We start from the raw sequence: 55385 nt of genomic DNA, 5'->3' as shown, positions 1-55385 counted from the left end.
TTGTTTTGAAACCATGCAGTCTTTATTAATTAAAACAAAAAAGAGATAATGGACAAGGTAGCCTGGGTGGGGTGGGGGAGGAGGGAAGGACAAGCCCACATTGATTTTTAGTGTGGCTACAATAAGCAAACTGTTTGAATAACAGCCTTTTGTTGCTTGGGCCATCCTCTGGAGTGGAGTGGCTGGGTGCCCAGAGTCTCCTCCCACGTGTTCTTGGGTATCTGAGTGAAGAGGCTATGGAACATGGGGAGGAGGGTAGGCAGTTATACAGTGGATGAAGCAGGGGTCTATGTTCTTGTTGGCTTTTCTGCAGCTCCAACAGACGCTTCATCATGTCTGTTTACTCCCCCATTAACCTCAGCATTGTGTCCTGCCTCCACTCTTCATGCTCACTTAATGCTTTCCTGGACTCTGCCACTGAATGCCTCCATGCATTCAGCTGTGCCCTATCAGTGCAGGAGAACTGTATGAGTTCGGAAAACATTTCATCGTGAGTGCGTTTTTTTCGCCTTCTAATCTGCAATAACCTCAGGGACAGAGATGATAGGGGGAGTATAGAAACATTCTACGCTCTATGATTCTGGGGGGACCTGTGCTGCTGAATTCGTCACGCTGACCAAACAGGAAATGAAATTCAAAAGTCCCTGGGGCTTTTCCTGTGTACCTGGCTAGTGCATTGGAGTTCAAAGTGCTGTCCCGAGCCATAGGCGTGCACATGGGGTGTGCACGGGCACACCCTAATGCAGGGGTGGGCAAATGGTTCCACTCTCCCAGTGCAGCAAGCCCCAGCCCCTTCCTGGGTCTTCCCCCCCCCACCAGCTGCCTCTCTTCCTCCCCCCCTCCCTGGAGTGTCCCTGCCTGAAAAAAAACAGCGTGGGCCTCTCCCATGCCTGCTTGTGCTGCTGCAGCAGCACATTCCTGCTCAACTGCTGTCTGCTGCCCCAGGGTCCCAGTGCCCTCCATCCCCTAATGGCAGGGCAGGCTGCCCTTACCCTGCCCTAGCCCTGAGCCTCTCCAATGCCCCCAGCCCTCATCCCCCTGCACCCTAATCCCCTGCCCCAGTCCTGAGCCCCTCCCAAACCCCTCATCCCCAGCCATCATCCCCCTGCACCCTAATCCCCTGCCCCAGCCCTGAGCCCCCTCCTGCATCATGAACCCCTCATCCCCCCGCACCCTAATCCTCTGCTCCAGCCCTGAGCCCCCTCCTGCATCGTAAACCCCTCATCCTCAGCCAGAGCCCTCATCCCCCCGCACCTTAATCCTCTGCCCCAGCACTGAGCCCCTTCCTGCATCATTAGCCCCTCAGTCCCACAGCCCTCACCCTGCACCCCCTCCTATCCTTAAACTCCCTCCGAGAGCATGCACTCCCTCCCCCTTCCCACACACCCCCTCCTGCCCTCAAACTCTCTCCCAGAGCCTGCACCCCCTTCCTCTGAATCCCTCCCACTCTCAAACTCCATCCCAGAGCCTGCACCCCTCACCCCCTTCTGCACCCTCTCCTGCACACCCACCCCCTGCCCCAGCCCGGAGTCTGCACCCAGCACCCAAACTCCATCCCAGAGCCTGCGCCCCAGACTCCCTCCCCCACCCAAACTCCATCTCAGAGCCTTAGGCAGATGGGGGGCGGAGTTGGGGGGGCGGGTTCTGGGCACCACCAAAATTTCTACAAACCTGCCACCCATGCGCGGGACAGCGTGTCTGGCTCTGCGTGGACAAAACATGCTGCTAGGAGCCTCATGGTAAGGGGTCCGGGGACAGGGTGGGTTGGATAGGGGAGTGGGATCCCAGGGGGGTGGTTGGGGTGGGGGGTCTCTGGAGGGGGCAGTCAGGGAGCGGGGGGGGGTTGGATGCGGCATGGAGGGGGTGGGGGGTGGATAGGGGTCAGGGCAGTCAGGGGACAGGGAGAAAGGAGGGTCCTGGGGGGGCAGTTAGGGTGAGGGTGTCTCTGAAGGGGGTGGTCAGGGGACAAGGAGCTGGAGGGGGTTGGATGAGTCGGGAGTTCTGGGGGAGGCCTGTCAGTAGGCAGGGGTGTGGAGAGGGGTTGGGGAAGGCAGGGAACAGGGGGGTTGTATGGGTCGGGAGTTCTGGGGGTCCTGTCAGGGGGCGGGGAGCGGTTGGATAGGCATGGGAGTCCCAGGGGCCTGTCTGGGGGTGGGGGTCTGGATAAGGGTTGGGGCAGTCAGGGGACAATTAAGGGGTGGGGTCCTGGGGGGCAGTTAGGGGCAGGGGTCCCAGGAGGTGGTAGTCAGGGGACAAGGAGCAGGGGGGGTTGGGGGTTCTGAGGGGGGCAATCAGGGAGGAGAAAGTAGGAGGGAGTGGGTGGGGGCGGGGCTAAGGTGGGGCTCCCTGGGTGCACACCCTAATGAAATGTGCTGAGCATGCCTATGTCCAGAGCGGTCACAATGGAGCACTCTGGGATGGCTCCCAGAGGCCAATACCATCGATTTGTGTCTGCACTACCCCAAATTCGACCCAGCAAAGTCGATTTTAGTGCTAATCCCCTTGCCGGGGAGGAGTACAGAAGTCGATTTTAAGAGCCCTTTAGATGGACAGAACTGGGTGCGTTGTGTGGACGCATTCATTTTTAAATTGACCTAACACAGCTAAATTCGACCTAACCCCATACTGTAGACCAGGTCTGAGTAAAGAAGACTGAGAGAAGACCTGCTAACAGTCTTCAAATATGTTCAGGGCTGTTATAAAGAGGATGGTGATCAATTGTTCTCCATGTCCACTGAAGGTAGGACAGGAAGTCATCTGCTTAATCTGCAGCAAGGGAAAGTTAGGTTAGATGTTAGGAAAAACTTTCTAACTTTAAGGATGGTGAAGCTCTGGAACAGGCTTCCAAGGGAAGTTTTGGAATCCCTGTCACTGCAGATTTTTAAGAACAGGTTGGACAAATACCTGCCAGGGCTGGTCTAGGTATATTCAGCATGTTGGGATGGACTAGAGGACATCTCAAGGTCTCTTCTAGCCCTACCTTTCTATAAAGGTGGAGAGAGCCCTTGCAAATGAAACCTTGGATCCTATAACTGCGGATCCTATAACTGCAGATCCTATAACTCTTATCCAACAAAATGTCTAGTTCTTTTAAATTTTAGTCAGCTATTTTCCTTGAAAATATCTTGCAGCAGTGAGTTCCACAGGTTTATCCAATAGCTCTGCTTCTTCTGCCGGGCTCATATTGATTTTGAATCTTGGCTGAAAACTCATTACCAGACTGAATATCACATTCTTCAGGTAGTAGAGAGTTACCCTGAGAAAGGGCATGTGGCATGAGGCTTAAACTCCTTCACCTGCAAGGCAAGGGAAAGGACCCAATTAGTTATGCTATGCTCCGGGGGTGGGGGGGGGGGAGAGGTAACTAGTTGCCTCCTGGATAGAGGAGGCAGAGTTAAGCCATATAAGCAGACTGAGGGAATTCAGTTGGGAGGGGGGCAATTGTGCAGGAGACAGGTCTCGTTGATGGAGAAAAGTCTTGAACTAGGGACCTACAAGGGTAAGGGAACTGAAGTCAAGCCCAGGAGGGGAGAAGGATCTGTTGTTTAGAGCTGACTCCTGGAACGGGACTGAACTGTTGTGTGGCTTGGCAGGAGGTACGAGCCACAGAAGACCCAGAGAAGGAATCAGGGAATTCACCCGCTGGGAGTGGTCACTGTTTCCAAAGTGGCCACCAGACGGAGTGAGAGAGGCAAAGTCCCCTGCAATGCTGTGTGGGGGCAGGTGGGGGTGCCCTAGCAGAAAGGATGCACACTTCCAGCATGTCAGAGATTTTATAGGCACAGGTTGGAATACCCAAGAGCAGCTTCAGGCCTTGCTCCATAAGGGGCTTAGAGCTGGAGTTCAGAACTGTACGAAGTTCAGAGGGCAGCGAGACCTCTGAATAACCCTGGCTCTGCGGTGCCTGCTCAGAGAAGTGAGGGATGGCCAATCTGAATAACAACCAGACCCAGCATTTGCCCCAACTTCACCCACACTGTGTGTGTGTGTCTCTCCCCTGCTCCCTCTACACATTCAGCTGCTGGCCGGATGGGAAGTGGAAATAGGCCAGGAGAGCTGGGAGGAAAGGGTGGACTGAGCAGGGGACTGGGAGTCAGAACCTCCTAGGTGCTCATCTGGAGGTCAGACTAGGTCAGCGATTCTCAAACTGTGGGTCGGGACCCCAAAGTGGGTTGCAACCCCATTTTAATGGGGTCACCAGGGCTGGCTTAGACTTTCTGGGGTCCAGGGCTGAAGCCCGAGCCCCACTGCCTGGGGCTGAAGCCCTTTGGCTCAGGCTTTGGTCTCCCCTCCTGGGGCCCCATGTAGTAATTTTTGTTGGTAGAAAGGGGTTGCGGTGCAATGAAATTTAAGAGCCCTGGGACTAGGTGATCACAACAGTCCCTTCTGGTCTTAGAATCTATTAATCTTGCCTCTTCCCCTGGGATGCACTCTGACTTTGGTCCAGTCACTTACGGGCTGATCGGCACAGGTATTGAGCAGCCAAAATGCCATCTGAATTCAGTGGCCATTCTGGGTGCTCAACATTTCTGAAAACCAGGCCTTTAATCTCTGTCTTCCTGTCCTTGGGACTGTAACACTGGCTGCTGCTCAGGGCAGACATGGGAATTAAGTTATAGATTTTTTTTTGGTAAGATCAGAATGGATCTTTCAGAACCTCCAGACTGACCTCTTGCCTCACAGAGAGTGGGAACCCCTGACCGTGGGGTTTAGCTTCAGCTTCCAACTCTTGGATTTTTGTCCTGTCTCTTTCCGCTGGACGTGTCTAGTGTCAGGTATCATTTCCTCCTGTAGGCACGTGTAGATGAACTCCTTAATGTTTATAAAACATACGGAAGAGGAAAGTTTGTGTTAAGTAAACAAACAGAAATCTGGCTCTGTTTCCAGGGCAGCCCTGGATGTGCAGCTCAAACCTTTGTGGGCTTCCGAGCTTTTCTGAGGTTTGCCCATCACAAAGGGATACATTGTCTAAGCAGCTGATCCTCCTGGATAGTATCAGAGGGGTAGCCGTGTTAGTCTGAATCTGTAAAAAGCAACAGAGGGTCCTGTGGCACCTTCAGGACCAGACTCCAAAGAGAAACTGCTGAGCTCCAGTTTATTTGCAAATTTGACACCATCAGATCAGGATTAAACAAAGACTGTGAATGGCTAGCCAACTACAGAAGCAGTTTCTCCTCCCTTGGTGTTCACACCTCAACTGCTAGCAGAGCACCTCACTCGCCCTGATTGAACTAACCTCGTTATCTCCATACTGATTTATACCTGCCTTTGGAAATTTCCATTACTTGCATCTGAAGAAGTGAGGTTTTTACCCACGAAAGCTTATGCTCCCAATACTTCTGTTAGTCTTAAAGGTGCCACAGGACCCTCTGTTGCTCCTGGATAGGTGTGAGCTAATCCTGCTGGCTCCTCTTTCTCTGGAAGCCCTCGGTGACGGGTTGTGGTATTTCCAATCTCCTCCCCATCCCCGAGTGCATGTTAATACACGATCAGAACTCTTGATAGTTCCGCTCCTGTGTAACAAGAAGTGATGAGGTGCTGACAGACTAACTCCATCCTCTCATCCGCTTGCCTATCCCCTGGGGCCGCCCATCATTGCTTTACTAATCAACTTCAGAGAATGCCACTTCCCTCAGGCACACAGAAAACTGAGACACAGAGAATAGCAGAGCAGACCCATGCACACAATGCACGGCATATAAAATGCCTGGTAATAACACACACAGATTTGTCTTTCCCGGAGTACGTTTTTATTCCAGTTAGAGATGGGCCCCTTACCAAACCTCAGGGCTGTTTGAGATCTGAAACCAGATCCAAGTGGTTGCAATGGGCTGAATGCCTCTCAGCTCAGGGGTGTTTGAATGGCGGGTCTGAATTGTATAGCCTGACCCCATTTCAAAGTTGATTCTCCTGGCTGGACTGGCGGGATCCTCATGTGACACGTAGAGCATACGTCGTTAGGACTGGCAATGTGCCCGAAGACTGGGAACCCCTGACTGAGCTGTGGCCGATCCGTGCTATTTCTCTGCGCTCACCATGCCTGACTTTTGCCTTCCACTATCTTTATAGATATCCTAATACTAATAAAGCTTCCACATGGAAAGAAGTGGGGGATCCTTCTTCAGCAAACACCTGTGAGTAGCAGGCCTGCCCCATGAATGCTGAGGGGAGAGATGTCTAGCTGGCATTGAATGAGCTGAGGACACTGCCTTTGAGTGTATTACACATAACAGCTGTTGAGTGGTTTCCTATCCTTTCAGCCAAGTACAGCTTGGGCTGAGCCGGTCAGATCAGAAAAGAACTAGCCCACGGTTTCGCTCCCTATGTTTGACCCAACCCTGAGGACTGTAAAAAGTTTGGTAAACTCGTTTCACATTTTTCCTCCATGCCTCTTGACTTTTGGGTTCCAGCTGGGAATGGCCCAGCAAACGCTGACCTAGCATGAGGGAGTCTGTGCTCATGATATTTCCAGTCTGAGGACATGACATCGGATCTCTCCTCTGCACAGAGAACCCGATCTCACGGGGTTTTAGTAGAGCTGGACAGAGAAAGGTCATTCTGTTTTGTGGAGCAGTTTATTTCAAAATAAGATTTCATTTCATTTTCAAATTCTCCACGAAAGGGAATGGGTCCTGCTGAGCTTCCCCAGAGCCACAGAAGCCCTGAGAGCCCAGGCTGCTGGGGAGCCGGGAGTCTGGGAACTGGCAAGCTAGGATGGCTTTCAGGCGCCCAGGTCCCCATCAGCCTGCCAGGTGGGTGAGCTGACAGGAAACCAGGCCGTGTCTGGCAGGTGGGCTTCAGTAGGAACGTTGTCAAAATCAAACCTCTCCGCAAAACATTTCCATTTTGACAAATCAATAAATTTCAATGAAAAAAAATCTTTCGTTGGAATTTTTCTGACAGATTTCAGCCTGATGTCAAGACCAGAGTGGGCCAGTTAAATGTGACCTTTTGGATGCTCACCTATATCCGACTTCCAAAGCTACTGAGGTTCCTCTGCCACAAATTACAACCCACACTAGATTTCAGCTATGTAGAGCTAGTCACCCCCCAGCCCGCCTACCCACCTGGAGCAGCCTAGTCCCCAGCAAGTTCTGTTTAGAGCTGGTTCTGATGATACACAGAAAGAGAATCCCTGGCTACTGCAGCCATGTGAGTGGCTGACAAATGGAGAATATCCCCATGTATCTCATTGTCGTCCTTTTGGAGGAAGATTCCCCACTATGTTTCCATGTGATACTCACCCATCTACATTTTCTAATACAGAGGTGCTCTGATGTTTCCAGGGTGCTGGATTAATCTGTCTTTCTCTAACTGCGTGGACTGAGATGGGATTGAATCAGAGACCTGGTTCTCAACACTCCAGTGTTGGGCCAGATCCTCAGCTGGTGTCAATCAGGACTGACGTCAATGGAGCTACACCAGTTTACACCATGCAAGGATCTGGTTCATTGTGACTGTGTGGAGGAGGAGGGGAAATAGAGGGGAACTGGAATCTAAACCCGAATCCAGATTCAAATGTTATGATTGGTTTCAGAGTAGCAGCCGTGTTAGTCTGTATCCGCAAAAAGAAGAACAGGAGTACTTGTGGCACCTTAGAGACTAACAAATTTATTAGAGGATGCATCCGAAGAAGTGGGCTGTAGTCCACGAAAGCTTATGCTCTAATAAATTTGTTAGTCTCTAAGGCCTTGGCTACACTTACCCGCTAGTTCGGCGGCTGGCAATCGAACTTCTGGATTCGACTTATCGCGTCTAGTCTGGACGCGATAAGTCGAACCCGGAAGTGCTCGCCGTCGACTGCGGTACTCCAGCTCGGCGAGAGGAGTACCGCGGAGTCGACGGGGGAGCCTGCCTGCCGAGTGTGGACCAAGGTAAGTTCGAACTAAGGTACTTCGAACTTCAGCTACGTTATTCACGTAGCTGAAGTTCCGTACCTTAGTTCGAATTAGGGGGTTAGTGTAGACCTGGCCTAAGGTGCCACAAGTACTCCTGTTCTTCTTTTTGCAAATGTTATGATTGGCTCCTATTTGTATTTGTGACAGACCAAAACCCTACATCTAAGTGCCCCTGAGCTTTGAAGCGTTTGAAAGCTGGATCAAGATCCAAATTGTGTGATTCTAGTTTCTTGCATTGAGACATGTTTCTCGTTGAGTTTAACGACTGCTGAGCCGCATAGCTGGGATATAGTAGATGGCATGAAAGGTGCCATTCACTGATTTCAACTCCATTGTTTCACTGAGCTCCTCTCATGCATCTGGTCACTGTTGTGTGTGTCTAGCAATAATTAACATTTCTTCATGGTCCAAAGCCAACACTCCATTCCGTGTTATCTTCCTTTGCCCTCTGGAGAGGAGGCGGTGCTTTGATTGGATGCACCAAGTAATTAGAGGTACAATGAAGTGCCATGTTAATCAGAGAGAGCGTGAGGATGGAGTTTGTCCTGAGGTTAAGAAGGAAAGAAAGGCAGATAGAAAGATAAGAGCTTCCTGCACGCGAGCTGCAGGCTCGGTGGAGCTGCCTCGAACCTGTCTTTCCTCTCAGTCTCTCGGCACAGCTGTCCCTTCATGTCCCCCTGCACTGGTGTAAATTACACTGGAGGAGTTGATGGCCGGATCCCCTTGCCCCAGGGCTGGGTGGATCCCTCTGGGAGAGAGTGCACCCAAGAGAGGAGGGGGACAATGGCAGGACATTCAGGTCACAGGAGACAGCCTTGGGGAAAGTGGGAGGGTGTGGGATGAGAGAGAGAGGGGGGAGAAAAGCCAAGGGATCGATTGTGGCCCCTCTGTGATGGCCCCCAAGACTCCTCCAACTGGTCCCAAGAGCTGCTTCAGCCCCTGCCGCAGCCCACAATCCTCTTGTTTCAGAGTAGCAGCCGTGTTAGTCTGTATCCGCAAAAAGAAGAACAGGAGTACTTGTGGCACCTTAGAGACTAACAAATTTATTAGAGCATAAGCTTTCGTGGACTACAGCCCACTTCTTCGGATGCATCTAATAAATGTGTTAGTCTCTAAGGTGCCACAAGTACTCCTAATCCTCTTGTTGTGGACTGTGCCTTCTGTCTCCCAGGAGGCATCACTGCACACCCTTCACAGGTGATGTGCCCCCCCTCAGGGTCCAGCAGCCGGAGAGGAGGCACCTAGAAATACCAGGCACAGGCCATAATCCACCCACACCAACTGCTCCTGGTGGGAATGATAGGCTGGCTTGGATTGCTGGCAATATAGGTGTTTGCAGCTGGCTCAGCTGGTGGACTGGAGCCAGCTGGAGGGTTCTGGAGTCCCTTCTCGGCTCAGCTGCCAATAACACGTCCCCTTCCCATTTCTTGCAGATGGCACATTAGGGCCCAGTGATATATGGACAGGAAGTGGTGTTGGGAACTAGCCTTCTGTTTTTGGATTCCCATCTTCCTCTGCTCACAAGACACATGCTGAGAGGTCTCCGCCAGCTCCTTGCAGAACTGGTAGGGTCTAGTGGACCAAACAGAGGCTCGGGAAGCAAGAACTCTCTCTGCTCTGCTTCTGACTTGCTGGGTGACCTTGGGCAAGTCCCTTAGCCAGTCTGTGCCTTGATTTCCCCATCTGTAACCTGGGGGCACTAGCGCTCTCCTAATTCCCAAGATGTTGTGTGGCTCAGAGAATGACTAGACAGTGCTTCAATTGGCCTTGGATGAAAGGCACCTGCACACTTTAGGGGACGCACCGTACGGGGCCTCCTCTTTTGTGGGCTCTTCAGCATGCACCCCTGGCCAGGCACCTGGGGCACAACCCTGCTCCCATTCACATCAATGATCCAGGTCTAATAGTCTTCAACGATCCAGGTCTAGATCTGACAAATTCATTTTAATTCACCCGCTGCCATGGTGCTAGTGGAGAATAGCAGTGATGCATAACTTTGGATTTTATAATTTTTGGCCTAAACATGAGCATTCACTCACATCAGCATTGAGTTCCTGGTTGGACAAGCCATTTGTAAAGAGGGCCAAAAAAAACCCCCACCCCCTTATTCTAACACCACCATCTTCCTCTCCGTACTAGGCCTAGGGGGAGGAAGATGGCCCAGACCTAGCTCCGAGCCGATGTCCTGCCCCGCCACAGGCTTCCTCTGTGACCTTGGGCAAGTCACTTAGGATTTTCATTGCAGATTAAGTCCAGGTGCCTGGCACCCAGGTCTGACCACCTGGGTTAGCCTAGCCTTCCTGTGAGCAGCCACGGCAAAGCCCTGAATGCATTACTGTGTCCACACTGCTAACCTGCTGGTTGCTAAGACTTCTGGGGGCACATCCCATGGTTCTTAGCACTGCAGTGAACTGATTGGCTCTATGATTCTTTCCCAGTGAATTGTGGGAGAACTTATCGGTCCTTCTGGGCATGTGTGCAGGGGATTGTGGGAAGGCACTGGAGGACTGTCTGTTTCCAGGTAAGTTAGCCTGCATCCTTGCTGCAAAGTGCATGGGTTACCAGCCCCAGTGAAAGCAGTCCCTCGCCCGCCCCCCGGTGCGTCAGACTGCTCTCACAGCAGGGCCAGCTTGCCTGGCTTGAAAGCACCACCATATGCAGGTGAGAGGGTTTTGTGTGTGGACACGAGGAGAGGTGGGGGGATCATAGAATATCAGGGTTGGAAGAGACCTCAGGAGATCACCTAGTCCAACCCCCTGCTCAAAGCAGGACCAACCCCAACTAAATCATCCCAGCCAGGGCTTTGTCAAGTCAGGCCTTAAAAACTTCTAAGGATGGAGATTTCACCACCTCCCTAGGTAACCCATTCCAGTGCTTTACCACCCTCCTACTGAAATAGTGTTTCCTAATATCCAACCTAGACCTCCCCCACTGCAACTTGAGACCATTGCTCCTTGTTCTGTCATCTGCCACCACTGAGAACAGCCGAGCTCCATCCTCTTCAGAACCCCCCTTCAGGTAGTTGAAGGCTGCTATCAAATCCCCCCTCACTCTTCTCTTCTGCAGACTAAATAACCCCAGTTCCCTCAGCCTCTCCTTGTAAATCATGTGCCCCAGCCCCCTAATCATTTTCGTTGCCTTCCGCTGGACTCTCTGCAATTTGTCCACATCCCTTCTGTAGTGGGGGGGGGAGGGGGGCCCAAAACTGAATGCAATACTCCAGGTGTGGCCTCACCAATGCCAAATAGAGGGGAATAATCACTTCCCTCGACCTGCTGGCAATGGAACCAGGAACCTCCTACTAATACAGGCCAATATGCTGTTGGCCTTCTTGGCAACAAGGGCACACTGCTGACTCATATCCAGCTTCTCGTCCACTGTAATCCCCAGATCCTTTTCTGCAGAACTGCTGCTTAGCCAGTTGGTCCCCAGCCTGTAGCGGTGCACGGGATTCTTCCTTCCTAAATGCCAGAGTCAGAGCCTGAGTTAACACTCCAGTGACGACACATCCTTGGCCTGTCTGCTTCAGTTTCCCCATCTGTACAAAAGGGATGACAGCACTGCCCAGCCTCATGGGTGTTGTGAGGATGAACACATTACAGATTGTGAATTGACAAGTAATGGGGGCCATAATAGTATCTAGGTTAGATAAAAACAGGGGAAAGAAATTAAGATGGATATGGATCATTTAAGCCTTGGCTAGACAGAGCCATACACTCAGCTGTGGAAAATCAGCGGAGCTCCATTGTCTTCCGTTCACACCATCTGAGGCTCTGGCCCACAATTTTAAACTCCTAGACTATTACATGGATTTATTTTTAACTTTCCGGGAAATTCCGTCTGTACCCTAAAACCAGGCGTACAGTAGGATTTTTAGCCCCCTGTTAATTACACCCACGTAGCTGGCTCAGTGCAATCCCCTCCTGCAGCCACACTGCATTGGTATAAACGGTGTCTATGGTAGGGTTTTGCAGTGTACTAGTGGATGAAATCCCACTGGGAGGCAGCGTAGTCTAGTAGATAGGAGACCTCGTTAGGCATCGGGAGAACTGGGTTTGCAGTCCCAGCTCTGCTGTGTGATGGTTGGACAATCATGCCTTCCCCTCCCAATCGCATTTCTGTGCAGCTGGGAAGCTCCCGAGGGGATGGGCTGCATCTCTGTGATTGTGCAGCACTTGGCATGATGGAGCCCTGATCTCATTTGGGCCCTTTTGTTGCTATTGAGAATAACAGTGTAGGTGTGGGGTGAGAGTTGGACTTTTGCCACATACTCCACCGCACTCCTCACTCTCCAGCCAAGCCTCACCACTGGCTTCTCTACTCCTCTGTTAGAGGAATAACATCTTTAGCAGAACACATCTGAAGGCAGCCTCCATCCCCCTTAGAGTGGCAGTGTGTCTGTGTAAGAGCCTAGCCTTCTGTTTGTACATAATGAGCGCACTATGGTTTCCTTCACACGCTTTGGCTCTGTGGGAGCCAGTGCAGCCTGACAAGAGTTTCACTTATGCAGAAATTACAGGCGTTCATGCCTCTGTGCTAAAATCAAGGGTGGATTTCAAAACACCAGCTGCCACCTACTGGAGAGTTTTGTCTATGGAGTTCTCTGGAACCCCTGAGTTCGCTCTCCACGCATGGAATTCACTTGTCGGTTTAGTAACACTTAGACTGCAACCCATTAGCGGGCCTTTATTAGAGAGTATGAGGGGCTCATTCCCTTGTTCATGTTCTGACAACATTCTCCTCAGATCCAGCGAGCTGGAGAAGGAACCTGATAACTTTCCTCTGTTTGCAGTTATTTCCATTGCCATCTCTGGTAAGGGCATGCAAGACCAGATTCGTGTCATTTACAAGAGGAAAAGTGCAAAATGATAACAGCTTTGATTCACAGCTGCATTTCGCCCTTAGTATTTATGGACGTAACCTGTGCTCGCAGTTCCTTAGGATGAAATCCCAGGGCTAAGAGTGACACCAGCTCCCCAGGCGAGGAGGGCCCTGGATGTACAGTGAGCTTTTACTAATTGCCCTTAGTCTTCTGCCTCTCTCTCTTTCTACCAAGTGGGTTACTGGCAGTGGGGATCTGGAACCATAAGCTTCCGTTGTCTGAGCTAAAAGACCCAGCTGTAGCAGCCTCATCAACATGCCATCGCTAGCGAGGGACAGAGCATCATACCGAGTAGGTGTTACACCGAGCTTTCTGGAGTAAGATTACACAGAGGGTCAGATCTGAAGTCAGGAAAGAATTCTCCCTTGGACACATCAGCAGGGATCTGAGATTTTATCCGCACCTGATTTTCTACTCACACTAGGGTAAACCAGGAGCAACCTCAGTGAAATCAACACAGTGACCCTGGTGTAAAACTGGAGTGAGAAGAGAATCAGGCCCTCTGTGTTTTACTCCTTCCTTCCAGCTCATTTGCCCTACATTTCCCCTGGATATAAACTGCTGGCAGAAACTGAGCTGCTGTGGAGAAGCAAATCCAGGGCTTCCTCACTGCATCTGGAGAATGTCTCATCTTTTCCAAAGAGACAGAAAAGCACCTTTATAAAAATACCCCTTTTCCATTCTTTCTAGTGTAAAAATATAACATTTAGCATTCATAATAAATAGACTCTCTGCTCTGGACAGCGACTGTGATGGGTGGATCAGCTTGGCCCAAGGGGACGAATCAGCTGCAGTGTCTGGCAACCACGAAACATCCTGGAGCATCATGTGTCCAAGCAATGTCTCTGGAGCGCGGGCGACTCCTGAGTCCAGCTGCAGGGGAGCGGGTGTCTGCCACCTAGTCATGTGGCTGAGCGCGTGGGTCTAGGCCCCCGCAGCAGCTCCTCCTGGCCGGATCCCCATTCGTGCACCTCAGAGTCCCTGCTGTTGGCAGACGGCATCTCAAACTCCATCCTCCGGCGCTGGCCAAACACTTTCTCCTGTAGTTCAATGATGTCATTCCTGATGTCGGCCATCATCAGGAGCAGGAAGTCAAAGGAGCCCGGAGGACCCTGTGGGGAGAGAAAAGAGAGGCTCGCTGTGAGCGTAGAGCTCTGTCCCAGTGGCTCAGACCGGACTGGCCAGGCTCCCGTGCTGGCCAAACATAAATATGTCCAGGGTTTTGTTTCAGCATACCCCAGACCCTGACTCATGGAGGTAACAATGACGCCATGTCGCAGCTGATCAATGCCAGCCTGACGGAGGTTGTGTTCAGGGAAGGGGGGAGAGTGGCAGGAAAGGGCTGGTTGCATGTAGGAGAGGCTCTACTTGGCTGGGTGCCAGGGCCGTCCTTAGGATTTATGGGGCCCTACACAGTATTATTAAACTGGTGCCCCTATGCCCGACGGCAGCCCGAGCTCAGAGCCTGGCCGGAGGAGGAAGGGACGAGACAGCAAAGGATAACGAGACCCCCGGCCCGCCTCACGGTGCTGGAGAGTCACAGTTCCCCGCAGAGATCCCCGTACCCTCTCCCTCTCCCTCTCCCAGAGTGGACATGCAGAAAGTACCTAATTAAAAGCACTAAACTTGGGAATAAAAAATGTCATTCACAGGGTTTTTGATATGCCCTGAAGTTTGTCAGACATCTGTTTGCAAAAACTTTGTAGTAAGGGTGAGTCAGCTGTCTTGCTGAATACAACATTAAATATTATGGAATACGTGATGCAGCTCTTCTCTGTTTTACATTTTCTTACTCAGTATTTCTAAGCTGATTTTATATTTTAAATGTACTCTTAAGCCTTTGTAAAGTAATCATTCCAGATTACTACATATTTAACTCACTGAAACAAAGCCATTAATTTAAATTCATCAGTCACAGAGGTTTAGTGTGTTCATAATGTTCATTGCTTTTACAAAAGGAACACTAATTTACTGTGTATGATCTCCATAACAATACACAAGTTTATGAAATTTCATCAACTTTAAAAAATATGTTTCCAAAGATTTTAGGCAGAACAAAGGATTTTATATCTTACTAAGGTACTGATTTTGCTGGAGGGTTCTCTTAAAACTAATTCATCATATAGTCAGAAGTAAAGAAAGGGAAACTCTTTGTCCAGCTATCTGGAAGGAAAGGGGTGTTGTCCCTTTAAGGGCTCTCTTCAATGCGGGGGTGGGGGGAGAGGGGCTGAAGGGAGAAAGGGATGGACAGAAAGGACAGGAAGACTTTGGAAGCAAGTTTTTTTTACTATATTAATTAAAATGGGTATTTTAGATAAAGGTGGTCTTTTGAAGGATTTATTTAAAAAACTATATGTCTGAAGATCTAAGCATTTAAGGCTAAAGATGATTGTGCATCTAAAAATCCATGCAAGGATTTTTTAGAGATGTGATTTTATAATCTTCAACTCACTAATGAAATATTTTTAAAGCAAATTTGAAACTAAGGTCCTGTAGCCTGACATGTTCTGAGTAAATATTACAGTCATGCGCAACTGTTTTTGTCAGTAAATTCAGAAACTGACAGTAGATACCTGGGCGTTGGCAAATGCCTGTTAAATGGCTTCATTACCACTTGAATGACTCTTTAACAATTTCAATGTTGTGCTAATAGGGCTGGCAGGCTGGAGGGCTTTTTCTCTTTTAACTATTAGATCCCCTCCTGAGGAAGACTCACCAGCCTGCAGCAGCCAGCTGTGGGAGCCTGCAGGAAGGGTCAGAACAGGGATAGGAAAGCCAGGCAGGTGGACACTAAGACCCCGGGGGACCCCAAATTTTCAGGTGCCCTACACAGCGCATATGCCTAAGGACTGCCCTGCTGGGTGCTGCTAGGTACCTCCTCTCACCTCAGGATGGATTTGCTGAGAACTCCCTCTTGTGGGGTAATGTTGCACCATTGCTAGGATGCACATGGGCGGGCTCAAGTCAGGCAGATTCTGTGGGCCCGGCCTTGCTCGTTATGAACAGAAAGTTCCCTGGTCAGAGGAGTCTTTGTTAGTCATTAAAGTCGATGGAGCTACACTGATTTATACCAGCTGGGGAGAGCCCATTGACATCCATGGCGCTGCGTCAGTTTACACCACAGGGGGATCTGACCATATGTGTACAAATTACTCCTTCCTCTAGGCTTCCCATCTTCTCCCATTGTGTCTATTCATTGGATTGTAAGCCACTGGGACAGGGAATGTCTTTATTTTGTGTCTTGTCCAGGGCAGAGCATGTTGTCTGGGTTTAATGCCTACTAAAATAAGATAGATGAATTGTGGGGAGGGGGTGTGTGTGTAGGGGGGTGCGCACACTTGTGAGACACACCCAGCATCAGGCTAACCTTAGATACTTTCTCAGATCCCTGGGGCCTGATTCTCCACTGCCTTGAACCTTGTGTGGCCATTTACACCCAAACACAGTGGGAACCAAGTGCTAACGAATCAGACCCGTTGAATTTCACACTCACTTGCCCAAGGAACAAGGCAGTGGGGACTTGGGGCCCAGGATGAGGTTTCTGACCCTTGCTTTGCCTGATACTCCGTGCTGCTAATTGTTTTTCTATTCTTACCGGTGGCCCTCGGGGACCGGGGTATCCTCGTTCGCCCTAAAACAGAAAGCAAAGGTCAGAGCGGGGACTAGCAGCAGTATGATTTCTGTTGCAGAGCAGGGGATGGGATTTAAATCACTGTCAAAACCCATCTATTTGACAAGGGCACTGACGGCAGGGTCTTTCAGGTGGGGATAAAGCTGCTGTGGGATTTCTCAGCGACAGGCTGGGAAGTTAATGTTTTCCTGGATTCTGCTGGCAGGGGATATTCTGTGCTTTTGTATGTAACTGTTGTCAGGGTGCCTAGAGTCTGTGCACTGACCTGCGCCATTGCTCCAGCTGAGGGTCTGGCCTGTTGTTTGTCCTCAGAACAAGCCGTGTTGCTGGCTAGAGTTCACTCCCAAAACCAACTTGCACCAAAGATATTTTCGTACTCACTGAGAATAAAACGACCTCTGTCTTGCGGCATACAGGCCCCGCTCTGGCTGGCAGGGGTTTAATGAGGGTCTGTGGCTCCAATGAGCCCCACCCTGCTACATCTGCAGCCAATGTCAGGTGTGGAGAGGGGAGTTCAAAGGAGAAGGCCCAGCTTAGTGCAGGGCTGAGCAGGCAGAAGATCAGAGTTCTGCTCTCTTGGGGAGAGGAGCCTGGTTACAGCCAGGAGTCGGGGACAGCTGGCCACCTGGCTGAGTCTCCCTGTGGATGGGATGGCTGATCCGGGCAACTGACCAAACGGGGGTTGTTTGAAGACAGCCCCAGAGCAGAAGCCTGGGGTGCTGATGAAGACTCCTCAGATGGCCCTGTTGTGAGCTCATAACTTGCTTATATTTTGGGACTGCGAGACTCAGAGGGGGTGGGACTCAAGCATGCCTAAGCTGGAGGGCTGAAGCCCATTGCACTGGACCCTGCGATAGGCAGCGACTTACTGTCAGAGACACTGCGACAGGGTGAGTAATGTCTGGCTGGGCCACAAGGGGGAAGCACAGAGACGGGCTCCTCACTCCTCAAACACATAAAGCCGTCTGAGCAAAGGTGAATCAAATCTCATACTTAACACCTGTTCCTACAGTACCTTGCATCCTGCAGGCTCCCAAAGGGTTTTAACAAACTGTACAGACACAGGGATCACTCACCTACCACTGAAATGCTGCCACTTCTGGGATGGAGTGCCTCACCTGTTCCGCACAACAACAGCAGGTTGACAAGATATAACCACTCAGGTTGCAATTGGGCCACGACACCGCTCATGCGGAAAGTTTTGCTGCCCAAGAGGAGGCTGCAGCTAGAATGGGGCATGTACTTGCCCCCCATGCGTCATGCCCGCTGCAGTTGGTTTTGAGACTAGAAGGGACCAGTCAGAAAAGTGAATGTTTGCTACCACTGCGGTGCGTGATCCCAGCAGAGAACCCCGGTCCCAATTTTCCTAGTGTAGCTGGATCAGAATTGGTTTGCACTGGTGTAGATAATGGCCAGAGAGGCAAGGCACTGGAGAATCAGATTCATTTTCTCCTGGCTGTAGGTCACTAAAGGAATTATGTTACTTTCGCTGGGAACTGAGACATGGGACTGGGAATCAGAGCTGTGGGAGAGCCTCTTTGCAGCAGGAACCACTGTGTGTATGTGTACAGCGCCTAGCACTGTGGAGCCCCACTGGGGGCCTCGAAGGCAATACAGATAATAATGGAAGCCGTGGTACCTTCTGGCCATTCCTTCCCGGTGCCCCAGGAGCGCCCTAAGAGAAGCACAAACACAGAGCTTAGCACAGAAGTAAACAAGATCATTGCAGTTCTGGGTCTGCAGCAAGTGCATCCGGAGAGTGGAGAGAATGTGTGGCATTGGGTGGGGCTGAGTGCCTGCTAGCTGTGGGGCAGGGAGCCAGCTCCAGTGGCTTGGACAGGGGAAGGATGCTGGTGGCTGGAGGTCCAGCAAGTGGATCTGGTGACGGGAAATCCTGCTGGCTGTGGGTCTCTTGGAGAGAAGGGTAGAGGCAGGAAGCGCTTGGGACAGTGGGTCTCTGCAGGAGAGGGGAAGTCACTGAATCTGACTGGGCAGGGTTGGGTTGTGTGTGTGGGAGGGGCCCATCTGCCAGGTCTGGGCAGGGGAAGGAGCCATTGTACGATGGGGCTGGTGGGCTGGACTCCAGCGCTCTGGGGTGGGGCCAGGATGCATGACCCAGCGAATGGGGCTTTTGCTACTCACCACTGGTCCCCTCCGTCCGATTTTGATATGTGCAAAGTCAGGATACGGTCCCATTGGCCCCATGTCCCCGCGGGGCCCTCGGGTTCCCGGAGGCCCTGGAGGTCCGATTGCCCCTGGACTCCCTTTCTCCCCTGTTGCGCCCGGGTCACCTTAACACAGAAAAAGGTGTTTGATTTCTGAACGAGGTCTTAAAGAAGCAGAGCAACTGAGAGCATTAATACCAGAGAAGGCCCTGGCCCAGGACCCCCGGCCAGAGGGTTTGGATCCAATCTTTACAGAGGGCCTAGCCCAAACCCCAGAGCCCACTGCTCCCAGGTTAGGGAGCGTTTCTAATCTAGATCCTGAGCAGAAATCTCTGCTTGGGTCCATCTTCGGTTTGTATCCAACTTGGATGTCAGCCCAGCACCCCCCCCCCCTTCCCTGAGAAGCCCTAGAGCTGTGAGCCCAGCACGGAGAGTGCCAGGGCTGCTGCCCTCCTCAGGGGCGGGAGCTGGGACCAGGAGGCTGGTAACTGAAGGCTGCAGGTTTGAGGCAGTCTAGGCTGGTTTGCCCATTGCTTGTTAAGAGAAATGTGTCTAACCCTCACTGCCCCCAACCACCACTAGGTTACCTGCCAAACAGGCAGCATCCAGGGAAGTGCTCCTGCTGGCTAGAGAGAGGCCACCTGAAAATGCTGCCACATGATAGGTGGCAGCTAAGGCCTGGTGTACGCTTAAAAAGTGGAATATAAATATTGTCTTTACATTTCAGCGTATTGTATATAGAGTGGTATAAACAAGTCATTGTCTGTGTTAAATTTTAGTTTGTACTGACTTCGCTAGTGCTTTTTCTGTAGCCTGTTATAAAACTAGGCAAATATCTAGATGAACTGATGTACCCCCAGGGGTACACCTACCCCTGGTTGAGAACCACTGACCTACACCAATGGGAAAACCCCTTCTGTCACTGTAGGAAGCATCTACAGTACAGCAGCACAGCTGCAGCACCTGTAGTGTAGACACAGCCTAAGCTACCTTCCATCCTGAAATGTGCCAAAGTATTAGGAGAGGATAATTTACTGCTGAAATGCAGCCACCTCTGGGGTGGAGCGTAGCAGTCCTCGTGCTCAAGTAACGCTGCCATTTTTAGGAAGAGGGGAAAGAACATCCGCACCCACAGGGCGAATTATGGGGAGCAGGATGTAACACTCTGATAGGGGGGCAGAATTATCCCCCTAGGATTAGGTCTGCATGAGCTTCCGCCATCATCCCTGGAGCACTAAGGTCAGTGTCTTCCACTGTACCATCCACACTGCCCTAGGCCCTGCTAGTCTCCCCAGGAAAGGAGCGAGCCATGCCAAGCCCAGAGAGTTAATGCAGCCTGGTATTTCTAGGGTAGTGGGGATCCAGGCTTGAGAAATTAGCCAGGCCAAGAGGGTAACCCCAGCCCAGCTCTTGGCAAAGGTGCCATGGGGACGTAGAATGTCCATTGCTTGCTCACTGTAGGTGTTACTCCTGCAGGCTGATTGCACCAACCCAATCCTATTGCTTCCCTCTGACAAACAGGATTCTCACTTGGTCTAATTGTAAGCGGGGGAATGGTCCCGCTATTGTGGGGAACTTTCCTGGCTTCTGCACTACCCCGGTGAAGTGGGCTAGCGAAAGGATCCGAGTCCTCGCTCCCACTTCCTTTACCCAGAGGCCTCCCTGCCCTTGAGGACTCCCCTTCCACTCTCCTGTCTGGCAGAGTCCTCATAAACCCCGACAAGGCTGGGCCCAGGATTCCTGGGGGGCTCGACCCCCAACCCTGCGGTGGTCACCCAGGACAGGGGCTAGGGTGTCCCCACTCCGGGGTACTCTCTCTGCACTGGGCACCTCCCTGACCCACTGATCATTTCATACAATTTAAAGCAAATACAAGTTATTTAATTAACAATTAATTTTAAAAAAGAATAAGGAAAAATGGGAAAGGTTAAAGGAAAACACATCACCCCGCTCTGTGGCAGGGAACATTACAAACAGTGTCTCTGGAACGTCAGGGCAGTTCAGTCTGTTCCTTGTAGGTCCCAGGCCTGCTTCTCAGGCCCTTTCTGTGCTGCAGGGACGCTGTGGGTTGGACACTTGCTCCGGTGGTGGCCACACGCTCTCAGGCTCTAGGTGGCAGGACCCTTCTTCCCAGCGTCGCCCCCGCCCGGTCGGGGTTATGATCCCCCTGCAAGTCTGGCTTGCAAGGCCTCTTGGCTGAGGCGTCTCCCTGTGCTGGGCCCACTGCCCAGGGTTCCCCTCACTCTCCCCAGCTGCTCACCGCACTCGGACTGCACACGGCTCCGGACTGCCCCAGCCCCAGCTCCGGACTGCTCCAGCCCCGGCTCCAGCTCCACTCTGCCTCAGCAGGGCCGCTGCTGCTCCTCTGCCTTCAGCTCCCTGGGCTGCTTCTCTGGCCTCTCTGGCTCTGGTTGCTGCAGCTCTGCCCCCAGCACAGCTCTGCTCTGCAGGCTACTTCTGTGACTCTGCTCCCAGCTCTGACCTGCTTCCTGGCTGCTTGTCTGGCCCCTCTGGCTCTGGTTGCTGCAGCTCTGCTCCCAGGGCAGGTCTGCTCTCTCTGGGCCGTGCTCTGGCTTTGGGGCTGCAGCTCTGCTTCTAGCAGCTTAGCTCGGGCCCCTGCTCTCTCCTTAGCTCGGCCCCCACTCTGTCTGACTCAGGCCATTCCAGTTCACACGGAGGACGGGACCCCCTCTGGCCTCCTGACTCTCTGATTAGCCTGCCCGCCCTGTCAATCAGGCTGATCTGGAGCATTGGCCTCTCGCCATTGTTCCTGGGGACTGTCAGTCTCAGGCTCCTGATTTGCCATCGACCCTTCCCCTTTCAGTGCTGGGAGCTAGCAACCAAAACACCCCACTGGATGTTAGTAAGGGGGCAACAGTCCCCTTACATAATGAAATCTAGTGCTGGGTCAGACCCTCACAGGCATCCAGGGTCTCCCACCCCAGCAATCTCCAGCACCCCAAGATGTACCTGGAGGCCCCGGGGGACCTGGGGGCCCTAGGACAGGAAGACGGTCTGCTGGTTTTTGGTTAATCCTCATCCAGGACTTCCCACTCTCATTATCCAAGCCAGGGAGCAGCAGCTGGGGAGGGGAAGGAAAAGAAGTGCAGACAAGCCCTGTAAGGAACGAGGGTCAAGCAACTTCTACAGCCTCATGCCCCAGGGGATAGAGTGTCTACAGAGTGATTCCCAGTGGCAGAGGCTGGAGAGCACCATTGAAAGTGGGGGACATAGATTCATCCTCCCCCACACCTGACCCTCCTCTTCCTCTCGCAACCTCCCCAGCAGCCTGACCCCTGGCCCATGAGCACCTACGCCCACCCCTTCCAAATCTGAGTGAGCGGCATTGCAACCTAGCGCACAGGGTCACAGAGCCACTCAGGTTTGGTCCAGCCAAAAAGTGGTCAGGCCATGGCCCCAGTGGTCCCCCTGGCTTCATGGCCTATGCCCAGCAGGCTTGGGAAGGAATGGGAACTTGCTGCAAAGGATATGCAGATTAGCCAAGAGAGGGAAGACCTCTGGGGAGAGGGTCCTGCCCCTTGCATGCCCCTCCCCAATGGGAGTGGCCAGAGAGTCACCTACCCCAGCACATCCTTTAAAAAAAAGCCACGTGGGCCATATTCAGAATAGGTACAAGTGGATGCAACTGCACTGACTTCCACGGTCTTGTGCCCATTTCGCATAGGTCTGAATGTGGCCCTTGGATCCATTTCTGCCCCGGCTCTGACTGGACTGACTGAGCACGCCTGTGTGATCAGGGCAACCACTTCCTGGACTACCTATTTCTTTTCAGCTCTGATTGGTGAGATTCGGTTGCGGGGTGGCAGCCCCAGGGGCCCGTAGAAGGCTGCTTCTGCAGGTTTGCCCCAGACAGCTGTTTGTCGGAGCGCTGCTAGCTGTGGCTGACCAGGAGAGGCTCAGAGGTCATTGTCCCACCTTGTGTCTCAGCTGGGAGACTGTCTGTTTCATACTGGTGAACTCCTCGCAGGTGATGGAGCAGGACCTGGTGCCCATCAGGGTCTCCGACTTGACCACTGTGGTGCCTGGAAGAGAATGACGCACCTGTGTCAGTCGGCAGCAGGAATGGGGAGAGTGGACTTGCAGCCACGGGTCAGTGGAGCTACATCTGCTTGAGCCAGGGCTGGCGTGGCCCCAGGGTCGGACAGTGCTAGCACACGATCCCTCTCCTGGTTCACGGACTCACCGTTGCTGGATTTCAGGCAGGTTGTCCCGTCAGACGCTATGTAATAGCCACGCTGGCAATGGCACCGGTAGCTGCCCGGGGTGTTCGTACACAGCTGGTCGCAGACGGCACCTCCGCTTTCCACACACTCATCGATGTCTGGGGTTGAACACAGAGAAATGTCAGCCACAGCTCAGCCAGGGGAGCACCAGGGGCCACGGAGGCCTCGTCAGGGAAATGGACGCAGAAGAAGGGAGATTCCTATGATCCTGCAGGCCAGGCCAGGAGATACACACATCCCTTCCCGATGGCAACCCTGAGGTGGGTCTCTGGGAACCTTTCCCTAGACACCTACACTGGACACTGGAGCCTAGGGATGGCTGTTGTCTGGCGTAGCCTCTCCTGCAACAGAGTCCTCCAACCGACCCCAGGCCACGGAAAGATGTCGCGTGAGTCCATTTATCACACAGGAGCTATTCCGGAGCCAGGCCATTGCCACCAACCCAGGCTAAGGGCGGGTACCCTTGGGGGCACTCACCCAGGCAGTAAGGGTGCAGGTGAGTCTTGTGGCGCTCTCTGTCGAAGCGATAGCCAGGGAAGCACGTGCACAAGACACGACCGAAGTTGTCCGTGCATTGCTGCTCGCACGGGAAGTTGGCGCACACGTCCACGCCTGCAAAGAGGGGCAGATGGAGCCGTGCTGGGGGTCAAGCACGGTGGGTTGGACCGCAGCCAGTGCAGCCTTGCAATTAAAATTGACCCCCCCCCCCCGCCCCACATGACAGTGCCTTGCCCTGGGCCAAATCTTCAGCACGGCTCTGACTTCCCTGTAAAGATGCAGATTTACACCAGTGGAGGATCCGGCCCCATGTGTCCTCTGCATGTGTAAGTAATTCATGGCTGGGCACTCCCCAGTAACTAGCATCCTCAACCCAATCTCTTCCTTCCACTAGGCATCCTCCTCACCTCCCTCTCCCAGCTGCCAAACCCTCCTCCCATTTCTAACTGGCAGGTGACCCAATTCCTCTCCCAAGCCTCCCAACCTAACTGCGTCAGAGCTGCCCCATCCCCACCCTCTATCTAGCAGCACCCCAGGTGTCTAGCGAGAGGGTCCCATGTTCAACAGAGACTAGAGATGAGCCTGGAGCAAACCCGGTTCCAAACATCTCTGAACTCTTGGGACGTTCCTGATCAGAACTTTGTGACCTGGACCCACCTCCACAATGAAACTGATGGACCCTTTCCCATCCAACACAAAGCAGAATGCAGAATACCTCATCTGCTGAAATACTATATGCTCGGTGCTGAAGGTGTGATGTGTGAAAACAGAGAACTGCCATCACGTGGTGCAACAAGCAGCCCTGTCATGAGCCAACATCTCAAGAGCTTTCACCCTTGGAGCAGGCAGTGGAGAAGGCTGCCCAAATCATGCAGCAAAGTCTCCCAGAGTCTTTCCAGGTGGATGGTATCATCCTGGCTTTTGTCTGACATGATCTGTGGCTTTAGTGCCACCTGAGAATAAGTGTGGACAGAGTGAGCAGAATGGGAGAAAGCTCCTTCTTATACTTACTTTCTGGGATACACTGGCCCATCACAAACCTATAGCCCTCACAGCACTTCCTCCTGGGGGAGAGAGAGAATCAGACTATTATTTATTTAATTGTACCACCTAGGAGCTCTAGTCATGGCCCAGGGCCGCGTTGTGCTAGGCACTGTACAGACACAGAACAGACAGGAGCTGCCAATCTAAGTACAAGACAAGAGACAACGGATGGACACAGACAGATGGGTGAGCACAAGGGAACATTGAGATGCTCTTGGCCTTCATGCCGGGCAGTGGCCTCTGCACACCAGCAGTTTTTTGTAGGCCTTGTGGCAGAGGAGCGGTTTGAGGAGAGACTGGAAGGAGGCTGAGGTGGCTTTGCTGATGTTTACGAGGAGCTCCTCCCGCACGTGAGGGGCAGCCTGGGAGAAAACACAGAGGGGCTTGTTTGAAAATGTAACGTGAGCACTGGAGGCCGCATTGTGGGCCACTTGCCAGCTTGAGAATCAACGTGAGACTAACAAACGTCAGCCCAAAAGCAGTTCGCTTCTGTCACAAGCAATTGGGAGACCTCCCAGAAACAAGCAGGGCCAGATTCCCCACTGCATCGCTCCGGCATGAGGCCAGTGTCACATCGCTGAAATCAATGGAGACGTGCCAATGAAAGGAATGACTCAGGGCCATGCATCAGCCGTTTTAGGGTCTTGGCTGAATGCTGAGGACCTCATTCAGGCACTGCAATTTACAAGCCTGAAATGAGGACTCTAGGATTTGGGCCTGATTCTATCATTTACATCTCTGTGAGATTATAATCTAGAATTCCTTACATTGCTTATTATCTGTACCCCAGCAACTGAGATCAGGGCCCCATTGTGCTAGGCACTGAGACACAAAGAATTTACAATCCAAATAGACAAGCCAGCAAAGGGGACAAAGTCAGTGCCAGAGCTGGAATTAGAACCCAGATCTCCTGAGTCCCAAACCAGTGCATTATCCACTGGACCATGCTACTTCTCTAGTAGTTATAGAACAGCTTCAGCCCTGAAGTGCTTTACAAGCATTGGGCCCACTTGTCCCCTGTGCCTTCATCTTTCTCCCGCCTCGACTTTTGCTGACGCTGGAGCCTGAGGATGACATCGGATCACTTTGTTGGATACCTGCACCACAGCTGTTTCTGAGGAGCCCGTGCATAGGATTTTTTTTCGGGACCTTTCCAAATGTATTCATAGCTGGACTGATTGTTCCCTCCCCTTTGTACCCCCAAAGAGGGTGGCAGTCACACACTGTACCACAAGGGGGCAGCACCACCACGGTGTCTCTTGTATCTACCAATCTCTGTGTTTGAAGCAAAACCCGGAGGGTGGAATGTGCTGACTGGCCTCAGCAGAGGCCTTGTTGAAGGGGTGCGAGAGGCGGGATCAGCCAGGTGCCCAAAGCACTGCTCTTTCTTTCAAGCCACCCAGCTGACCCTGCCCTGGCAATTGTGCTGGAACCAGGAAATGGAGCATGCTGGAAGCCACCTCTGATGTATGCTGTCCCCTTTAGCTCTGCTGCACTCTAGTTAATAAAAACAGCATGGAGGAGGAGCCAGCGGGACATCTACCATCTCTCTCTCCCTGCCCCTCCCCTGCTGTGTCTCTGCCCTCTCTGTCTGGCCCTGCACACTTCTCCAAATCTGGGTCTCCACTGAGGCCACCCTCCATGTTACTTCTGGCATTGTGAGGCTCCCAAGAAAGGCTGTTGACCCACTGTGAGTCTGTGCCTCTGCTGGCTCTGATCCCATGGCCCCAGCCCCCTAGGAAACGAGGATTGGAGCAGTGACGTGACCTGCCTATAGTCACACAGGCGATCAGTCGCAGAGTCAAGAATAAGAACCCAGGAGTCCGACTCCCCTTCCAACGCGCTCAGCAGTTGATTGTTATGCAGCAATAAGGGATTCACTGACAGCTTAAAAACCTTCCACTGCAGACTGAGCCCCTAGTCTCCTGAAGCCATGTCTCAAGCCCTAGAAGGGACGGGCGAACAAGAACACAATGGCATTGAGTGTAACAGGGCACTATGGGGAGCAAAGATGGGTTCCCAGCACTGGCAGGGCGTTGAAGCTGGAGTCTGACCTGCCACAAGCGTGCTGCTCTGAAGAAGCTAATTTCTCTGAAGACTGGGCCTTTTAGTGATGGGGCACTGCTTCCCCAGGGGAAGAATGGGTTGGCTGGAGAATAAGCGAGAGCGGATGGTACCCCAGGCTCTAGCCGAATTTAATGTTGATGTCTACAGAAGCCATGTGCTGAGAAGGGAAATCTGTCCACCGCCCTCGGTGCTTTCATTAAAGCCGGGGCAGGCTGTCAACATGAGACACGTCTGTGTGGAGCGGCGTCCTGACGGACTACACGCCGGCAAGGTTTGGAATGAGGCCGCCTGCTTTTAACTCTGCTCTCTGCGCCGGAGGAAGTGTTCAGCCCCAGGAGAGAGGGAGCCAAGAACGGAGCCAGCGCTAAAACTAGAGCCAGTAGAAAAGCTTCTGTGGGAACGTCTGTCCCTGTTTGGCAAAAGCTGATTTGACTAAATCAAAATGTTTCCTGGGACTGTCTCATTTTTGGTGAATTTTCAAGGGGAAATGATTGAAATGCTGTTTCGATAAGGTAGAAATGTTTCATTTAGACCTTTATCAACACGAAACATTTTGATAAAGTCAAAATGCTTCAATTGTATTGTTTTGACCCATCTCACCCTGACCAGTCGGCACTGCCACACTGACCCCATGGGCAGGAGGACGCGAGCCAGCCTGGCCTTGAAAGAGTCTGGTTGTTGTCCCACCTGGTGCGGACCTGACACTTGTAGCCGGGTCCTGTTGCCTTTGGGTCAGGTTGCAGGGCTCTATGCCGTGTCCTGCTCTGGGATTTGGGCAGGTGGCAGGCTGTGCCAACCAGAGCTGGTGATGGAGACCAGAGCAGGGGCTGCAGAGAGCTGCCCAGCATTCAGCTCTCTAGCATTAGTGCTCTCCACCGACCTGCCCTCCCTTTCCTGCTTGGTTCTCAGCACTGCACTCCCCAGACCAGTCAGAGCATCATGTACATGATCATTGGCCTCTGTTTTATGTAGCCTTTCCTGTTGAGAGAATAGCTGGGTTAGCTGCTATGCCATTCTCTGCAGCACCTCCCTCTGGGAGAGACTGGGACTGCAGTGTGTTTAGCTTCCTGTGCTGCCCATCAGGGAGAGCCGTCACTTTCCTGCTCCCAGGTGTGATTTCCCTGGAGAAAGGCATTTTGGCTTGGAGCTGCCAACCTCTTCCTCGGGCTGTATGTGAGCAGTTTGTTTTCTTGCTGGAGCGGGGTGCTGGGGAGGCCCTGTCTCACGCCTTTCACTTTTCTTTCATCAGAGGGCAGCTTTGCTCATGTCTCTGGTTTGTTTGTTTTACACCCATATCTGCCCCTGTTGCCGTGCGTCACATTTTCCTTTCTTAGCTTAATTAGCCTCACCATGAATCCCATGCTGGGTAAAGTTACTGGATCCCCTCTCCTAGCCAGGTCACAGAACTGCTGGGGGCTGAAGTGGGACTCTGACAGTGACAAAGGACGTAAAGCAGCTGGTGAAAGAGCAGGGGGCAGAGGGGGCATGTGGGAGTACAGAAGTGGGGCCATTGCAGTCGGAGGCAGTCTGTGCCAGGGGTTAGAGCACAGGCCCGAGAGCCAGGCCTTTTGGGTTCCGCTATTCCTGGCTCTGCCACTGACTCACTCTGTAACCTTACGCAAAAGCCCCTTCCCCTCTCTGTGCCTCAGTTTCCCAGTCTTTAAAAGGGGGATAACACCTCCCATCCTGGTAAAGTGCTTTGAGATCTAAAGCAAACTAAACCAGTCATGGGAGGGGGAGGAGATAGGGGGAGCAATACCCCCAGAGCCTGAAACAACACTAGCTCCTGCTGCATGTTCTGCCTTCCTGCCCCTCAGGTGGGGGCTGGGGAGCAATGGCCGTCCAGCTTCTGGGCCTGCTTCACTCTCTAGGGCTGCACAAAGGGAGAGCTGGCCAGGATATGTGGGCAGAGGGCCTAGATCTCCCATCTCTCTGCTACCCACTCCATACCCCCCATTTACCGCTTTAGAGGAGGGAGGACAGTCAGCCACCCTCTCACTTGGCTCCTTCCCTCCATTATTTAAGCTTTAGTTTAAAACAAAGTTTCCCGCCCCTCTGCTTGCAGAGAAAACCTTTTGGGGGTGTGGTGCTGCCTGCCTGAGTCTGCAGCCAGTCAAACACTGGGCTGCGTTCTGCTCCCACTCGTCTGCATGTAAACTCGGTTCCAGGGAAGTCAATGGCACCGCACTGCTGTAAAGCCAGCGGGAGTTAGGTCAGACTTAGGCTACCTGGCTTTGAGAGAGGGGGGCCGTGATGCTGGAGACTAACAACAATTTCAACTCCCCCCCACTTATTTAGCCCGGTCTAGCAGAGGCTTGTCCTGGAGTATCTTAGATCTTCACTCCGCACCCCCCTGCCCCTGCCCCACATAACTCCTTTGCTTTGCTTTCCTCTGCACCACCCACTTTGGTAGGCCTTATTCATTTGGGCTGATGTGCTGGCTAATACCTGTGAAAGAAAAAATCCCAGCTTGGAGGTTTGTTTCCCTTGCTGCTACAGGCAGTAGCATCACCCCCAATGCAATTTCTCTCCTGATGTCTATTTCACAGTGGGCTGGGTGAAAGGGAATGGGAGATCAGTGGCAGGGGAAGTGGGAAGTACATCCATCACCACCACCTCTGCATGGTTGGTGGATGCTTCTAATGAGAGAGAGAGAGCCCAGGGGTATGTAAGTTTCATCTGTCTGATGCTAGAAGCAGGGCAGCGGTGACCTCGTGGGAACAGATTGGCACAGAGGCAGCTGCTACTGTCTGGGAACTGCTGTGCAGCCGGGGCTCAGAGACGAGACAGAGCGATCCCGGCCCTCTAGGGAGAGAGCAGGGAAGTAGAGCAGAGACCACCAGCCAATGTCAGCTTAGTGCTCCAGACGGGAAGCGGGGAGATGCGTCCCTGGGAACAGAACGAGGATGGGAGAGTCTGGTTAAGAAAGTCAATTGAATCCCCATGCAGGGGGGATAAGAGTCCAGACCACCCTGTGCCAGTGTCCTTAAACCAGCTGGATTTGCTGCTCTGGGGAATTCCCCCTATATCGGGGAAATCTTGGCAGAGTCCATAGCGGGTGGTGTGTGTGGGGGGGTGTCTAGGCCATTCCCCGACGTGAGTCTCTGGTACCAGGGCATGTTGGAGAGAGGGGTCATGGCCAGCGTATTCCTGTGCACAGGCTATTCCCAGCTGTTGCAATGGTCCTTAGAGGCCAGACACAAGTGAGGGCAGGTCTTGGGGCTGATCTGCCCTGGGCCAGAGCCAAACGGACCCCCTAGCAACTTCAGTATAGGGGAGGCACCTTACCACCTTTCCCCACCACCCCCTCCGGGTCTGTGTGCTGAGCGCCCCTCCAGTGCCAGGATGAATTTGGCCCTTTGTGCCTCTGTTCTATGGTGATGGGCACTTTAAAAATGCTGAACAGAGAAGCAGGGGATGATCCTTGCCTAGCTCCATCAGCTGGTGCAGAAACCAGTTAGACTAGCAAGGTGCCCAGTTAAATCGCTGGCTCTGGAACCAGTTAGCACTGGATCCCATGCCCCACCCCCAAATCCTGATCCTGAGAAGGTTCCCAGTGCAACTCCTACTGCAATCATCTTGCAAACCCAGTCTTCCCTGCCCCCAGGCAGGAAGTGCTAGTCAGTGCAAAGGGGTGAGGGCTGCCATTTGTCTCAGGGACATAGGGAAGCTAATCTAGCTGCAGGCCTGGGGAGCAGCAGCAGTTGGAGATGAGTTTTATGAGGGCATAAGCTCCATGCAAACCATCCGGGCTGCAGAACCACAGCAATAACAGGGAACGTGACAGAAAAAGCAAGGGGATTTCGCTGAAATATGTTTCGTAAAGCCACTTTAATCCGCAAGGGGGGGGCTGTTAGAGACGTTCCTGGCATCTGCCTCTGCGGCAATGGCATGAACTACAGTGGGACAAAGGGGGCTGATGAAATCTGAGGCAGCTGCAAGCACTGGGGAACTGCAGGGGAAAGGTTCAGTGGAAGGGAGAAGCCTTGTAGCACCCCAGAAGCAGACGCACTCAACTGGTAGCATGGAGGAGATGGTGGATTCTCTGTAACTTGAAGTCTTTAAACCATGATTTGAGGATGTCAGTAACTCAGAGATTAGGGGCCTATTACAGGAGTGGGTGGGTGAGGCTCTGTGGCCTGTTACGTGACGGAAGGTTAGACTAGATGATCATGATGGTCCCTTCTGGCCTTAAAATCTCTGCGTCTATGAGATGCGCTTCAGGAGAGAACTAGTCAACACCAGGAGCGGCGACAGGGTTTTTGCCGCCCTAGGCGACAGCGCTCCTCCTCAGAGCATTTGGCGCCCGGGATCCTTCCACTCCGCATCTTTGGGGCACTTCGGCGGCGGGTCCCGGAGCAACTGAAGGACCCGCCACCAAATTTCTGCCGAAGACCCGGAGCGGAAGGATCCCCCACCACCAATATGCCGCCCCCCGAATCCTGCCGCCCTAGGCGACCGCCTAGGGTCACCTAGTGGAAGCGCCGGCACTGGTCAACATGTGCACCATTATGATTGCTGTTGTAATGGTGCCAAGAGGTGCTGGCCACGCAGGCAGCACCGGAGATCACTGCCTCAAAGAGCTGCCAGTCAAAATAAACAAGACAGACAAAGGAGGGGAGAAGAAACAGACATGCAGAGAGGGGAAGCGACTCACCGATAGGATGACCAGAAAGAAGTGTGAAAAATCAGGACAGGGAGTGGGGGTAATAGGAGCCTATATAAGAAAAAGACCCCAAAATTGGGACTGTCCCTATAAAATCGGGACATCTGGTCACCCTACTCCCCAAGGTCACCCCGCAGACCAGTGGCAGGGCCTGGAACAGAACCCAAGTCTCTCTGTCCAGCGCCCTAACCAGTAGACTGCACTGCCTGCTGAATTTCTCTCTCAAGCATTTTAAAAGTGTGTCCCTCCCCAGACCCTGAGCACTCCAGGACGAGTCACACAGGGCCAGAGTGGTGAATAAGGACCGCGCATTCCAACTCTGTGACTCAGGGACGTTCTCTGACCCTGGGGACGCTGTCTAGTACAGAGTGCTGAGAATCAGCAACTGAAAGAGCCCTCCAGTCACTGGTTAACCAATTGGGCCTGGCGGGGAGGCTGATTACCAGCTCAGATTGGGGCTGGAGTAGCTAATGAGCTAATTAGCTCATTAATAAGGAAACTGGATAAAAGCGCAGGGGAAGGAAGTACATGGAGGGTGATGTCAGTGAGCTGAGCCAAGCCGGGCCTGACAAAAGGGAGTTCTCTGGTGGAGTCACCTCTTTGCCCCCCACCTTTGGAGGAGGGCTAGTAAAACCAGAGGCCATTGTAAATCCTGTGCCTGCACGTGTTGGAGAAGGTGATGAGGTGAAACACTGCGCGTAAGCTGCACCGTGGTATCTACACAAGAGAAGGTCTGTGCGTGTGCGGAGCAAAGAGAACAGGAGCAGGGCGTGCCCCGTCACAAGGCCCAACAGGCACTGCTCTCTAGTCACTTGGGCCTCAAAGGTATTTAGGTGCCATTGGAAGTTAGGAGCTGAAATGCCTTTGAGCAATGGCTCTCAGCCTTTCCAGATTACTGTTCCCCTTTCAGGAGTCTGATTTGTCTTGCGTACCCCCAAGTTTCACCTCACTTAAAAACCACTTGCTTACAAAATCAGACATAAAAATACAAGTCTCACAGCACATTATCACTGAAAAATGGCTTCTGTTCTCATTTTTACCATATAATTATAAAATTGGTTGGAATATAAATACTGTACTTACATTTCAGTGTATAGTATCTAGAGCAGTATAAACAAGTCATTGTCTGTATGATATTTTAGTTTGCACTGACTTCACTAGTGCTTTTTCTATGGCCTGTTGTAAAGCTAGGCAAATCTCTAGATGTACCCCCTGGATGACCTCTGTGTACCCCCAGGGGTGAGTGTACCCGTGGCTGAGAACCACACTGCCTTTTGAGGACCTTCCTGGGACACTGTCCATTGATTTCTTGTGGATCTGATGCTTGGTCTGTTTGCTGAATTGGCCGCACCTACCCTACTAGTCAACAGGGGAAGGGGCAAGTCTAGTCCTTCTTGCCATCAGGGGGAGTGGGCTGGGGGCAACAGTTTCCCTCTTGTGCAGGGTGATGGAATGGGGGGAGGGACGGCTGGCTGATGGGTCAGCGGCAGAGAGCTCGGCAAAGCAGCTAGTGGGGCAGGGGTTGCAGCTTCAGGGCCGAGTCCTTGGGGGGAGACACTTGGCAAATGTTGCTGAGATTCATCCTGCACTGCATTGGAGAGGGGACCCAGCTGAAGAGGCAGGAGATCCTGTTCTTATACACGCAGCCCCTTAGCACCCCGCTCTCCCACCCCTGGTGTACCATGGGGCGGGCGAGAGCCTGGTAGGGCGGAGGCGATGCCGGCAGCCCCTCGGGAGCTGTGTGTTCGTGTGCCCATCTAGCAGAATGCGGAAAGGGGCAGGAAATAGCCAGACCATCTCTGGGGAGGCAGTGATCCAGCATCCGTGTCAGTGACACTACCCTAGCTGCTGGGCTGCGCAGGCTCAGTCCGGGTGAGGGGTATGCTGGTGGTGGCGGCATTGCCAGCCGCTCTGAATTCTGGGCAGATGTGCAGAGCCCACTGGGGGAAGGGCGTGGCCACAGATTTCAGAAATCAACTCATTCCTGGGGAACACGGAATGAAAACCAGAGTGCAGGTGAAAGGGTCAAAATGAGACTGCTGGCTGGGGACCTCTGGACCAGTCCCACTGTTATTTATCAGCCCGGTCTGGATTAGTGCTAGCAGCCTGTAGATGAAACAATCCACTGCCCAATACCAACCCCCTGCCCTGCCCCCTGCTCTGGCTTTAAGTTCTCTGTGCCTCCTGCTGAGCTGGGTCCTTGCCCTGCCTGGGCTGCTACTGCCGAGCTGTGGTGTGTCACTCCAGGCAGGGTCCAGCCCAGCAGAGTGGAGATGTCTGTGGCATAATTCAATTAAAAGCAAAAGCCGTGTTCCCACAGAGTCGGGGGCAGGGAGGAGTCTGTGGTTTGTTTTCTCAAACCCTCTGTGGAGACACTTTAATTAAAATGACCTTCCAGTCCCCCCATCCCCCAGCCTCACAATGCACCTCGAGGTCTGGCACTAGTGCCTACACATGGCTTTAACCCTTTGTGCCTCCACAGCCTGGGCCCTGAACGTCTCTCCTCACTGGCCTAGTCGCTCCCCCGAGTTCCTGCCCAAAGATTCTCCTCTCGGCAGACCTGGACTCCGGCGTTCTGTTCTTCACACAGAGGCCAAGTTCCTGAGAGCAGCTGTGCAGGCCAGAGAGGGGCGCTTCACCCAGCGTTTATCTGTTGATACACCCTGGCCTTCCACAGCCTTTCCGCTCTCTAAACCCCACCCCCCTATTACAGTGTGGTCTCATTTAGGCAGATAGCATTGTGTGAGCTCCTGATCTGCTTGCCTGTCTGTCTAGGATACAGCCCTCATCCCCCAAATCTCTAGGCACCTCCTGAACGTTTGCGCCGTTAGCCTCACAGTACACTTCAAAGATAGGGCAGCATGATTAGCCTCACTTTATAGGTGGGGAAACTGAGGCACAGTGAGGCTAAGTGACGGAACCAGAGTCACACAGGGAGTCTTGTGGCAGAGCTAGGAACCCTCAGTCCAAATCTAGTGTCTTAACTACAGGATCATTCTTCTGCATTCTCTGCCAGGCAAAAGAATTTTGCTGTCACACTGGGGGGCAACTTGATTGACATCACTGGGAATGCTCCAGTGTAAATCTACTGCCCAGCACCCCGAGCGAGGGGAATATGGAGCCTCCCCTCAAGAATGGGTGCTGCAGCCATGGTGCCCCCTCCGGGCTGGTGTGGGAGGGAGGACTGGAGCAGACCTCTCTCCAGATCCCATCTGTGTGCTACCAAGCAGAGAGGTCCATAAAGCTGGGCTTTGAGTGGCCTTCTCAACTCCTTCCTTCTGCACCCCCAGCATCGTGGATCCACACTGAGAACGGAATTTGGCCTTCACTGTTTACCCCCGGCCCCCAATTCAGAATCAGCTGCAAATAGAGCGTGTTGCCCTCTCCAGGTTGGTCATTGGAAGGCTAAATGAAACAGCACCCAGCACGAATGTGTGCCAGAGCTCACCCTTTGCTCCACACCTAGGGTGTATCTACACTTGAAACGCTACAGCTCCAGCAGCACCACTGTAGCACTTCAGTGTAGACGCCCCCTAAGAGGCAGTAGCTAGGCTGATGGAAGAAGAATTCTTCCGTCAACCTAATGCTGTCTACGCGGGGACTTAGGGATTTTCCCACCCCTGAGTGATGGAGCTGGACCAAGCTAATTTGCTAGTGCAGGCCAGCCCAGATCACCAGCCAACCATAACTTTCTGCCTTTGGACTCGGTCATTCGGTACTTCCCCCTCGCTGGAGCTATACTTTCCGCCTAGAATTGGGATGGCTCCTTTTCAAACATTGTCCTCTGGGATGAAAGCATCACACGACGCTCACACTGTGACTACCCCAGTGATGACTCTGGAAGTTCTCACTGTCTTGCTTGGGACAATCTTGCCTAGGATATCATCACACTGCGTCACACCAAACTAGGGAGGGGAGATCCATTGCATTCCCCTCCTCCACCCATTCTGTAATCGCGCGGCAAGGTCCGATCTCAGTAAGGCTGTTCTGCTGCTGAGGCTGCACGGTGCTGCCTAGCTAAGTTGCCCTCTGCCACAACCTCCCTACCCCTCCTCCTCCTCCTTTGGGTGCTGTACTGAGATCTGGGCTGGGGTCAGCTGACTCTGCCAGGAGGAGCGAAGAAGTTGTTCCAGCTGGGCACAGAGACCACCATGACTATGGAAACTCTAGAGCAGAGGTGGGCAAACTACAGCCCGTGGGCCACATCCGGCCCACAGGACCCTCCTGCCCGGCCCCTGAGCTCCTGGCTTGGGAGGCTCGCCCCCGCTGTTCCCCCTTCCCCACAGCCTCAGCTCACTGTGCCGCCGGCACAATGCTCTGGGTGGCGGGACTGCAAGCTCCTGGGCAGTGCAGCTGCAGAGCCGGGGCCTGACCTGGTGCTCTGTGCTGTGCGGTGGCGTAGCTGGCTCCAGCTGGGTGCCACAGATGTAGCTCCACCAGTCACCAGTGCTCCAGGCAGCACAGTAAGGGGGCACGGAGCAGGGGGGGGGGGGTTGGATAGAGGGCAGGGGAGTTTGGGGGGGTGGTTGGGGCACGGGTTCCAGGTGGGCAGTCAGGAAGGAGAGGGGGGGTTGGATGGGGGGCAGGGGGCTGTCAGGGGACAGGGAACAGGGAGAGGGTGGATGGGGCAGGGGTCCCGGGGGGGCTGTCAGGGAACGGGGGGGTTGGATGGGGCAGGAGTCTGGGGGGACATCAGGAGGCAAGAAGTGGGGGGGGGCGGATGGGGGCAGGGCCAGGGCTGGGCCACGTCTGGCTGTTTGTGGAGTCACAGGCTCCCCTAACCGGCCCTCCATATAATTTCCGAAACCCGATGTGGCCCTCGGGCCAAAAAGTTTGCCCACCCCTGCTCTACTGCATCGGTGGGTAATGCATATGGACGTGCTATGGGATCGAGAAGGGACGTTGGCTGCATTTGGGCTAGATTCCAATCCCCGCCCCACTTTTTGCCTGAACTGAAGGGGAGGATGCTCAAGGCCTTTCTTTTGGGGATAGTGTTAGGGAGCAGCTAGAGCCAGCGGAGCTCACCCTTCACCTGACCCCCTTCTCATCTATGTGCACAATCCAGCTGTGAAGAGACTCCTGGCTAAACCCTCTGGACCAAGGCCTCCCATCACTCAGAGCTGGCTTGAACATGGAGGCTGAAGTGCCCTCTGGCTCCAGGAGAGGAATAGTCTTTCTAAAGCAGGGCTGGGAGCTATTGGTGGAGCAAAGTTGGGAGGCTAAGAAGAAAGGGTCTGACCTGGAGACGTGCCAATGGGAGATGTGGATGCTTAGCTTTTCTCAGGATCAGGCCCTAGATGAAGACCAGATCTTGGTCCCCACTGAGCCAGCTTGGCACCAGTCTGGTGGCACAAAGCAGCCTCCAGGCCTGTTTCGCCAATTACCTGGAGATTTTCCTGGCACAGGGGAAATCGCTGTGTGGACAAGAGCCAGTATAGCCAGCTCTATGCTACCCCCTCCTGCCACCCCAGCACAGGGGTGTGGCTGGGGTAGAAGTAGGGCTGGAGCAACCCATTAGGCGACCTAGGCGGTCGCCTAGGGCACTACAATTTGGGGGGCGGCAACCGCGGCGGTATTTTGGCGGCGGGACCTTCCGCCGCCTCTGTGGGGGGCGGCATTTCGGGGCAGGACCTTCCGCCGCCTAGGGTGGCAGAAAAGCTGGCGGCGCTCCTGGGTAGAAGGACCGAGCAGGGCCGGCTCTAGGTTTTTTTGCTGCCGCAAGCAAAAAAAATTTTGGCTGCCCACCTCTCCCCCCCCCCACTGCACCCTCCTGCGGCCCCAGCCCTGGGTCACTGGTAACTCGCTCCCAGGGTGGGTCATTCAGCAGGAATTTTCGATGTGCACAGAACACAGACAGGATTGGTTCCCATATGGTTACAGAACTGCAGTAAAGCAGAACAATTTTCAGCTTGTGTGATTGGAGGATATCTGGATGCATATTATAAGACTGTCCTACATAAATGAGGAAAAGTTGAGGTGCCTTTATTATTCTTTTGTTCCATTCTTTGTTTCTATGGGGAATTTGCCAATGCAATATCACTGTCTTCCTTTTAAAAAACTAAAACTAAAACTTAATAATAATAATAAAAAAAAGGCAATGGCTGTTGAAAATAGCAATTCCAGTCCTAATAACCACTGGGAAGCATTTCTTGCTCAATTTATTCTACTTTTTCTACAGCAAGTTACAGTGGATCAGTATATTTGATTTGGGAGAAATGAAGTAACAGCCGCCCAAACTGAGCTTGAGCACTCCTGAATTTTGAGGGTGTTCAAATCTGGAAGGCAGGTGCTGGATTCCCTTTCTGAATATTAGCTAAATCTGGAAAAGAAAAGTCAATTTCTGCTTCCATGGCTCAGAAGTGTAAATCCTCCTACGTGCCTGGTACTGTATCTAAAGCTGCCCAGTCTAGTAGAGCCTACCCTCCCTTACTTTTCATTTTAAATTCTAGTGGGATCCATGTACCTGCCTTGCTAGGCTTCAGATACAGAAGTGCAATGTCCATTTAGTCCACCCAATTCTTTCTTTGGGGAAGAGCCCAGGCCGGGGCAGCAGGAGGTGCAGGTGGGGGCCAGAGCAGGGGCAGCAGGGAGTGCGAGGGGGGGGAGAAGAGCCCAGGGCTGGGATGGCAGGAGGGGGCAAGGGCTGGGATGGCAGGAGATGCAGGTGGGGGGAGAACCCAGGGCTAGGGCAGCAGGGGGTGTGGGCGGGGGAGAGTCCAGGGCTGGGGCAACACAGGGATGTGGGGGGATCCCAGGGCTGAGGTGCGGGGGCGGCAAAAAACCTAGAGCTGGCTCTGTTCCTACCATTTACAGCAAGCTGTAGCGTGAGGTTTCAGTTCTACACTCCTTTCCACTCCCTTTCTTGTTAATTGCGGCCGAGGGAATGCTGGGAAATGTAGTTCTTTCCCTGCTCCAGGGCTGGCTCTATAGGCAGGTAGCTAACCAAGGAACTACAGCTCCCAGGGCCCCCTGTTGGTTCTCAGCTCCCATGCTGGATTCTTGTGCCCCTGCAAATTTGCTGCCCCAAGCACCTGCTTGCTTTGCTGTGCCTAGAGCCGGCCCTGGGACCAAGGCCTGAGCTGCTGTGCACCAGCAATGCAGTCACTGCCTGAGCTCACCTTGGACCAACTGTAGGGTTACCATATTTAACAAATAAAAAAAGAGGACCCTCCACAGGGCCTTGGCCCTGCCCATTTCCCACCCCCGGCCCCGCCCCAACTCTGCCCCTTCCCCGCCCCAACCCCGCCCTAACTCCGCCCCTCCTCCCTCCCACTTCCAGCCACGTGAAAAGGGCTGCCCGAGCGCTACCGGCTTCACAGTTTGCCGGGCAACCCCCAGACCCTGCGCTCCCGGCCGGCGCTTCCCCAGCACAGCTGGAGCCCGGGAGGGGAAGCGCCCAGCCGGGGGTGCAGGGTCTGGAGGCTGCCTGGCAAACCGTGAAGCCAGTAGCGCTTGGGCTTCGGGCAGCCCCTATGCCTCCGGACCCCAGCTGCCGGACGGGCACTTCCCCTCCCAGGCTCCGGCGGCACAGGGTCCGGAGGCATGGGAGCTGCCTAAAGCCCGTAGCGCTTGGCTCTTAAACAGAGCCAAAGAGTCGGGGAGGAGCAGAGCCTCCGGCCGCGGCGGCTCTGCTCCTCCCGACTCTTCTGCTCTGTTTAAGAGCTGAGCTGCCCGAGCGCTACCGGCTTCGGGCAGCCCCCATGCCTCCGGACCCTGCGCCGCCGGAGCCCAGGAGGGGAAGTGCCCGTCCGGCAGCTGGGGTCCGGAGGCAAGGGGGCTGCCTGAAGCCCATAGCGCTCGGGCAGCTCGGCTCTTAAACAGAGCCGAAGAGTCAGGGGAGGAGCAGAGCAGCCGCGGGAGGGGAAGTGCCCGGCCGGCATTTTCCCGGACATGTTCGGCTTTTTGGCAATTCCCCCCGGACGGGGGTTTGATTGCCGGAAAGCCGGACATGTCCGGGAAAAACCGGACGTATGGTAACCCTAACCAACTGTGAGGCTGTCTTGAGTTGGGGACTGGACTGGCAGAAAAATCCTGCTCCAGCTGCTTGCTCCCAGCTACGCCGGGTACTGCAGGGCTGGTGCCAAGGACCTGGCCCAGCAGCTCTTCCAGATTGCAGCATCAAGGGTGCTGAGGCCAGCCTTCAAGCTGGAGCTGAAGAGGGGACTGCGAGAATATGTGATGCATGTCAACTGGGGGGGGGGGGGGGGCTATGCTGATTCAGCATGCCCCGAATCAGCGTTCGGGGGGAGCCCCAGCCAAGCCCAGCCCTGCCTGTGACTCTGAAGCCGGTGCTGAGAGAAGCAGCAAATGCCCACTGGAATAACCCCCCCACCCTCGCTCCCCCTCTGTGTCTCTGCACAATTTCACTAATTAAAATGCTGGAGCCCAGCTGCTGCAGTAATGAAAGAGTTCAGGGGAAGCTCGGCTCGGCAGGGCCCTGCAAGGTATTTGGCCCTGCTCCCAGCCAGCCCTGTAATCATCGCTGACTCAGCAGGCAACTTGGGCAAAGGTTCATCCAGTCAGTGACAGGGAAGGGGGGGGGGGGGGGGTTGCTTGCTTCCAATTTCCGCTCCAGTCCTGGTGACAGCATGCAGAAACCTCAGGGGTCTGCCCAACAGACTAGGTAGCAAGACATTGTCCATTCCGGGGGCTGCCCGCCCAGATCAGAACACTGGATTGGGAGAGGCGACTCTATCCCACTCCAGTTCCACCCTTGTGCTTTGCAATAGTAACTTCTCAGCCACTCCTCCTGCAAGGGGGCTAGTTAGTCACAACAGGCATCTGAACCTCTGCACATAATCACTCAGTGTTTGTGCTTCTCTCCTCTCCTCTTACCTCACACTCCTTCAGTGGCTCACGGAGTGGGGTCTTCTCCTCCCTCAGCCTGGGTGTCCCACAAGGATCTGTCCTCCTCTTCTCTCTTTACCCGTTGCCTCTGGGGGATCTCAACCACTCACATGGCTTCAGCCACTGTCTTTATGCCAGTGACTCATAACTCTACCTCCCCTCTCCTGACCTGCCTCTCTCCATCCAATCCGCATCTCGCCCTCTTGCTGAGACTGAACTGATCGCCCCATCTTCCCTCCCTAACCTTTCCCGCTTCCTCTATCCTTACTGATCACACCCCCAACCCTTCTGACATTCAGGCCTTGGGGTCCTCTTTGACTCCTCCCCCTCTCCTTTGCCCCACCCATCATTGTGGGGTGTCCCAAACATGCTGCTTCTTCCTCTGGATAACATTACCGATGTTGGCACAGGGCTACTTGGGGATGGTAGTTATTGATTTCATTTATTGATCTGAAATCTAACTATTTTGACTGTATCTGCTATCCCCTTCCCTAACGCAGCCTCGGATACAGCTTTATACAATTTTTTGTAAGGCTGGAAGGGACTGTTTGGATATGTTCTCTGACCTACACGGCACAGAGTATAGCAATTGACCTAGTGATTCCTACACTGAGCCCAATAACTTGCAGTTTAACTAAAGCGGGGGGTAACATCTTCCTGGCTGCGTTGCCCCAGTCATGTTTCCATGTAGACACTCACTGCAGCGACGGGAGGGGTTCTCCTGTCCCTGGAGTTCAGGGATTCTCAAACTTCATTGCACTGCGACCCCCTTATGACAACAAAAATGACTCCATGACCCCAGGAAGGGGGACTCAAGCCTGAGCCCACTGGAGCCCCGCCACCCTGGGTAGGGGGTCCAAAGCCCAAGCCCAAGGGCTGCAGCCCTGGTGGGGGGCCTGTAACCTGAGCCCTGCTGCCCGGGGCTGAAGCCAAAGACCGAGCCCCACTCCGCAGGGCTGAAGCCTTTGCTTCAGCTTTGGCCCCAGGCAGCAGGGCTCGGGCTTTAGCCCCGGGCCCCAGCAAGTCTAAACACCAGCCCTGGTGACCCCATTAAAATGGGGGCCGTGACCCACTTTGGGGTCCCGACCCACAGTTTGAGAACCGCTGCTTAATTCACACACCCCACGAGAGGCAGTAGCTAGGTCAACTTCCATTGACCCAGCACTGTCTGCACCAGTGGTTACATCAGCTTAACTACGTCTCTCAGCATTGTGGCTTTTTACACCCCTGAGAGATGTAGCTGTGCTGATGTCCGTTCCCAGTGTCGGCCAGCTCTGCGTGACCTAGTGGCCAAGTCCCATTTACACATGTGATTTAAGAGCCTAAGGGCTTGGCTACACTCAAAACTCCAGAGCGCTCCCGCGGCAGCACCTTGAAGTGCGAGTGTGGTCGCGGCGCTCTTCCAGCTCTGCAGGTACTCCACCTCCCCGAGGGGATTAGTTTACAGCGCTTGGAGCACGGCTCCCAGCGCTGGGGGACTGTTTACACTGGCACTTTACAGCGCTGTAACTTGCTGCGCTCAGGGGGGTGTTTTTTCACCCCCTGAGCGAGAAAGTTGCAGCGCTGTAAAGCGCCAGTGTAGCTATAGCCTAAGGCCTGGTCTACACCAGAAAATTAGGTTGAACTAACAAAATCAGTCGGGGGTGTGAAAAATCCACAGCAGCGTAGTTAAGAGAACCTAACCTCCGGTGCAGGCAGCATTAGGGTCAATGGAAGAATTCTTCCATCGACCTGGCAACCACGGAGGTGGATTACCTATGCCGGTGGCAGTACCCCTCCCATCAGTGTAGATTGTGTCTATACTGAGCCGCTTACTGCGGCGTAGACAAGCCCAGAGTGTCGCTAACTTTCATTAAAACTCAAAGTACTAAAGCCCAGGTCCTCAAGGGTATTTAAGCTCTTAACTCTCATTGATTTCAGTGGGAGTTAGACACCTAAATACCTTTTAAAATCTGGCACTAAGTCACTTTTGAAATGGGACGTAGGCTCCTAAACCACTCAGATGCCTTTGAATATACTCTCTATATGTGTGTGTGGGGGACAGCACCTAGCGTATTGCAGGGGCGGCGTGACTACAAATCTGCTGGATTAAAAGGTACGTCTAGGGTGGCGTGTAGAGTACGGACACTGCACACCCATGGGTGTCTATAGCATGTAGATGGTGTGGCATGACTTAGGGGGGTGGAGTGCCCTACACGCCTGAATCCCCCAGGGTACATACCCTACATGGCTCTCTGCCCACCCAAGCAGTGACTCCCGTCTACACTGCTGTTTGTAGCAGTGCAATGTCCTGCTGCCTCCCACCCCTTCCAGAGCCTTTCACTGTGACGTGTAGTCACACACTGCAGTGACAAGTGGGATGCAGCCTGCCTTTCACTGCAGCACGTTGGTACTCAACACGCCACCGTAAGTGTGGACATAGCCAAAGAGAGACCCAAGGATTCAGTGCAATGGGCACAGAGTTGCCATGTGCGTCTGCAATCTCTCTTTCAGCGAGTGGCTGGGCGTATTCAGCTCTCTCCCAACACTCCACACTGCTCTATTTCTCCAGTCTCCAAAGGCTCAAGAATTCCCTTGGCGATGCAGAAAAAATGCTGGAGTGTCTGCCTTAAAAAATGCCTTTGCAATGACTGGAGGCTGCCAAGCACTGCTCTCCTCAGACCGTTTTCAACTGGAGATGACGCCGGTCCGAGGGAAGCTGGCCACATCTGGTGCTCAGCTGAGCTGCCTCGGAGAAACACATGGTTTGGGTTTGGACACTTCAGACCTCCTGTTTCTGGTACAGGATTAGTGATCTCAATAGGGCTATAGATCACACACGGCACCTCAGTGCACAAAGCCCTGACTGGGGAAGAGAGAGACTCATGCCCAGGAGGGTTTCACTGGAGAAGCTCTGGGTAATAACAATAATACTGTGAGTGTTTTATCTGAGAGTCTCAAAGCACTTTACAAATATTAACTCATTAAGCCCCGGAACGCCCTCATTAAGTCCCTGATCCTGCATTCCTCACACATTCACACTCTCCACAGTCAGTGGGCTGGACCCTCAGCATAGCTCTACTGGAGTCCTTGAGCAACGCTGATTTACACCAGCTGGGGCACTGCCTGGGCGTTGTGACTATGCAGGATCAGACCCCTTGTGGTGCAGTTATTATCCCCATTGTACAGCTATGGGAACCGAGGCACAGAGAGCAGAAGGGACTTGCCCTTGGTGCGAGAGTGGAAGAACCAGAAATAGAAACCAAGCATCCTGGCTCCTGTTTCCCCGGATTTAACATTAGATTACACTCTGTCACAGTCGTTCTATGCTGAGAGCTGTGACCTGTTTGTTTATCCTCATTATAGGAAAGACAAAGCCTTCTAGATGCCCCCCAATTTCGAAATCCTTGGGGTGCTACATATGCCTCCCCTTTCCCGTCCTGAGTTTCCAGATGGGCACATGACTTACCGTAAGCATGTGGCCGGTGTCCCGCCTGCTCCTGTGCAGGAATATTCCACGGTCAGGATTTTATTCTCGGGACAAGATTCGCTGCAGGAAAGATGAAGGAGGAGTTTAAGTCTAGTTTGTTCCTTCCAGACTGGATCGCAGGCTGCCTTGGTTCCTAAAGCCACCTCAGCCTGTCCCAACTGAGCGTCATAAGCACCAGTCAGTAGACATGGTTTGGTGGCTTTTGCTCACTGGTCTCGGGTCTGGAGTGACATGAGGGCCTTAAGGTTGTATTTGTCAGAATTAACTGTCCCTCCAAACAGACCACGTCACAAGCAAGTGCCCTTGGAAACTTGTGACCTGAGTAGGGTTACCATATTTCAGCAAGCAAAAAAGAGGACGGAAGGAGACCCCGCCCTGCCCTAGCCCCGCCCCTTCCCCTCCCCCCTTCCCCCTCAGAACCCCCAACCCTCCCCCTGCTCCTTGTCCCCTGACTGCCCCCTCCTGGGACCCCCTGCCCCTAACTGCCCCCCAGGACTCCACCCCTACCTAAGCCTCCCTGCCTCTTGTCCCCCTGACTGCCCCCTCCTGAGACCCTCCCCCCATCCTAACTGGCCCCCTAGGACTCTACCCCCAACCTGTACTCTGACTGCCCCAACCCTTATCCACACCCCCATCCCCAGACAGACCCCTGGGACTCCCACGCCCCATCCAACCACTCTCCACCCCCTGACAGCCCCCCCCCAAAACTCCCGACCCATCTAAACCCCTCTGCTCCCTGTCCCCTGACTGCTCCAATCCCTCTCCCCACTCCTGCCCCCTGTTTGGAGGGACAGTTAATTCTGACAGGTTGTATTTGTCAGAATTAACTGTCCCTCCAAACAGACCACATCACAGGCAAGTGCCCTTGGATACTTGTGACCTGAGTAGGGTTACCATATTTCAGCAATCAAAAAAGAGGATGGGAGGAGCCCTGCCCCTGTCCTGCCCTAGCCCCGCCCCATCCTGCCCTAGCCCCGCCCCTGCCCCCTCCCACTTCCCCCCTCAGAACCTCAACCCTCCCGCCCCCGCTCCTTGTCCCCTGACTGCCCCCTCCTGGGACCCCTGCTCCTAACTGCCCTCCAGAACCCCACCCCCTACCTAAGCTTCCCTGTTCCTTGTCCCCTAACTGCCCTCTCCTAAGACCCCCCCCAAATGCCCACCAGGACCCTACCCCCTACCTGTACCCTGACTACCCAAACCCTTATCCACACCCCCAGAAAGCCCCCCCCCCGAACTCCCGACCCCCCCCCCCCCCCGTCTCTTGACTGCCCCCTCCAAAACCTTCCTGCCCCTTCTCCGATCCCCTGGCCCCCTTGTTGTTGGCCTTTCTTCGCCTAATGTCTCGGTGAACTTGCTCAGGAACTGCCTGAGCCGCTCGTCCCGGCACGCTGGGCAGCAGTGGGGAGAGGAGCTCCCAAACTGCCGGAGCCGATCTGCGAATGCAGGGAGGGAGGGAGTGATTTCTGCTGCAGGGGAGGTGGAGGAGGGGCTCTCTCTGGCTGTCGGAGCCCCATGTAAGTGGCACCATCCGGCCAGCTGCACTATTAGCCGCGCGTGCTCTGCATGGGGGGGAAGTCCGGACATTTACAAATTCCCCCCCGGATGCTATTTTTAGCTCAAAAAGCCAGACATGTCCGGGGGAATCCGGACAAATGGTAACCCTAGAACTGAGAGGCTAGTCAAATTTTTGTGCCCTAACTGCATCGACCTAAGCACTATGCCTCTTGCGGAGGTGGAGTGATTAGGTGGGTGTAGTGGGCGACTTACATCAGCGGGAGCAACGTTGTAGTGTAGACACTTAGAGTTAGGTCATCATAGGGCAGCTTACATCAACTTAACTCTGTAGTGCAGACCAGACCTAGGCTTTCTTGTTTTTTTCCCCTCTGTTCTTGGGTGTGTCCTCAATATCAGTGTGATCTCTCGCACACCCATACAAACCTACCCCAAGCAATACTCAGCCCAGAAGTGCCTGGGCGGGTTCACGCACACCTTTGTCTTAGGTGGCATTTATGTTTACAGTTATGCTAACAGAAGGATGAGTTCACACCTACCAACCTCAATGAGTTTTTAACCCAACGCATGATAAGGTTTCACCCAGTTCATAACAATACGCTGCTCTTGGCAAGGGCTCCTAGCCAGTGGCATGCCTGCCTTTACCTTGCTATTAGCTCATAGTTAAGGTTAAGGTTTTGTCAAGGTTATTTTTAGTAAAAGTCAGGGACAGGTCATGAGCAATAAACAAAAATTAATGGAAGCCTGTGACCTGTCCCTGACTTTTACTAAAAATAACTGTGACAAATGGAGCTGACAGGGGGAGGACTGAAGCCTGAGTGGAGGAGCAGGGGGAATGAGAGCCCAAGCTCCACTGCAGAAGGGTGGGGGTGGTCCAGCACCTGCCACCTGGGCAGCTGGGAGTTGCTGAGGCCCCCCACAGCCCATGGCAGTTCAGCGCTGTGGGGGCTGCGGTGCCTGGGGGGGCTGGGAGCTCCAGGGTGCCACCGCCACCCACGGCAGCTCAGAACTCTAGGGTCCCTGCTGGCTGACAGCTCTGGCCCTCCACCCCAGGGCTGGTGGAAAATGTCACCGAGGTCTCTGAAAGACACAGAATCTGTGACCTTTGTGACATAATCTTACCCTTACCCATAGTGACCTGACATGATCTGCTAGCAACATGCTGCTCGGACTGGGAAGCTACATTCTAGCGCTCTAGCTAGAGTCTTCTAGCCCTAGCTAACGGCATCCCTTCAGTGCTTAGTGATCTTCTAGCCCTAGGTGGTATGGTACCTGCTTTGTCTGGTGATCTAGTCACATGCTGCCTTTGATAGTGAGTGAGCTCTAGCTAACGTCATGCTGGTTATAGCTAGTGATCAGCAGCCCATGAAGATGTTGCTACACTGGCTAGTGAACAATCAAAGTGAATTATTGCTATTATTAGAACTGCCAAGCCTGGGGAGAAGGTGGTAGCTGTTCTTTATGGTATCTTGTTAGTTTTTTGGTTAATAAAACCTAACTCCCAGGGTAGGGGGGAGTTTTGATTCCCCAGTATATGGATTGTGTCTAGGAGCAGGGCGGGAAAGGTAACTTGTCTTTGAGTAAGAGTACTCATGAGTTTCAAAGGGGTGTGTGTGTGTGTGTGTGTGTGTGTGTGTGTGTGTGTGTGAGAGAGAGAGAGAGAGATGCACTGGTGGTGTTGCCAGCCCCAAATGTTAAACAAGCAGGAGTCCATCCCCAAAATTCATGAGAGGCTTAAATATCATAAGAATTTTTTTAAAGTAATAAATATGGGGTTCTTTCTATCTGCCTTCTGGTTTATCAGCCTGGGGCGGGGGGTGCCCTCAAGTCACGTTTTCAAACTTTCCTGGGCTACAATCTTACTTTTTTAAAAACAAAAGCTGAGATTTTCATCGGAACTAGGGCTTTAAACAAAACCTCCAATATTGCGAGAGTTGGCAATGCTGCACTGGGTCAAAGTCATCCTGGCATCACTCCATTGCTGTGATGCTTCCTCTGCAACTCACAGGAACCTCCTTGAAACGCTCTCTAAACTCCATCCAACCCATTTTGTCCTGCCATTATGAAAGTCACTAAGTTCCCCCTCCAGGCAACTGTTAAACCCTCTGGCTGGACTCCTTGGTAACATCTGAGCCAGCTGCAGCAGTAACAACCCTGAGGGGGGTCTAAGAGTGGCCCGGAAAACCACACCGACTCACGCCATGCGGTGATTTGGGAGCTGGGTAAGGCGGAGTGTTCATGTGTCATGGGGAGGAGAGGAAGTTGTTGTGCTGCTGCGGGTAGGAGGTTTGGCAGCACTGGCCCCATCAACACAACTGGCGTGTCTGAAACATCTTTTGCAGATATTTTTTTGACAGGCATAAGGAGATGTGTCATTGCTTCCAGTTAGTCCATTGTGCAACACCAGGAAAAACAATTTACTTGGAGGCTCCACAAAACGTGCCGCAAGGGATGGAGGGTCGGCGCCTCAGCTGCTGTATGTTGGCATAGATCCACTGAAGTCGACAGAGTGAGCGTGTCTGTTTACGCCAAGGGAGGATCTGGCCCTTAGCAAATACTTTGGTGTTTATGTCCTTAGCTATAAATCATTCTGCTCAGACAGGCTGTCTGTGTGTCTTGCAGATGAGTGGGATCTCTCTCTCTCTCTCTCTCTCTTGTTCTGCAGCACCGAACATGTTAACAAAACAGATGGGCCTGATTTGGGGCCTCGCTCTTATCCCCAGGTTGACACTGGTGTAACCCCACTGACTGTAAGGGAGTTATGCCTGATTTACCCTCCTGTAAGTGAGAAGAGAATCAGAGCCCAAACCTGAAGTCCTTCCTCCCTCAGAATTCCCACGGGGTCAGATCCAGACCTGATGGAAGCAGATGCAGTGTCAGTGGGGTCACTAGAGTTAGTCCCTCTTAAACCAGGCTGGAACTCAGCTCCCTGACCTCAGTTACAAATGCTGAAGAGGTAAGTAAAGGTGTTTGTGTGCAAAGCCTGTTCCAAGCACGCCTTCAGGGGGACAAGAACCACATGGCCCCGGGGTTCTTCCTCCACGGGATGGGCAAAGGCATGTGGTAATCCAGACACTGGAGGCTGCAGTAGCTTTTGATGATAAACTCTTTGGGGTAAGGGCTGTCTTCAGACACCTCTGTACAGCCCTTAGTGCAATGGGGCCCCGCTGAGCTCAGTTTATTCCAGTCCCCCATTTGTCCACATTACAAAGCAACCACACACCTCATCCTTGGCACAATTGTCAGTCCGTGCTGCACTCTGATGCTGTAGGGCCAGGCTGAGCTGCATAAGGGCTCGGGAGCTCTGAGCTGCAGAGGGGCTCTGGGGATTAGTAACAGGGACTGGATCCCTTCGCTGCCAGATCATTAGTTCAGTGCTGGCCCAGGTTGCAAGCGCTGAAAGTCATTTACCAGCTGAGGGCTGCTCAGTGGCTTATGCAAAATGGGTCCAGTTCCTAGGGCACAACTGCCAAATGCAATTAACGCTAATTGGCAACCCCTTGGTGGCCCTCCCAGAAGAGAGGCTAGGGACTGAATGCACAATGGAGACTGAACTCTTTCTTCTCTCCTCACTCAAGAGGTAGGGAAGCTCTTGCTGCCAGGGCCCATGCTGTGCCTGCCCTATAGACAAATCCACAGAGGACTGTCATCTACAGGGCTATTGTCAGCCCAGCACTAAATGCACCTTTAAACAAAACCACACAAAGGATTGACCTACAGTGAAAGAGCTGCAATAGGACCCAGGACTGGAATAGCAGGGGGCTGCAGGTGAGGACTGGGGGGCACTGGCAGAGCTGGGGGGGAGCCCAGGACTGGAATAGCAGGGGGGCTGCAGGTGAGGACTGGGGGGCACTGGCGGAGCTGGGGGAGAGCCCGGGACTGGAATAGCAGGGGGGCTGCAGGTGAGGACTGGGGGGCACTGGCAGAGCTGGGGGGAGGGGGAAGCCCAGGACTGGAATAGCAGGGGACTGCAGGTGAGGACTGGGGGGCACTGGCAGAGCTGGGGGTGAGCCCAGGACTGGAATAGCAGGGGACTGCAGGTGAGGACTGGGGGGCACTGGCGGAGCTGGGGTGGGGAAGCCCAGGACTGGAATAGCAGGGGGCTGCAGGTGAAGACTGGGGGGCACTGGCGGAGCTGGGGGGGAGGAAGCCCAGGACTGGAATAACAGGGGGCTGCAGGTGAGGACTGGGGGGCACTGGTGGAGCTGGGGGGGGAGCCCAGGACTGGAATAGCAGGGGGCTGCAGGTGAGGACTGGGGGGCACTGGCGGAGCTGGGGTGGGGAAGCCCAGGACTGGAATAGCAGGGGGCTGCAGGTGAGGACTGGGGGGCACTGGCGGAGCTGGGGTGGGGAAGCCCAGGACTGGAATAGCAGGGGGGTTGCAGGTGAGGACTGGGGGGCACTGGCGGAGCTGGGGGGGGGAAGCCCAGGACTGGAATAGCAGGGGGCTGCAGGTGAAGACTGGGGGGCACTGGTGGAGCTGGGGGGAGCCCAGGACTGGAATAGCAGGGGGCTGCAGGTGAGGACTGGGGGGCACTGGCGGAGCTGGGGGGGAAGCCCAGGACTGGAATAGCAGGGGGCTGCAGGTGAAGACTGGGGGGCACTGGCGGAGCTGGGGGGAGCCCAGGACTGGAATAGCAGGTGTTGGCTCAGCCCCAGGAGCTCAGTGGCTCTGAGGACAAGTGGCAGGTGCCAGTCACCAGAGACCTGTGTAAGCAGAGTCCCGTCGGGATCGCCAGTGACCTGCTCCTGGCGCTGGGGCGCGCTGGGGTGCCGGGAGCTGGCGCGGGGGCAAGGCGGGAGGTGCCGGCTAGTGGCCGAGAAGCTGCGCCCGGCCCGTCACGCTCCTTACGGGAAGGAGCCGTTCGAGCTTCCCAGGCGGGCCGGAGCGCAGAACTGCGGGGGCGTTCGCAGGGCAGAGCAAGGAGCAGGCTCGGCTGCGCTGGGGCGTGCGGTTCCCGCACTGCGCCCCCGATCCGCTCCACACACCCCAGCCAGGGGGCTGTCTGCTCCCCAGCGGCGGCCCTGGGCTTGCCTCTGCGCCCGGCCCGCCGGCCCTCGCCCCGCAGCCCCAAGCGCCCCGCATCTCACCTCTTCCGATCCCCGGAGAGCGGCGGGAAGGGGCCGGAGAGCAGGGAAGCGAAGAGCAGCTCGGCTTCCAGCAGGCGCAGCATCGCCCTGGACTCCCTCCCCCGGGCAGCCTCTCACAGCCGGGCCATGCGGGACCCCGCAAGGGGCTGGCGGCTCTGGGACAGCTCGGCTTCTCCCGTTGCTCCCCCGGGCCGGGGACCTCTGCCTGGCAGCCCGGCGCCCAGACGCGGCTCCCAGTCCCTGCGCAGGGTGTCACAGCTCCGCTCTCTCCTCGTCTATCTGCCCGTCTGACTCGACCGCCCTGCAGCCTGGCTCCCTCGGCCGAAGACAGAGTTCAGCCCTCCTCGGATCCCTGCCTTCTCCTGCGCTCGCCGCTTCGCCCTCGCCTTTTGTGTCCTGGCCGAGAGCCCCCTCTCCTGGTGCCAAGGCTGCGTCCCTCTCCACCAAGACCTGCCCAGCGCCCGCAGCTTCTTTCCCAGGCCCGCCAGCTCTCCCTGGAACATCCTTCTGCCAGCCTAGCCCGGATCTTGTTTAATTTTCAGGAGCTCTCCGGAATCGTGCCTGGATCTTGCTACATCTTAATCCTCTCCCGGTGCGGGGATACCGGTGATGAGCCTGCAGCCAAACAGGGAACTGCCCAGAGGTTATGGGCCTCAACGGGTAGAGTGACCAGATGTCCCCATTTTATAGGGACAGTCCCAATTTTGGGGTTTTTTTCTTATATAGGCACCTATTACCCCCCAGCCCTGTCCCGATTTTCACACTTGCCCTCTGGTCACCCTACCAATGGGGCATGTACAGTTAAAATGGGCACCAAAGCCATGTAGAGTGGGAGTAGAGACTAGCACTGAGGGAGGAATGGTAGCACATTTTCACCCCCTTTAGCGCCACTTTCCAGAACAGTGTAAAGGGACCTTTGAGGAACTGAGAGTCAGACCCAGCACAGGCATTGGGCATGGCACTAGGGAGAGGAATGGGCTATGAGGGGCCTGGTTCTCCTTTCCCATGGGTGTAAATCAGGCCAAACTCCCCTGGAGTTGGTGGAATTTCACCCCTGTCTGGGCACAGGGGGGAGGGCCCATGCAACTGAGGTGCATTATTGTCCTAATGATTGATTTTGTCTCCAGTCAGGACAAATACAAAACTCCCAAGTTCCGCTCAGAGCACCTTGCTGATCATTTGAAACTAGGAGACCAGGATGGCAAACATCTGCTCACTCCTTCCACCAGCCAGGGGCATCCAATCAAACACCAACACCTCCATGGCCTAGCCTTGATCCCCTGCCTCTCTGCAAAGGCCAGCTGAATCAAATGGGTCCTGCCCTTGACCAATCTTTTGGACTAGGGATGGGAGGGAATTCCAGAGCCCCTGGGGGCCTCATGGAGAATGCCCTGCCAGCTGCCAGCTCACTGTCACCTCTAAGCATCAGTCTCCTAAGAGAAGTGGGAAAAGTTTCCTCTCTGGAGGAATTTAAAATAGGTCTGAACAAAACATTGAGAACAATCCTGTGCTGGCAGGGAGATCAACTGAAGGACCTTCCGTCCATGGGCCAGATTGACAGCATGTGCAACTCAGCCTCGCTCCATAAACTTCAATGGTGTGGTGCCAATTTACACCAATTGAGGATCTGACCCCTGAGCTTCTATGGGCCAGATTCTGATGTCAGTTACATCAGTATATCAGAAGCTGGCCCTAGTCTCTCCCTTTCCAGAGGCTGATTGTGATATATGTGGAGTTTACACCTGAAACTATTTCAAGGTCATAACCAAACTTTACAAACAGAGGCAGTGCTTGTTGACCTGTGCTGCTGGCTTTGGCATAGCTGTGCTGAGTTCATGAACCCTTCTCCTGTAATTTAAACCCAGGGATCTTTAAAGCATGATTCAATTTAAAAACCCAACCAACTTGTTTTGCTAGCTAAGGAGTAACCTGTGCTATCTATTCAGGACACATTCTGCCACCCAATGCATAGGAGCGATGCCTGCCCCAGAGGTGCTGCACTGATTGAGTCATTGGTATTTTTCTCTTGCCCTTTTCTGCACACACACCCCCACCCCGCCCCAGCCTTCCCCATATTTGCTTCTCACTCTGCCCATTCTCTGCTCTGTTTTTTTCCTCCCTTCTCCTTTTCTCATTGTCTAGCTTAAGTAGGATGTGAGCCTGATAAAGTTTGTGATCAAACCGAACCTACATGCCCACAGTATCTGCTTGGTTTTGAAATTAGGCCAAAGGAGCTCCCTAGTCACAAGGAAGTTCATTCATCCCCAAGGATTTTGATATCCCTCCACCAAAGGAATGCCAGGGGATACTGTAGCCTGAGACAAATGAAACTCATGTCACGAGTGAGAAATCTAAACCAGGAGCCTCACCCGCTGTCCCAGATTAGAGAAATGTGGACACGGGATAAATACCAGTAAGAGATGATTATGAATCAGTGGTTCTCAACTGTTTCTATACCATGGACTCAGGTGACATCAGAAAAGAGTTACAAGACTTCCCTTCCATAAAATTCCTTATCCCATCCCATCCAGCCATAAAGAACGGGAGGAAGTCATGCCCCCCAATATGTCTTTGTGACCCCATGCAGTCGCAGCCCCCAAGACTGAGATAGATAAGACAGGTAACCAGGAGTCTGGGGACCTTGTGTCCATGCTGAGGGAAAGTGCTGTTTGTGAAATCAAAACCCTGCTCCAGCTGCAGTCAATGGCTGTCAGTCAAAGCAGGATTGGGTGCCCAGGAATCTTGGAGTCAATGCAGGTCTTAAAAAACAAACCTCAAAACTTGTGCCTGGTTCATATGTCAGACAGGGGCATGTGGGGCGTGAAGGAGGGTGGGGGAGCAGATGGCAGAGCTGTGTGGGTTTTTTTTCAGTTGCAGCACTAGATGCAGCAGAGGTGGCAGGAATGCCAAAAGTTGTCTGGGGCCAAATCCTCAGATGGAGTAAACTGGTGTAGTAGCTCCATCAAAACCCTCCATATCTGTGGGCTAAGGCTGGGTCTCGGCAGCTCTGAGACAGGCATGTGAAATTTAAACCAGGGCAGGGACTGGGAGAGCAGCTTCACAAAGCCAGGAGAAGCGTAGGTGGGAGCCTCTCGCTGCCCTCCCGCTGGGTTCTCCTGAAGATCAATGGCCCTGTTTTCTCAAACTCTGCTTCTGCTGAATCAATGGTGAAACCCCCAGAGACAGTTGGCAGAGTTCGGCCAGTGCTAAGCCCCTTTGAAAATCCCACTGTCTTCACGGGGAAAATAGGGCCTTTCTGGATTTGGAACCAAAATTGCAGGGACAGATTTGGATCCTGGCATCTGAATCCTGCATCCCTGAAATCTGAAGGGGGCTGGAATTTGAGGTTCTGATTTTACCAACCTCAGTTCTAAAAGAAAGAGAGAGGACAGTTGCCCTCCAATTCCTGGGATCCCTGCGTTCCACTCCCTAGCTCAAACCTCTGCAGACTGCAGCAGAATTCTCCTGCTTATGTTTCCCTCCCACACTCGAACCATGGCTTTCTGGAGAGTGTTCCCTACCGGAGAGCGATCAGTCTGGCCTGGCACAGCAGGTTGGCTGTTACACACAGCCACTGTCCCCTCTTTCTGGAATGTGGTGCAGCCTTGGAGGCAGGATACCAGAGCAGAGATGCAATTCTCAGCTTAACTTCAGGTGGCACTGCTGTCCCATTTCCTTCTGAGGAAGAGCTGATTTCTAAGCACCCCTGGGCTATCCAGAGGTCTTTATCAATCATGTAATGACCAGCTAGAGATGCTGCAGAGACACCCTGGAAAGCCCAGACTTTAGCTGGTCAGGTGATGGCTGGTGCATGTGGGTGAATGAGTTCTTAAGCCTAAAATGATCCAGATGGTTCTTTTCATTGTACATTGTTGACAGAGCTGAGTAGTGCAGAGATGGGGTAGGATGCAGGGGTGGAGTTTAAAGGATTTGATTTCTGATTGCTGGTCCCCCAGTGCTCAGAACAACAGACATCCTGCGAGTATTTTTACTGAGCCTGCAAAAAATGTTTCTAGGCCTCATGAGCTGCAAAATATTCATGTTTGCAGCATAGTTCTTGGCCAGTTCCTTTTCAGGATTCCTGCTTCTTTTTAAACCTATAACTGCCATTGGGGAATTCCCCCCCCAGTGCAGGGGATTTCTCAAGTCAGCATACAGACAATCTAAGGGTTCTATGCTGTTTTCCGGTGTAGGGGCATGATGAGGTTCTGCCCAAGGGAAGGAAGGAGGGTGGGTCTTGCTCAGGCAGGGTGTGAGCATGCAGGGCTTAAAGTTTCAGCTATCCTGGGCAAGTGAAATAATCCATAAAGGGTGAGTCAAAGTTAATGTAAATTAGAGCAGCCACTGGGCACCTCGACACCTTGTAATCTCATCTGCAAACACACATTCAGCTATCATATCCATGCTGACAACTCCCAGATTTACCTCTCTACTCCAGACCTGCCTCCTTCGGTCCCAACTAAAATCTCAGCCTGTCTCTCTGACTTCTCATGGAGGTTGAGCCATTAGCTTAGTTCAAACACAACCAAAACAGAGCTCCGAATCTTTCCTCCTAACTTCTCCCCTCTCCCTCCTTTCTCGATCATTAATGTAGACAACATCACCACCCTGCCTGCCACTTACCTCCATAAACTGGGTGTCATCTTCGACTCGGCCCTCTCTCTCGATCCTCAGAACCAGGAGGTGCCTGCATCTTGTCGATTTCTTCTGCATAGCATCTCTAAGGTACGGCCTTGTGGCCTTTCCACCCGAAAAGCTAAAACTCCTGTCCATGCACTTATCATCTCATGTCTCAGTTCCTGAAACATCCTGTTCTCTGGCCTTGACAAAAGCAGTCAGAATGCTGCTGCAAGGATCATTTCCCTAGCTCGCCACTTTGATCATGTCACATCTCCCTTGGCATCCCTCCCCCAGCTCCTCTTTCTCTATCACTTTCTCTCATGCTGCCCTTCACTCATGGGTGGAGAGCCCCATAACCTTCTCATTGTCTTCCTTCAAATCCCTCCTTTGCCATAACGCCAATGCCTACAAGAAACTTGACAGCGGTTAGGCTGCTGATGTGCTCAAACTACTGCTTATCATACTGTCTCATTGTTTTCTTGTACTCCCCCGTCTGTCTGCCTGTCTCCACCTGTTGCTTGTCTTATACTTAGGTTGTAAGTTCTTTGGGGCAGGAACTGTCTGTTTGTTCTGTACACTGCCTGGCACAATGGGGTATTGGTCCGTGACTGGGGCTCTGAGGTTCTACCACAATACAAATAATAAATCGTAATGATAATAATAATTAGCAGCTCAGAATCTGGACCATGAAACTTCAATAATGCCACAAAATGCGACGTCAGTTTCAGATTCTCGCCCCCACTTTCTCGGC

General features: G+C 53.4%; 1 protein-coding gene across 5 annotated transcripts; it reads right to left on the bottom strand.

Annotated features, from left to right (window-relative positions):
* Positions 1–12554: 12554 nt before the first annotated feature.
* Positions 12555–50605, bottom strand: LOC101945789 (collagen and calcium-binding EGF domain-containing protein 1-like). Of its 5 annotated transcripts, none has more exons than XR_010591097.1 (11): positions 50015–50547; positions 43391–43471; positions 24330–24382; positions 23298–23432; positions 22781–22918; positions 22513–22619; positions 21547–21658; positions 18554–18702; positions 17488–18086; positions 16376–16411; positions 12555–13892 (listed from the first exon to the last, which is right to left on the bottom strand). XR_010591097.1 is itself a non-coding variant. In XM_008174429.4 (11 exons), the coding sequence occupies exons 1-11, from the start codon at positions 50095–50097 to the stop codon at positions 13683–13685; spliced, it is 1140 nt and encodes a 379-aa protein (XP_008172651.3). In that variant the 5' UTR covers positions 50098–50605; the 3' UTR covers positions 12555–13682. The 5 variants fall into 5 exon arrangements, 4 of the variants coding, with proteins under 4 accessions (XP_008172651.3, XP_042699637.2, XP_042699638.2 ...); XM_008174429.4 differs by having other exon boundaries at positions 18051–18086; positions 50015–50605; XM_042843703.2 differs by having other exon boundaries at positions 16274–16411; positions 18051–18086.
* Between the last annotated feature and the right edge of the window lie 4780 nt (positions 50606–55385).

Source organism: Chrysemys picta, chromosome 10 (assembly GCF_011386835.1).
Source record: "Chrysemys picta bellii isolate R12L10 chromosome 10, ASM1138683v2, whole genome shotgun sequence".
Taxonomy (NCBI): Eukaryota; Metazoa; Chordata; order Testudines; family Emydidae; genus Chrysemys; species Chrysemys picta.
This window is presented reverse-complemented; position numbering and strand designations above follow the sequence as displayed.

Coding starts and splice junctions, on each gene's coding strand:
- LOC101945789 (XM_042843703.2), bottom strand. CDS start 50,097: ATGCTGCGCCTGCTGGAAGCCGAGCTGCTCTTCGCTTCCCTGCTCTCC. Junction 24,383..43,390: donor ACACCGGCCACATGCTTACG/GTAAGTCATGTG, acceptor TCTCTCCCCCAG/GAGGAAGTGCTGTGAGGGCT. Junction 22,620..22,780: donor CTGCCTGAAATCCAGCAACG/GTGAGTCCGTGA, acceptor ATTCTCTTCCAG/GCACCACAGTGGTCAAGTCG.